Consider the following 72089-nt stretch of genomic DNA (forward strand, 5'->3'; position numbering starts at 1 on the left):
GGTGCTGGATTACATGACCTCTCAAAGTCCCTTCCAGCCCTACATTTCTATGATAGTATGATTCTGTCAGCTTCCACACATGGTTTTCAGCACTGGGCTTCATTAATGGAGATACAAGTCAGGCTGGGAGAACTTGTGTATTTGAAAATATTTGCACCCACCCACAGTTCAGACCACTTTGATGTTTAATGCTTCAGTCCTGCAAAAGGGTCTGGCACATTTGAAATCTTCTACCCAGGCCTGGGCCCACTGGGACTTGGCAGGATCAGTGCCTATGTTGCTGATTGCCAACTTCAATCCAGGATTTAGACATCCAAGTGGTCTAAACACTACATGTCAATAACTGAAGAGCCAGTTCTGCATCCATCATTATTTTCTTCTTACAAAAATGAAGACCTCTTAAGACTTGGCTGACATTTGACCATTTGCTTTTAATTTTTCAGTCAAAAAATATAAACTTGAAAACCCCACCATCACACATATCACTGTGCAAAAATGCATTATAACTTTTAAGTCTCAAAGAAATGCACAGCCCATGTAAATGACCTAATTACTTTATCTACAGCTGGTGTGTCCCAGGTCAGTGTACAGATATATGCAAAAGCCAATGGCAGCTTTGGGAAATTAGCTTTTTGATTATAAAAGAGCAATACATGTGTTCTCTCACGTGTAAAGTGTGCCACTCACTGAAAAATAATCACATAACATTGCTGAATAGGTAACAGAATGGACAGGAAATGTACTTCTGACTAGGGGGTGCTCTTATTAGTCATGTGCTCAAGGGGGCTGGAGCACATGACTTATGAGGAGAGGCTGAGGGAACGGGGATTGTTTAGTCTGCAGAAGAGAAGAATAAGGGGGGATTTGATAGCTGCTTTCAACTACCTGAAAGGGGGTTCCAAAGAGGATGGATCTAGACTGTTCTCAGTGGTAGCAGATGACAGAACAAGGAGTAATGGTCTCAAGTTGCAGTGGGGGTGGTTTAGATTGGATATTAGGAAAAACTTTTTCACTAGGAGGGTGGTGAATCACTGGAATGGGTTACCTAGGGAGGTGGTGAAATCTCCTTCCTTAGAAGTTTTTAAGGTCAGGCTTGACAAAGCCCTGGCTGGGATGATTTAGATGGGGATTGGTCCTGCTTTGAGCAGGGGCTTGGACTAGATGACCTCCTGAGGTCCCTTCCAACCCTGATATTGTATGATTCTAATATTATGTGTAATATATATGTTATGTTATTATATGGCTGTTAGATATTTTTGATGGTAACTTCACATGAGAGCTGGTCAGCTAATATCCTCTGATAATCTTTTTGAATTTCACAAAAATTTTCATATAAAATATTCTATGCCTATTTTTTCTTTATTTACCCAGCTTTTCTCTGGATGGTCATAGCTACAGGGATCATTATTAAAAAGTTAACACTTACCTCTGCTACCGTGAAGTAACTGAGGTGTCATGACTCTTTCCTGTTCCCGTGGCATATGAATCAGTGTTCTAAAAATTCACTGTAGCAATCACAAAATTCTGCTGGAAAGAATCACTCAGTAAAATCTATTGAGATTTCAGCCTACCACCTTCCTTTATTTCATAACTAGGAGGTGTCTAATAAATGCAAAATCTCAGTGAATAGAGCTCAGCGGGACCTATTTTTTTCTCCTGACTCCCGTGATTATTATAATTTGATTTTTATAGGTGTCTATCCTAAGACCCCAGCTAGGGAGTAATCTTTACTGAGTCATGAACTTTCACATCATTAAATCTCTCTACATTTATTTTAAACATATCAGAAGTGTCAAGTAACTTTAGATGTACAAAATTTTATTTGCATTGGGTAAAGTGAAATTTAACCACTTGGGAAAATAAATGAAATAGTTTCCTGAACAGTCAGGAAAGCAGTGAGGCTCCTGAGTCTGTGATTCTATTCATATGGCTATATAGCATATCTCTTGCATAGGCCACGACACGTGTTTACAAGGACAAGAATCTGAGTAATTTCCTACTAGTTTGAAAGGAATATTAAACTCTTCTGTCATTAGGAGGTATATTATTTATGTTCCCTTTTTTATTGTTGTTGTTGTTGTCTATTTTTTAAAATATTTCATTGTTGGCTCAATGCTGACTCCTGATAGAAAATGATGAAATGCCCAATATGTTAAGAAACTTTATCACTAAATCAGGAGCAAAACTATAAATTTTGGCTTTTGAAACCAAACTGACTGTTGAGGATCATTTTGCTCCTGAAATATTACAGCAGTGATCAATTTGCTGTAAAATCAAACAGTTTACCTTGGCAATCTATAGATGGAAAATACGTTATTCTTGAGCAAAGTTTATGCCTTGCCCAAAGGATAAATTAAATTTTATGGGAAAGATATACATTATTATCTGCTTATCTGCTTAACATATTCTTTTCCACATCATTATAAATATTTTAATCATACATTTGATCTTATGTATATTAATATGGTAATATGACAGGTTTCAGAGGAACAGCCGTGTTAGTCTGTATTCGCAAAAAGAAAAGGAGTACTTGTGGCACCTTAGAGACTAACCAATTTATTTGAGCATGAGCTTTCGTGAGCTACAGCTCACTTCATCAGATGTTTCCACGGTAAACATCTGATGAAGTGAGCTGTAGCTCACGAAAGCTCATGCTCAAATAAATTGGTTAGTCTCTAAGGTGCCACAAGTACTCCTTTTCTTTTTGCGAATATGGTAATATTTTCCCATATAGGACCAAACACAGTTAATTCCTCACAGAACAGGGGAGAATAGTCCAATCTTCACCAAAAAAAAAAAAAAGAAAGATAAAAATTTTAGCAGAGACAGGTAAAGATGGGGCTACTTTGTGATCCTCTTGTGAAATAAAATGTTCCTGAAGTGAGGGGAGGAGTCAATTAAGTCATTATTATTAATTATTGTTTTATTATTTCACATTTATATTACAGGTGAACTCAAGATTGGAGTCATGTTACATTAGGCACCGCAGTGCCTTGAAGGGGTTTATAATCTAAGACAAGCAATGTCTGAAAAGTGTGGAGAGACCATCAAATATATACGTACTTATATACATTTGCTATTGATTTTTAATTGCATAAAGGAATAAACAGGAATCAACTTTCCCCAGCTGCCCCTCTGCCTAACCTTCATATGCTGGATGATTTCCTCTGGAAGTTACCGTTAAAGTGGGTATTCAGAACGGATTTGATGGAGAAGAGAGGACTAAGGAAGGCCTTCTATGCATAAGGGACAGCATAGAAGAAATCCTCAAGATATTCGTGGGAGGAGTGAGAAAGAGCATGGCATTATTGGTGGGATAGAAAGTCGATGTGATAAGAGGCAAGAGTGGATAAGTAAAGAGAAGCAAAAACCAATGGACTACTTACCTGTGATGGTATTACTCAACGAGAGTAAGGAGGCAGACTCAAGCCCTCTGTGAGTAGTTTATCTGGCCATCTTTAAGAGTAGAACAAGACAGCAAAGAAGGAGGCCGAATGCCTCATCTGTAGTCTTCAGTGTCTGTCATCTCAGTCTCATGTTATTCACTTGGAATACTCAATGTGATCCTATGTTGGTCAAATGTGGAGATATGAGTTGGGATTTTCAAAGATTTAGACATGAAAATCCTACTAATTTCAATAGGAGCTGTGTGGTTTAACAGTCACCTTTGAAAGTCTCAGATATAGGTTGTGGTAATGTCATTTTCCTTCTTGACAACCCTTTTCCACTCTAAACACTCACTAGTTTTCTTTCTGTCACACAAGTTATCCATCTTCTATTTTTTTGGTGATATGGGTACTCTTGACATATTTAATCTGTAGTCACCTTAATCAGTACTTGCTTCTCCTCTTTGTTTTCCATAAGTACTTATTCCCATCATTTTTTCTTATCCTAAATAAGTACCTAAAATAGCTACGTTTAGCCTATACCATGGCCTCACAACAGGGAATATCTCTGTGCCAAGAGCCTTTCCCAACTTTTAAAGAAAGGAAAATTTAAGATGAATAGCAGGAAAGGGAAATCCCTCAATATGGGATCCCAACCCTCAGTATGGGACCATCCTGCATTGTCAGGAAGATGAACTTGATAACCTACCAGGTAACTTAACTTACTCACTGGGGTGCTGTGAGGATTAATCAGTTAATGTTTTACAGCCCTATGAAACTGCAAAGTGCTATGTAAGTGCTAAATATTATTATTTTTTATTACATCCTTTGCACTTTACATGCAAGAGTGAACCATTTTGAGAAGACAATGCAAGTGTGTCTATTATTATCCATGTTCTCAATCATCATGAGCAAGTTCTGCAACTCAAATTTTCATCTCAAGAGTATGCTGCTGAAATGTAATTATTGGAGGTGTATAAATGGTCTGCTGTCTCAGATCTTTTGTAAACGTTAATCCTATTCTTATAAAAACCAACTCTAAAATGTAGCTGTTTGGAGTAGGGGCCTTCTTTTTGTTCTGTGTTTCTACAGCACAGTGGGGGTCCTGGTTGATGGCTGGAGCTCATAGATGCTACTCTAATACAAATAAATAATAATAGTCAACCAGAGGTAATGGTGTCACACAAAAGATCCAAAGCATACAATAACCTGAAAATTATAATGATGATGCAAATAGTCAAATTCTCCCAAGAAATTGTGACTCACGTAATATGTAATATGGGAAACCAGATAGCAAGTGTGAAAAATCAGGACACTTTTTTTGGGGGGGACAGGGGTATAGCTGCATATATTTAAAAAGCCCCTAATATCAGGATGGTCCCAATAATATTGGGACATCTGGTCACCCTAGTGTTATAAATACTGAGATGTAATCACTTTATGAACATGGTATATGACCTAGTCAGTGACGGGAAGTTATTGTATACTGGGTCATCAGACTTTCCTGTACAAATGCATTGATCCAGCTTAATATGGGCAGTGGGAAGAATAAATAGGAAGGCAACACAGTGATCCCAGATAGCAACTTCCCAGAAAACCTCAGGAGGAATTACAAGACAATGGCACGTTTCCAGGCTATAGGCCACAATGACACAGCTATTTTGCCAGGCTGGGAGGCTAGAGATCAAAAGAACACTTAGTTAAAAGCCTTGCCAGCAAAAGAAGTGAGGAGAGGCTGAGGGTGGGGGGGAGACAAGCTGACAGAAGAAAAGCTCTGTGGAAGAGTCTATAGGGAATTAGTCCTGCCAAGGTCCCCATGTGGAGGATGGTTAAACACCTGGTAAATTATGCATGCATATAATCTGTTTTATTGTTTTTTAATATGTTTTCATTAAATTACTTTTGTTCTGAATAAATTATAATTGGCTTTAAGGAGGCTGTCTGGGGACTGCAACCAAAGGCCTGAGTCCTGAGTGGTAATGGGAAACTGTGAATTTAATGATAGTTTTGCCACTTTCTTCAGTGGAAATAAGATTGGGCCCAGTGGAGGGACAAGGATATACATGTGATATTTACTATTCCTTATCTTTTGGAAACGAATGGCACAATGGAGGTGGTTCCAGTAATCATGGTATCTATCTCTCACAACTCTACTATATTTGATTATTATTTGATTTTTGCATCCTGAGCAGAAACCTACCAGATTTGTCTGTCTCAATTCTGCTAAAGCTGAATATTTTCATACATATGTATGTATATCAAGTTTTTATGAGTATAATTTGGGCTTTTCAAAATAGTGACACAATAACAAAGCAAAATTGAGACATGCATGTAATTTAAATAATGATTCGGTTTTCTCTCTCCCTGGTGCTGGCACTTTGATGGTATTTTCCCTTCCATCTTCCTTCTGCTGTTCGTTCCCAATGAATGGATGTAGCTATGAGGCGACCACACCTAATGCAAAAGGTGTTTGATACTTCTGCCAACCACATATCAAACCTGAGGGACTTGGACGGTTGTGCATTTGGTGCTCCTGCTGAGTTTGCTAAAGGTTACTATAGCAGTGCTCTAGAAACAGCTTAAGATGGGAAGATAAGCTACAGGAACTGTCAGGTGGCAGCTGCCATTTACCTCTGGACACCATTTTTCACTGTCATAGACCCAGATCTTCAGCTACAGCCAAGCAGCACATCTCAGAGGGGAGTGTGCAAAACTGGCCTTCACATTTCTTTTCAGCTCAAATACACTCAATGAACTGTTCACATCAGCTTACAGACATAGGGCATGATTTTCTCCTCTGGCAGATCTCTGCTCCATGCAAGAAAGAGTGGGGAGCATCAGGTAGCCAGTTACAGCTCCATGATTATCAGGGCTACATTCAGTCCTGACAATGCTTAGAGCTGCTGCTGGGTTATGCTACTGGCATAGAGTTAGTAGAGGATAAACTGAGGGGAGTGGAGCTCTGCCACATTCACCCCACCAGACATGTCCCCTGTGCAGGGGTAGGGAAGCAGTAAGCACAGACCCAGATCTGGCATATTTACACCTAGCAGAGAGCCATAGGAATGATCCTGCTGGGCATTTGCAGCCTGATCTGAGCAGTGCAAAGAGACTTTAGCACTGTAGAGAATCTAGCTCAAAGAATTATTCACAGAAAACACTCTGTGAATAATTTTAAAGAAAAGAAAATTAAAAATTGCTCAGGGGCAATTTGTGAACAGAAAAAAGTGGTTAAATTTACCTAATAAATTATTTACAAGGTGAATAATTCATAGCAGATACAGGACAAGTTTAGAAGAGTGTGGTTCAGAGTCAGTAGGAAACTCCTGTAGTAAATGAAGTTGACAGAGAAAACTTTGCACTTTGTAAGACACAGTTTACTAGGCTGCAACATAGGAATTTCCATATAGAATCAGAAGAGTGGTCCATCTAAAGCTGCAAGAAACCCTGTAGTGGACAGTTATGAAATAACGTGCCCTAACGAAAGCTTCTTTTTAACCATGGCCCCAATCCTGCAAACACATTCATATGCTTTAACTTTAAGTGTTGGAGCAGAAGAGCTGATCAGGACATCTTTTGATAAAGTGGTTTTTTTCCACCAAAAAATGCCAATTCATCAAAACCAAACTTGTTCACTGGACAGGGTCAGTTTCAACAAATTTCCTGACTTCAAAAAGTTGAGAAAAAGTTTCAAAATTATCAAATGTCCAGTTTTGACATTTTCTAAATGAAAAGTTTCAGTTCTTTTTGGTTCAAAATTACTTTTCATTTGGAAATTTAACTTATTTTATACTAAAAAAGGATGGTTAGGGCACTTGCGTGGGAAGGTCAGTTCCCTGCACTGCCACAGACTTTCTGTATGGTCCTGGCAAATTACTTGGTCTCTCTGTGCCTCACTTTCCCAGCTGTAAAATAGGGATTATAGTACTTCCCAGGAGTGTTTGTGAAGATAAATACATTAAAGATTATGAAATGTTGAGATACTATGGTAATGGAGGTCAGATAAGCACTTAAAACAGATAAAATTACTGCCCTGCTTAGCTAACGAGATCTGCTGAGATCACAGCCCAAAGGGAATTTTGTAAGGCCAATAGCCGTTGATTATGTGAGGTACTATGTTTTGAACCCTGCTGCTGCAGAACCAGCAGGAGTTACAAACACTACTCTCAAGAACAGTGATATCAGTGTGGTGTGAAGAAGAATGCAGATACTCCATGCTCGGTTTGTTTTATGCTCCATAAGAAATTTTCTGAAATTGAAGAGACCAGTCTGACAGACATTTTCTCTCTCGTGCTGATTGGCTGGTTGCTCCAATGCCCTCCTACACAAGCAATTCACTTCAACCTCTCTCCACGTGTCCTCCATGCTCCTCTCCTTTCTTCCCTTCCCTGTCTCTGTTTCTTTCCTTCCCCTTTTCACTTTGGCTCCCACCCCTGTATATCCGCTGCTCTTTCTTTTGCCTTTTCTTTTAGCAATTCTCATCCTTACAAAACCAAATCTGAGTTTTTGTAAGGAGGAGAACCACCATGATGTTGACAAACCATCATATGGATCACTATGCTTGAATGTTGTATCCCTTTTTCCCCAGCTGCTCATCTATTTTTTCTAATTAGATTGTAAGCTGTTAGGGCAGGAAATGTTTCCTACTATGTTTGTACAGTGCTGTGCACAATGGGTTTCAAATCTTAGTTGAAGCCTGTAAGCATAACTGCTATACAAATAATAAATAGGTAGTTATATAAGATAAATAATTTTTTTCCGGGCCAAATTCCAGGTTGTGCCCATAATTATGCAACATCCCTGTGCCAATAAATAATGCAAGTGCTCCTACAAATTGGATAATTCCTGTGCAAATGTGTACCAGGAGTGGCCATTTCTACTGCAGCTACCTCACTTGTGTCCATAATAGTGAATGCAAATTAGGCATTCAATGGCACATGTTCTTTGCACACCTAAATTCTTTGGAAATCTGATACTTTATTTTCATATTTCAAAGGAGTTGTTGCAAATGATAGCTTTTATGTTTTTAAACCACTATCATACAGTTTTGCTGGTCCATCCTTAACCAACTTTATATTTTGCTTAGCTTTTCCTTCTTGTGCACATTTATAATTTTATGTATAACCTATTTGTAGTTTTTTATTTATTATCTGCATATATGCTCACACAAAGTTGTGAATTCATTGGTTTAAGTTACACACTTAATGTTATTTTAACATAGGGATTTTTTTAATGTAATGATATTTAATTTGCATTAGCACAAGTGACATACAATGGATCATGCTATTATCATGATTTATATCAGATGAACTGGCATAAATTCAACATTATAAATTGAGCCTATAAATGAAACTATTATTTTACAGGCATTACTGTAATAGAAAGGCTAAGGACCCTCAAGTCAACCTTAGTCAAACCCACTCTTTAGAGTTCTATATTTTATGCCTGCAATAAATGCTTTTGTGAAAGCCCATAACCCACTAAAAAAAAGTCATTCGAAGTCTATTAATTATAATAATACTATCCAAAAAACTGTGAGGGCTTATTTTTGTGACATCACTCTGATTTCTTACTGCCTTAAATTATCCCTTTGTTGGCTTGCTGAGATTAACAGTCATACTTTTGTCATTAAATATAAGGAGTTTTAAAGCCTGATCCACCTTAGCTCTAATTGATATTGCTTTCATTTGGCAGATAGTGACCTGATTTATAATTTAAATATGCATCATTATATGCATCTCTTCTGTATAATGAAAAAGCAAAGTTACTCTCATCTTTTTCTGCAATGTTAACATCAAGGAAAAGTATCTTTCTTTTTTCCCTTTTATACTCTGAGCCTAATTGAAAACTGTTCATTGAATTTCAACATGATAGAAAAGTCTTTTTATCTCTCAATTTGTCCATTAGCTATTATAATTGAAGTATCTGCTACACAGCTGAATTGATATTGTTCTTGTTTAAATTCTGGATTTCTCTAAATCTTCCATGAGGCATCAACTAAAAAAAAATATGGGTTAGGAGACATTAGCTAGCAATAATGCCTAAATGGGACATTAGACTAGCACTCCACATGTATAAAGCTTCAGAAAGTAGGAAGTCATCTAATTTTGCTGGAGAACGTGTTGCATAATAATCTTAACAGCATGACCGTAAGGATTGCTAATTGCCACATCTGTTTAACATCTGTCAGATGTTTGCCATATGTTGCCATCAATATTCCAACTGAGTACATTACAGGGAGTTTGATTGTCTTCAACTGTTATTTATTTGCCACAGACATTACTAAAGCCAGTGAGTCTATTTATGTTAGATCACTAATTATGTTTTAAAAGCTTAATGCAATGTCCAGTTTTTCAGGTTCTCTAGACCCCATTTTTGGGATGTAACCATTAACTTTACTTTTCTGCAACTTTCTGAACTGATTATGAAACTTCAACTTTATGATAGTAAATAATTTTTCCACAAAATAGCTTATTCATGTTATTTTATGCTTTAATAGTGAAGTTTTTAAGATTTGTTAAATATACCACTCATTTACAAAACCCTCTTAATAAAAAAAAGAATAATAATTAACATACTACCTAGATCTTATGTAGTGCTGTTCAGCAGTAGATGTCAAAGGGCTTTACAAAGGAGGTCAGTATTACTATCCTTTGCTGATTTATTAGCTATCATGTCCATAGTTCAGGGATGGAGATAGTTTCATTGTCAAAAAAGAGGGTTTGGTGGTTGGACTCCTGAGTTCTATTCCCATCCCTGAAACTGACTTGTTCTTCTGAAAAGCCTCACAATGACCTTGGATAAATCATGTAACCTCAATTTACCCATCTTTAGAAAAGTTAACACCTACCTACTCCACAGATGTGACATCAGGACTAATTCATTAATGCTTAACCAGATCCTTGAGTAAAGGGTAACATGGTGCAAAGTGTTATTCATATATTTATATAAAAAGACCATATGCTTGGTCTTTTAGTGATCATTTAAATTTTTTAAATCTATATATTTTACTGGACTATGCTAAGCAACACAGTACTTTTTTGTTAAATGTTACCATTAACTAGAAAGCAGAGATTGACAGACTGCAAACGAGGCAAAATATGTATGATCTGATTTAATATGAGTTGATAGATGTCACTGATCTTCATTATAAATAGTGTGTGTAAATTCCATATGATGTATTATTTATCCATAGTAGCTGCCTTTTTGTTTCATTAATAAACCTGGAAATCAGAGATATACAGTTCTGATGATGAGATTTTGGCAATACGAGACATTCTGGTATTTGTCTGCAATTGCTCAATTATTTGCTGATTTTTTCTTTCTATATAAATTATTTAAAAATGGGATATTTGTTCAAGACTCTTTTGATTTTAGCTCATTTGTCCAGCTGAATTCTTTTTTCTTCTTTAATGAAAAAAGATAGTGCAGTGTAAGGATTTCCACTTTGACCTAAACCATAGCTCCTTTTAAAATTTCCATTCTATTGCACCACATGGGCTATGTTAAACTTGTTTGCATTAGGCTATGAAAGGTCTAATAATCTTAACCAAAGCTCACAGTACAATGAGTCGTCAGCTGAAAATAAATCATCTTTTGGTCAAAAGCACCCAGATGCTACTTTACTACCCATAATTAGAAATAGGTAGTAGGATTCCACTAAGGCAGTGTTTACTGATATGCACATTTTGTCCTGTCTGAGGATATTAAAAAAGATACAGATGTCAAACTCTAGAGGGCACCAACAGTAGCAAATGGACATAGTGCACTATCTTAAATCTCATTTTGAAAACTAATAGTTAAACCTAATCTCTGATCTTCACATTTTTAACCCAAATTAATCTGAGAGGAAAGTGTGTCTAATATGTTAAAACGTTAAGGGAAATCTTAATAAAGTTGACATAACTGGAGTAACAAAAGCTTTGGATAAAGTCCCTGATTAGATGGATCACTTGATGATTACCTGTTCTGTTCATTCCCTCTGGGGCACCTGGCATTAGCCTCTGTCAGAAGACAGGATACTGGAATAGCTGGATCTTTGGTCTGGCCCAGTATGGCCGTCCTTATGTACTAATCCTATGGGAACTTGCCACTTTCCAGGCGGATATTACCTGGGAGACAGTATATTTCTAAGCTTTTTAATGGGCATTGTGCTGGACTCTGGAAATCTGACAGACATGAATTATTGGAATTTCCTTCCCTTGAAGGAAAACAATTTTGGGAGGGGGGGGCGGGTTTATGATAAATAGCTCAGTAAAGTTGTCTGTCCAGTCACAATGTCTGTCCAGCATACAAGTAGTTTAAAAAGTTAATAGGATGCTTGCATGCATTAAAAAAAGGATAGAGTAAAATAACATTTTTAAGTGAATGCAGTGGCATAATATTGAAAATAGGAGGCCTTCTTCTTGAGTTCTCTGGCCATTTTGTGGCTGCCCCACTTAAGGAAGAAACAGTAGACACTGACCGAAAGAAGGCCATTGAAGATGGTTAAGGATATATTGGGGTTTTCTTATGACAAGATATTTAAAATACTCGGGCCAAGATTTTCATAGTAACCTACCAGTTCCCAAGTCAGTGGGAGCTGTGGGGGTGCTCAACACCTCTGAAAATCCTGCCGCTTTTCATGAGCTGTTGAAGAACCTGATTTTTAGAAGCACTGACTACCAGACGCGGCTGTTGGGAGTTAATGGCAGTCGTGGATCTTGAGTACCTCTGAAAATCAGGCTTTCTGTATACTTAACTCTTTGCCTCCAAGTGAGAAAATTTTGGCCTAAGTTTATTCAACTGACTGAGGTTTTCAAACGTAAAAAGTGATTTTTTTACTAAAATCAAAAGAGTCTTGAACAAATATCCCATTTTTAAATAATTTATATAGAAAGAAAAAATCAGCAAATAATTGAGCAATTGCAGACAAATACCAGAATGTCTCGTATTGCCAAAATCTCATCATCAGAACTGTATATCTCTGATTTCCAGGTTTATTAATGAAACAAAAAGGCAGCTACTATGGATAAATAATACATCATATGGAATTTACACACACTATTTATAATGAAGATCAGTGACATCTATCAACTCATATTAAATCATCTAGCCCTCCCCATAAAAGGCAAGCAAAGGAACCCTTGAAGAAATGAAAGGGCAAAACATTTAGAAAAGGCAGGGATGAGGCTGCTTTAGGAGCCATCTCATCAAGCTATGTAATCCAATGACCTGGGTGAGGTGGTCAAGACTTTGCTTACACCAGTGAGTTCAGGCAGACCTTTAAAGGGAAAATTTCAAAGACACAGAGAAGAGTTAGGTGCCGACCTGCCATTGAAATCCTCTGGGAACTGGGTACCAAGCTTTCCTGTGTGCCTTTGGAAATCTTCAATCTTAATCATCTAAAAGTGATCCATGTTCTCCAGGCAATCTCCTTATTTTCTTCTTACGTGCATTTCTAATGCTGTTTCTAGACAATTCAATTGTGATTTTCTTATCTGTATACCACGGAGAATACCATACAAGACTTTATAAATAGCCATTAAGTTTATCTGCCTGTCACTTGGTTTTCATTATGCCAGATGACAAATTTTCTTGTCAAGGTTCCTTCCCCACTCTGAACTCTAAGGTACAGATGTGGGGACCTGCATGAAAGACCCCCTAAGCTTATTCTTACCAGCTTAGGTTAAAAACTTCCCCAAGGTACAAACTTTGCCTTGTCCTTGAACCCTATGCTGCCACCACCAAGCGTGCTAAACAAAGAACAGGGAAAGAGCCCACTTGGAGACGTCTTCCCCCAAAATATCCCCCCAAGCCCTACACCCCCTTTCCTAGGGAAGGCTTGATAAAAATCCTCACCAATTTGTACAGGTGAACACAGACCCAAACCCTTGGATCCTAAGAACAATGAAAAATCAATCAGGTTCTTAAAAGCAGAATTTTAATTAAAGAAAGGGTAAAAGAATCACCTCTGTAAAATCAGGATGGTAAATACCTTACAGGGTAATCAGATTCAAAACATAGAGAATCCCTCTAGGCAAAACCTTAAGTTACAAAAAGACACAAAAACAGGAATATATATTCCATTCCGCACAACTTATTTTACCAGCCATTAAACAAAAGGAAATCTAACGCATTTCTAGCTAGATTACTTACAGACTTTACAGAAGTTTTTGAGACTGCATTCCTGATCTGTTCCCAGCAAAAGCATCACACAGACAGACAGACACCCCCCCAGCTTTGAAAGTATCTTGTCTCCTCATTGGTCATTTTGGTCAGGTGCCAGCCAAGTTATCTTAGCTTCTTAACCCTTTACAGGTGAAAGGGTTCTGCCTCTGGCCAGGAGGGATTTTATAGCACTGTATACAGACAGGTGGTTACCCTTCCCTTTATACTTATGACAGTTCTCATATATTATGAGAAGACATCATGTGATTGTTTCGAAAAAGGAAAAAAAATACTTGTCAGCATTGTACTTAGCCTTGTAGTGGGTATAACCTCAATAATGCCAGCTCAATCTCCATCCTTTTTCCTCCCTGAGGTCCAGGAAGAATGATCTCTATAGATTTTGGGTGCTTCTTGCTATCCATTCTATTGTGGACAGTGGTGAGCTCCTTATCTGGATTATGGTTATGTGGCCAAAGCATTGCCTCATCTTCAGTTTGATCATTCCTAACCATTCCATGGAGCTTATACACTGAAAAGAGGGATGAGAGGCAATTGTCAACAGTTTGCTCTTTTAAATATGGATAGATATTACTCATGTAATTTGACAGTTCTTGACTCTCAGCTGTATAATGTCAGTGAAATGGTAGGAATTTCAGCAGCCTAACTTCTGTCTTACTTCAAGATAAGTTTATCAACTGTAGCCCGAATCTATGCAACGCATAAGCAAATCAAAACTCATGTCATGTTGAACTGCTGTACTGATGCCTGCTTCTTACTATTGCTTGACATGTCCGTATGGTCTTAGTTGTGTGGCAGTTTGTAAGTTCATAATTACATTGTAAAGCTTTTGGGGCAGGGATTGGCTCTGATTATGTGTTTATACAATGCATCGTGCAATGAAGCCTTGATCCTGACTAGGGTCTCTGAGTGCTAACGTAGTACACATAGTGTGTAATAAACATGATGACAGGTGATGGTCAATCTTCATAGTCCTTCTACTTTCATCAGTTATGCACTTTGTCTACAATGTGGAGACTCTTTGTAGCATTAAAAGGCTTGTCAAATAACGTGAAAATTATAACTGACATTTATATTATGCTTTTCATTACAGAGATTCTCAAAGAGATATACAAGAATCACTTCACCTTGCCCACATAGGCAACCACCTCTGGAGACTGCTGTGGCAGCTGTTTTCCAGTGTATAGGAACACTACAAAACTGTTTAAGGTAAGTTATGTGTCATTGACCACATTTTCATACATTTTAGTTGCTTGACTGAATGTCTAATTTGTGCATCTGATGTGATGATTGCTATTGCACATCCAATTTGAGGAATGTTATGCAAAAAATACTGATTTTTCTGTTTAATTTTAAAAAAATAACATTCGGAGGAAGAAATCACTTAATATTCTAAGACAGTGGTTCCCAAACTTGTTCCGCCGCTTGTGCAGGGAAAGCCCCTGGCGGCGCAGGCTGGTTTGTTTATGTGCTGCTTCCGCAGGTTCGGCCGATCGCGGCTCCCAGTGGCCACGGTTTGCTGCTCCAGGCCAATGGGAGCTGCTGGAAGCGGCAGCCAGTACATCCCTCGGCCTGCGCTGCTTCCAGCAACTCCCATTGGCCTGGAGCAGCAAACCACGGCCACTGGGAGCTGCGATCGGCCGAACCTGTGGACGCGGCAGGTAAACAAACCGGCCCGGCCCGCCAGGGGCTTTCCCTGAACAAGCAGCAGAACAAGTTTGGGAACCACTGTTCTAAGCTGACACCTCTTCTTGGGGTCTCCAAATTCATCTTATCTGTGTCTATCTTGTAAACTCCTCAAAGAGTTTTGTGTCTGTCCAGTGATAAGCACATTGTTGGCACTTAGCAAATAATAATAAATATTAATTAATAAAATGTGTGTATATAAATCAGGTGTGCAGTTGTGTCTTAACAATATGAAAATCTGGACCTATATTCCTTTTCATCATGTATCATTTTCAATATAAACACAAATAATTTTAGATTTCAAGAATATGAAATGTGTACATAAGCTAGTATTATTAATCTGTGTATAAATTTTGATGTAGGTATTTATCGAGTTAAATAAATGTAATTAGGGCCATATTCTCTTAATTGGCAGAGCTGTGCTTGGTACAGGACCAAGTGGGTGGAAGGCAACAGTAGCTTTCAACTATCCTTTTGCCACAATCTTGGGAACAATCTGGGCGTTGCCTGGCCTCCAACATGGGTTTAAACTTACACTAGCCTGCCCAAGACTCCATGGGTTTGTTCTGAGAGCTGGAAATTGCAGGGGCTTAGGCAAGGAGTGGTGCAAAATAAGGTTGAGAATCAGCTTCTTATTTTTTAAAGTGCAGTAATTATATATCCAAGGGCAGAGTTTGATCCAAAATGTATGATGTGTACTAGCAAAATCTCTTTTTTGATTGTTTTGCCATCTTTAGAGTTGGTCAGAAAATGGGCTTTTTAATAGAAAAATTCAATGTTTCAAAAAACTAAAAAAAAAACCCCAAACCTAACACCTTTCAGTTTTCAAGAACCAAAAACTGTAAACATTCACAGAAAACCTGAAAGTGTTTGGCTGAAACCTGCCAAAAACTGAAAAAAATTCTGCTGAAAACTAAACCTTTTTCAGTTTTTGGCTAAAAAAAAATTGATGTTTAGATTTTCAGTTTTCCAACAAGAAATAAAAAATTTTGGAGTAAAGCAGACTTTTCATAACCATTTTTCTTTTGTTGAAAATGCAGTTTTACAACAGAAACAAATTTGAGTGGAAAATTTTCAACCAGCCCTTACCACCATCGAATGCCAGGATGCAAATAGCTTTGCAGCCTCTGACATTTGGCCTCCAAACTTCTGATACTTTTCAACAAGACAGAACTGGCATCACAGAAATGGCAATTTTAATTAAAACTTTCTCATTCACATACAGTACTGCATATCAGCAACATACCTGAGAAAACAAATACTTCTCAGCATATACAAGTTCAGCAGTTTTACTGTACACAAATAGGTGATGCTTTATAATAAAGGTGAGTTCCACATAGATCCATTTACCCCCAACAAATTCTAGCAAATTTTGATTGCTTCTCAGCTTTTTCCTATGGTAGCAAAGAATTTCCTGGTGCATTCCAAGACATGATTTTCAAAGTGTGTGAGGTGAGGAAAAAAATCGAATTAATTTTTCCTCACAAGTAAAAGACCTCCGACTACTACCTTCAGTAGCTCAGGTACATGTGCTGCTGGGCTATGCTGTTTCTCATGTGTCAGTGCTATGTACAATTAAATAAATAATCCACAGAGGTTACTGAAACTAATTCAGTAATAGCAAATTATAAACACAGGTCTGGAGACCAGGCTTTCCAAGTACAATAATACTCGTAAGGTGGGCAAGAGCAATCTACAAAAACTCTTCCTAATCCTGGTCCAGATTTGGGGCTGAGATTTTTAAAGATGCTGAAGGAATTTAGATGCCTAGCTCTTATTTAATTTTAATGGAATTTCTAGTCTTAATTATTTTAGGAGATTTTTAAAATTTAACTGTAAGCTTTTTGTTTAAAATTATTGTTTTCTTATTATTTTTAAAGCTGTCTTTGCTACCTCTTCTAATGCCCATAAAAATACCTTGTATTTCAGTAGCACCTTCCATCTGATGATCTTCAAGTTCCTTGCATATTAGTAACTAAGACCTGTGTGAAAAGATACATTATTATCCCCGTTTTACAAATAGGGAAACTGAGGCACAAAAAGCTGCATATAAAATCTATACCTCTTAACTCCCACTCCTATCTCTAAGCCACAAGACCATCCCATCTGCCATTTATTATGGCCATCTACTGATTTCCCAACTGCTCTTTTTTCTACTTCACCTCTCTATTGGACACTTAACCCTACATTTCCAAAGTGGTGCCTGTAGTCTTTCAACTCCCATTTATATCAATCGGAGTTAAGATGCTAACTCAGTGCACAATTCACCCTTGGACAGAGAGGGGCCAGCACAAGAAATGGTGCACTATGTTGGCCCGCTACACAGGGTGAAATTTCACCCTCAGTTCATGACAATTTGAAAATGTAAGACATGGGCTGAGTCTGTCTAGATGTGTATGATGTAACTGGTGCAGAAGTACTGGCATCTTCCGCAGCAAAGAAATGCATGTGTCATGCTGAAAATGTGTTTCCTGTGGCAAATCTTTGGAAGACCCTAATCTGCTGTAGTCTTTGAGTCTCAAGACACTTCTTAGAATTATCTGAGTAATTTACTGGGGAAGGCATGGCATTAGTGGCATGAGCAGAGAACTGGGAACCTGATATACCTTTCCTTCAAAATTTGACAGTGACTCCCACTGTGGTCGTGAGCAAGTCCCCTTAACCTCTCTCCCTCATTTTCCGCCAATCTGTGACATGGAGATAAAAAAATATTCACCTCCTATGGATCCTATGGATGCTATGAGGACCAATTAGTTAATGTTTGTCTAGTTCTTTTGAAAATAAAAACGGCTAAGTATGATTATTTGTAGCATATTCTTATTTCTTTGTTTGATTTGGGGGCAGGGAGGAGAGAGGTGCAGTCACAGAAACAGCCTCATGAGACGTACATCTTATTTTCATGAGAGTCCCCAGAGATAGCAGTTATATTACTCAAAAGTTAACTTTATGTTGTAAAATACAGGTAGCAACCAGTCAAAAGACACAAAGTGTCTCTGGAATTTAAACTTGAGTGTTTTGCTTAATACAGCTGAGCAGAAATTTGTGCTGTCAGTGAAGTTTTCAGAGTCAGGCTATGCTATTTAAAATGGAATTTCACACTAATGAGACTAAAATAAAAGAATGTCTGGAAGGAGATTTCAAAGTACACTCAATTGTATCAGTCACCGCATATAAACAGAGAAAATTGCATCTGTAACCAAACAGCATCCTCTGCTGGACAATAACATTTATTCAAATGGCTTTTACCAAAATGTTGACATTGTGTTTTGAAGACAATGTTTGGAGTCATACTGGTCCTGAAGGAAAAGAGGAGAAAGTACGGTGCTATAGATTATACATTTGGCATAAAGAACTACTCTAAACATTAGTCTTTAAAATGGTGCTTCATGTTAAATCTCCAAATCTGGATAGAAAGTTAGACTCCATTTACTCCAAGAGTAGATCTTAGAAGCACAGAATCGTAGGACTGGAAGGGACCTCGAGAAGTCTTCTAGTCCAGTCCCCGGCACTCAAGGAAGGACTAAGTATTCTCTAGACCATCCCTGACAGGTGTTTGTCTAATCTGCTCTTAAAAATCTCTAATGACTGAGATTTCACAGCTGCCCAAGACAATTTATTCCAGGGCTTAACTACCCTGACAGGAAGTTTTTCCAATGTCCAGCCTAAACTGCCCTTGCTGCAATTTAAGCCCACTGCTTCTAGTCCTATTCATTTTTAGCACATTTTGATTTTATCCTTTCATGTTTTATCATTAATATAATTCCTTTGTGTGCGTGGAGGGGGGGATATTTATCAGACCTGGGTTAATAATTTGTAACAAATAACATTCAACAAATGCACTCGCTCTCTCTGAATAGACTGTAAACAATTTACAATTTTTTCCACTGTATTTTTTTATATAAAAATTTTTGGGAAGGAATTTCTGTAGCTAATTTTTAGTCCATGGTTCTTTTATAAGCAGTTTGTTGCCAGTATTCGATACTCCGTCTGTTCTGAGTAGAGACACTTGGTATGTTTCTGTTCCTTGGATAAACCTAACTCTCATAATCAGGTTTCCAGTGCAAATCTGAAATTAGCTATCAATGTTTATTCTACAATATTCCCTTAAAATTCACTGTTCTTGCCAGTAAACTCATTTGCTACAAGGTTCACAGAAAGCAAACACCGAAGGGAGTGTGACCACAGTCAGAAAGAATTAGTTTTAAAATTCAAATTAATATTAGCTGCATTTTTGCATAGTATTTGCCCAGCTCTAATATTTAACCACAGAAATTGCTCTAAAGGAACATAAGACATTACCCTGCCATATTTGCTATCCTTTAACAATTTCATGCGCCTTTCAACACCTGGACAAATAGACTACTGACAATTTCTTGTGACATGATGTAAACCTTTAGGAAGGATTATTAACTTCGGAGTGCATGGGTGATGCAGAGTTCAAGAACATCCCTGGTGCGGTGCAAAAGCAAAAGAGGCCTTAGGTTAGGACTGAATAAACCAGATGCCCCAGTAATTTAGAGGTTTGTAGTTGAAATTGCTCAGCATGAATGTCAGCTGGGTGTTTTGTAAAACAATCACTATAAACAATCAAAAAAATGTGTTATCAATAGGGCTCTTTGCAAACCAAACTTGGCAAAAAAGATTTGTACATTGTAAGGCCAAAAGGGACCATAAGACCTCCTGTGTAAAAGGCCAAAATTAGGATCCCATGCAAATGAGACTTAGCCTAAATGGCCAGTATGGGATCAAACCCTTGACCTCAGTGTTAGTAGCACTACAGTTTAACCAAATAAGCGAGCCAGCCCACAACAAAAAGCTTTCTCAAAACAAGAGAATGAATGAGAGGCCTTTATATAGTCAGTCTAATGCTCTCCCAGCTGACCTATTTTTTTGTCAGGTGAGTAGGGTCAGTCTATACTGGGATTTATTCCTTAAGGGTTATATTGAGTTTTTAAATTCAGTCCTGGAGGCTGGGGCAGTGCATAGCTGCACTGTTCCTTCCAACTCTGAGACACAATTCCTTCGCTGCTCCACACTTGCTCCAAGGATGAAATATGCTACTGCAGCCTTTAAAAGAGTCCTGCTTCCTTCACCCCTTGCAGTCAGTCAGCACCACTGGCTGTCACACTGGGAAAATGGGAAGAACCATCATTGCACCAATTTTCTTGTCCATTAAATGTCCATTCTTGTCTGTCATATTAAACATCACAGGTACTAATAACATATAAAGGAGCCTTTACACATATGAATCATCCTATTGAACTCAGTGGGAGCATTTGTATGATTAAGGAATATGGGCATGTGGTTAGGATTTGCAGGTCCAGGCGCTAAGAATGCAGTATACTCCCCACTAGTTTCATAAATGCTTCAAAATTATACAACACAAAACGCATTTTTCCCCAGTCTTATCCATCATCACTATGTCAAGTTGAAGACATCTTTTAATTAAAAAGGTGGGAAGGCTTGATCTCCTATGGCTAATATAGAAGCAGTGATCATTTTTACAGTCATCAGACATAGTGAAACACTCTTAATTCCTTTTATTTCTATTTGCACAAATTGGGGTTGGAAGGGGGGCGGAGGAGCCAGAGAGAGTTTTTATTTTAATTTTATTTTATTTTATATATTTTGTGGAGAGATCAATAGGCATTACCAGTACTTAAATTATGTGGCCTTATCTAAATGCTTGGACTTTATGAAAGATGATAAGATTTGTAGAGAAAAACCTCAAAGAAGAATATTATTCTTGGTAAGCTTTGGTGTGCATGAGTTAATAAATTATAGTAGTCCTGGTCCTTAGGAATTCTGTTCTGTCTAAATTTCAGTTTTGTTTTCCACTTTCCTTCCCTGGCGGAGTTGAAGCTGGGAATAGCATCACTCAATGGCTCATTAGTTTGATAAACTGGCATAAGTGACTATAGCTACAATAGGTACCTCTAGAACAGAAGCATTTATGGGGCTCACGGGAATTCTGAAAAACACCAGAAAGTCTTTAGGTACTGAATCACAGCCACGTATTCTGAATCTTTAATTTTTTTATTTTTTTTCTGCAAGAATGTCAGCTCTAAAATATGGAATATGCTTTTCCCACTTGGTTTCTATTACTTGTAAAGCATTCAAAAGCTTCTAGAATAGAATTATCTCTGTACCATGCTAGAGAGCAAGCAAAACTCCTCCGAGTATTAAAGGAGTCCCTCTGCTGGGGTTGCTTTCCATTTTCGACCCAATAATATCATAAAAATGACTAAATATTAGTCTTGAGCTGTGCAATTTTGAATCCATCATATATTTGTTAGTTATCATGTTTATCCTAGCAGTGTTTCACCATGCTGCTTTATTTATACAACACATGGCTAAATAAATTTCACAAGATAACTAGTTTATTTTCAGAAGTGACATATCCATCAAAATAACCTGTTAATTATGACATAGCAAACCTTCAGTATAAATTGTTTGTTTTAAAGGTTGTTCAGGTTATGATAGCAGCCAACCAGTATCTAGGAAAAAAAGAGAATTTTAAAAAGAAGCACAAAGCAATAAGAAGAGAAAGAAGGAGTGACAACCACAACAGAGACAGGGCTGGCAAAGATGAAAAGTAAGATGCAGATGCCTTTTTAAAAAAAATCCAACCACTTTAGAATTCTTTGTTGTGGCTCTGATGAAGCACATACTAAGCTTAAGCATGAATAGGAGTTATGTATGTATTTAAAGTTAGGCATGCAAGTATGTGTTTTGCTGAATAGAGATATATTTAAGCATATGCTTAAAACTAAGCCTGTGCTTAAATGATTGCTGAATCAGGGCCTGACTGTCCCAAATAGCAAGAGGGAAATTAGCATTCAGTGCATCACTAGTAGGACTCTGGGTTTTCCCAAAGCTACAGACAGCAGATCTAGGCTGCAGAACCAGGGCCGGCTCTAGGTTTTTTGCCACTCCAAGAGCGCAACTGCCCAAGCAAAAAAAAAAAAAAAAGGGTGGTCGGAATGCTTACTTTGCCTTTTGCCTAGAGCCGGTCCTGTGCAGAACCTGTTGAAGAAAATATTGTGAGGATCAATTAATTTGAAGTTTTAGGACCCAGTTTAACTCCCACTGAAGTTGCTGACCACAAGATGCTAGGTACTCAGCGCTTTGGAAAACAGGCCACTCATTGAAGTACCTAAATATGAATTTCACCATTTCATTTTACAAAGCTTGACCTATATCCTCTAAATGCACAATATTTTTCCAAGTTAAATGAAGGTATAAATGGTTTGATATTAGGCCTAGATCTTCAGAATTATATGTTTGTGCACTTAAAACCTAAATCAGTTTGTGCATTTACCACAGCTCTGCATACAATTGGTGCATATGCAAACAGACAGCATATGTGCACGCAAATGATGCAGCTGGTCATTTGTTTGTTCAGCTTCACACACACTGTAATTTAACATGTAAATTCCAAAAAGTGAGGCTGATGAACATTAGTAATAAATCATTGATGTGTGGAAATAAATACGTATAATCAGAAGCTTACCTGGAAACTGAGTTTAATCCAGGATACTTACCCCTAAAATTTCCTAATCATGGCCCTGCATTTTTTATTTTGTGATGGGCAACAAAGCTTGATTGCTGCACAAAACACTGAAAATTTACCCAGCATAGTTTTTAAACCAACTTTCTGACAATGAATAATTAGATATATTACAAGGAAACAAATTGTTATTTGGTTATATTATTCATTTGAGGTATATTCTCTGTTGTCAGTGTGTTATGCGTTAGCACAGTGAATAATATTCACACCGAATTATTTTAGGGTTCATAGAGCAGTAAGAGATATCTTCATTTAATCCGATCGCTTAATCTGAGAAGCACACTTATATTGAAAATATTGTATAAATAGAGAATGTATTTGATGTCAAACTACCTACCTTGCATTATGAATTGAAATGACATTATTTTAAAACATTTGAAAAAGAATTATCGTAATTATACGTTATCATCATGGAGACAGATTACCTATTCTTTTAACATAATTAATTTGATGCACAATGAATTTATGTTGCTGCATATGTCATTATCCATCAATATAATGATGAATTACTAAGAATTATTTTCTAGAATCTTTATTTTAATTGCCCTGTTTATTTTTCTATAAATCCATCCTTCATTTGTCTCTTTCTCCTATCTCTGAAAATTTTAATTACGATTTACATTTATTTTCCTTTTCCCGCACCCACTGGACCTGATTCTCATTTCACATGCAGTGGTTTTACCCCACTGTAAATACACTGGGTACAGGGGAATAAATCCTGATTTACATCAGTGCCTGCAAACTTAGAATGAGGCCATATGCCTTTTTTAATTCCAATAATTTTTACCTTTGTACTTTTCGTAATATTTCTCTTCTCCTACACCCATTCCTTTAACATTCCTTTAATCTGATTTTTTTTCTCTTCCCTGTTAAACCTTTCCCACTCTATCTGGTTTGCAAGACAAATACAACAATAAAAGGTATAATATTTTAGGGGTTTGTCTCACTTTTAGAGCTTTATCTATAGTTCATATAAATTAAAAGGTATCTTTCGGTTTACTTCAGGGGATTTTGGATCAGCTCTCTGGTTTTTCTATGATGGCAAGCTTGGATAACACTGCCCCTGTGTGATCTCAAATGACATAAGGATGTCTGGAATTTTTGTATAAAGGTAATAGTATATGCAGTTCTTGCTGTGCATAAATCCCTTTCCTTGGGAAACGAGTTACGCCATGATTGTCCAATGCAGTGCTCTGAAATGGCTGTTTAGAATTCCCTGGTTAGGGAACTGTTTACACCCGTATGTTTTTTAAATTCTTCTTTCATGATTGGTTTCAGAGTAACAGCCGTGTTAGTCTGTATTCGCAAAAAGAAAAGGAGTACTTGTGGCACCTTAGAGACTAACCAATTTATTTGAGCATGAGCTTTCGTGAGCTACAGCTCACTTCATCGGCTGCATGCCGTGGAAACTGCAGCAGACTTTATTTATACACAGAGAATATGAAAAAATACCTCCTCCCATCCCACTGTCCTGCTGGTAATAGCTTATCTAAAGTGATCATCAGGTGGGCCATTTCAAGCACAAATCCAGGTTTTCTCACCCTCCACCCCCCCACACAAATTCACTCTCCTGCTGGTGATAGCCCATCCAAAGTGACAACTCTTTACACAATGTGCATGATAATAAAGTTGGGCCATTTCCTGCACAAATCCAGGGGTTCAGTAGGCCCTATAAAGTCAGATATGAAAACCCGGTCTCTGTCCAAAACAGCTTTCAATTTAAATAAAGCCCTAATCCTGCAAACATTATGCACTTGATAAAATTTACTTCTGTGAGTCAAGTTATGCTATGCTTAGTGTTTATAAGAATATTTCTGTAGAAACATCTCATGAACTGGGTGATTCTTTTGAAAGTTAAACATTGTTTAGTGTGGTTAAATATGGAAGTTCGCTGAATTGATCTTCAGCGGTGCTGTAACTCAGAACTGCTTTCTAACATTGTGTGTGAAGTTCCACAGATTAAAGAGTACAAGAGTGCAGCTTCACCCCTTTTTCATTTCAGGAGGTGTTGGCAAATGTCTTTCCTCAGAGTGCCCTCAGTTCTTTCCTTGCAAGCATAGGGAGCTAAGAAGCTCAGGCTGCTATTGACATGCTGGACTGGCCCCAAAATGCTTGTTAGTAGAGAAATGGCAGGAATAAGGGGAAATAAATTCCTTTATGAACTGCCAGCTGTAGGAGTGATGTTTGCCTGCATCTAATGCTATGTCTACACTATGAGTTAGGGATATAGTTCCCAGCTCACATACACATAGTTGCACTAGTCTGATGAGAGCTACCACAAGTATAAATATAGTAGCTTAGCCGTGACAAGTACAAACCTGCCTGAACCCCATAAGTAAGTACTCGACAGCTGCACTATTTTATACTTGTACTTCCTATGAGTTAATGTATTTCTTCTTTTTAATCTTATTCAGCTGACTGAGTATCAAGAGTAATAGTGATTGTTGGGGAACTGGATGGTTCCAAAGACTGGTAATGCATTGGCTACTGTGCCTTTCACCTCTGTCCGCTGGCACTGGAACAGTTTTTCTAGTGGGGGTTCTGAAAGTCATTGAACAAAACTGTAAACCCTATATATGATGGAAACCACTTCAAGCCACGGGGCGCTGCTGCATCCCCAGCACCCCTAGTTCCAGCGCCTTGGTCTCATTGGTTCAACTCCAGTCTTCACTGGTATCAATTAAAAGTTGTTACCCAAGTGTCTCTGGACATCCAGTCCAAAGGAGAAGGCAGATTAGTGAGTAAATTTTCAATTCTGTTGCCCATGCTGTATCTGTTGTGTGGATAAAGGAAGGACTTCAGTCTTCCTGGGTGTCATTCTAGCCCCTTCCACAGGTAATAAATTCAGTGAAAACAAACAAAAACCCAAAACAAATAATGTCTGAGATCTGTAGTATTTTCTAATTGGGTCAGGCTGATGTTCTGATGGAAGGGCAATAACACAGTGAAAACTTATGAAAACAAATTATTCTACACTCCAAAATACAACTGTAGCTGAAATGAAGTATAGTACTATTGCAGAAAAAAACAATTTGGTTATATCTACCTTGGATAAAAGTAAATATGCTGGAAAAAATAGTAAAAAGGGTGAGAGCTGATGTTTCAATGATGAAGCCTTCTCTAAACTGTGGAAAAATAGATTAAGGTTGATTGTTATAACTATCCTAACCATGATATATTTTGGACACACTCCAAAGAAAGCATCATTAGCACTTACCATATTTTCTACTTCTAGGTTGTTTTCATAAACCCATTTTATAGGCAATAACTATATATTTATGCTGACATAATAGAAGGTGGGTTTCCAGAGTTTCAATGGAAATTCTGTAAGTCTAATCTAGTGTGATTTGAGAATCCCAAATGCATTTCTAAAACCATATCAATGTTCAGGATATAATAACCACTGTGGTTTAATTCAACTTTGGGGATTATTCTAAATCATTTTATGGTATTATTTAGACATCATATCTAGAACTGGGATTAAAATTTACCTGTAGTTTCAAAGGGGGATATATGTAGTGTTTTCAATCATCATCCTCCTGTACCTACCATGTGCTATTCAACACATTTGTTCAGCAGGCTCTGCTCTGGAGACCAAAACTAGGATTTTCCCCTCCTGCATCCTCGTCAGTCCTATGTCTGTAGCATATTGTTTTGGCAAAATAAATCACCAGAGATATCATATAGATGCCACTTTCCCAGGGGAGTAAAACTCTAGTTGGAACATGAACTGTAATTTGAAACTATCCGTTTAGTGTATACACTAAACTGCCAGCATTTATAATTAACTACACACAAAGGACTAGGTGAAAAGAATATTCAGAGTACAAAGTCAAGCACTCAAAAGTGAGGAAATATCAGAATTAAATTTGCCTGTTCAACCTTAATTTACCCCCTTTGTGCAACTGCATTAGGATATAGTCTTTAATCACATAATACTTTTCCAATCTGCTCCCTCTATGCTCTTCTCCCCTCTGCATTTGAGAGAAACTGTTTTCCCTTCTATTCTGCCTCGGAACTAGCAGAGGAATCAGTGAGAGCACAGCAAAGAGATTATTCCTCCTTTTACAGTTGATACCTAGTACGCAGTAGCCTACGGAGTAGAGGCACTTAAAAACGAGGAGTCCGGTGGCACCTTAAAGACTAACGTTTATTTGGGCATAAGCTTTCGAGGGTAAAAAGACTCTATGCATCTGAAGAAGTGGGTTTGTTACCCATGAAAGCTTATGCCCAAATAAATGTCAGTCTTTAAAGTGCCACCGGATTCCTCGTTGTTTTTGTAGACACAGACTAACAGGGCTACCCCTCTGATACTTGGAGGCACTTAATTTGCCTTGCTGTGCTTGTAAATATCCGAGCTGTGGGAGCAGTCCCGGGTGCGCCGTGTGTGGGATGGGTAAACAGGAGCACCCTCTTGTGCAGAGCTGGGGAGAGACAGGCAACAAGCAGCGTGGAGCTGTATGAATAATAACCAGCAAGCCCCAGCCTGCAGACACACACACAGCACCAGCCTGCACCGAGTGCCTATGGAATCCGCAGCAGGCTGCCTGGCGCTGTACAGAGACCCGGCTGCAGCCTGCCCAGCGTAGAGAGACTCTGAACAGGCACCTGCCGAGAGCCGCCCAGAGAGGCGAGGGGCAGCAGCCGCCCCGCTCCCCTGTGTCCCCACGTGCCGTCCCAGAACTAGCAGGTGGGTTCCGGGCCCCGTGAGGGCAGCGGCCTCCGCGGCTGTCACTGAGCATGCTCGCAGCGCGCGGGCACGCTCGGCTTGGGCTTCTCCACGTCCGTCCCTGCCCGGGGCGCGGGGGTCCCCGCCGCCGCCAGTGAGCCTCTTGCCGGGGGGTGGAGCTCCCGGGCCAGGCCGTGCCGCGCGCCATGAACCCGGGCGGCGGGAGGGCGCCGGGCTTCCCGGGCCCCGTGCCGTGTAAGTGCCGAGCGGGCAATGCGCGCTCCGGGGCCCGCGCTGGGGAAGCCGAGCCGAGCCGGGGCCCGGGCAGGCCCCGAAACCTGAGTAGCGCAAGAAGCGGGCGGGAGCCAAGCCCGGGAACGTGGCTCGGGGAGGAACGCGGGGGAGAGCAGCCGGCGGGCTGGGCGGGCTGCCCCGCCGCGCAGCGGGGGCTGGGGGCGGCCGCGGAGAGAGGCTCCCCGGGCGGCCCCGCTTCGGAGTTCCCCCGTCGGGCCGGGGCCTGGGCGAGCAGCAGGTGCCGCCGCCCCAGGCGGGGAGCCGGGGCGCAGCGAGGGGCCGGTCCTCGGAGAGAAGGCGGGCGGCGGCCAGAGCCATCCGCCGCCGCTCAGCGCGGGAGGGCGGACCGCAGCGGGTCCCGGGCTCCGACGCCCCGCCCAGGAAGAAGCCCCTTCTTCCCGGCAGCGGGCGAGAGGCGCTGCCCGGCGGAGATCGACTCTGGCCTGCTGCCGCCCGTCCCCAGCTCTCCTCCGGCCACAGGCTCGCGGAGGAGACGGGCAAGGGGGGTGGAGATCGGGGGTCAGGGAGAAAGAGGGATCTGGGGGGTGAGGGGCGGGAACTGTTCTAGCCCCCCACTGGGGAGGGGGCGTGAGACGCTTGGGGGGCGTTGGGGGCGGGCAGAAGGCTGGGGGCGGCAGGAGTAGGGCACAGAGGTGTGGGGGCAGACAGGGCTGTTAAGGAACAGTAACGGTAAGAAGGAGGAGCTGTGAGTGGGGGAGAAGGCAGGGGGAACAGGTCGGGGACTTAGGGATAGGCCACATGGGGCAGTTAGGGGTAGGGGAGGCAGGGGAAGAAGTTGGATGTTAAGCAGTAAGGGCAAGGGAGGAGGCGGGGCAGAAGGCGGTGGGAGGTAAGGGCAGAAGGCGGTGGGAGGTAAGGGCAGAGGGGAAAAGGCCGTCTTACTGCTTGGGCTCTGCTGGGCAGCACAGAGGATGCCTGCAGGGGAGCCAAGCAAGAGTTACCCTGACACCTCACTCCATTCTGCTTCTAGGACTATCCATGTTCACTAAGGACCCATCCACCCACAATTGGAGCACTGGGCAAGGGGCTACATTTTCTGGGAAAGCTCCCCAGGTGCATAGGGCAAGCCCCCTGGGCTTAATGCAAGGAGCAATGGTGTAGGTCCTTTGGTCCAATTCACAAAGGCATTTTGCAGTAGTACAAGCCTCCTGGCTGTGAGAGTCACTGCGCAGCATGCAAAGATGCAAGTTCCCAGAGCGCAACTGTCATGTAAGCCCCTATAGCCTAGTGAGTAACATGGAAACAGAATGTAACATTATCAGCAACCTAAAGTTCAGCATTGCAGGCATGCAAGTTTCACGAATGAAGTTTCCCAGGAATCTTAGAGTAACTTTTTTTTTTAGGTTGGCTATGATCGAATGGCTTTGCACTTCAGGCTGCTCAGCACACTCTGCTCCTACTGAAGTCAGTGCCCAGAAGCTTCATATACCACTAAATATGTTTAGTTTTTCATTGGTTGTAATACCCATGTGCTGTCATCTGCTGAATGCTATGCCTCTTCACATAAAAGACAGTATTTATAGAAAGAAAAGGTGTACTTGTGGCACCTTAGAGACTAACCAATTTATTTATTATTAATATTAATTTATTAATATAAATTGGTTAGTCTCTAAGGTGCCACAAGTACTCCTTTTCTTTTTGCGAAGACAGACTAACACGGCTGTTACTCTGAAACCTGTTAGTATTTACAGAGTTCAGCATCTTGGTTTCACAGTTCCTATTATAGCTCTCCCAATAGTAGGTGAAAGGGAAATGTTGCAGTTATTCAATGAGAAATTGGAATGCATGATATTCTAATCGAGGTGTTGATCCATTTGATAATCTTATTGGAGTCTCTCTTTGCTTTTGTGTAGGAATGTTTTATGTTTTGATTTCATCAGTGTAAATTATTTGATCTCCTTCCATTTTTGTAGTTCCAGGAGGCACCACTGTCCTAGTGGAGCTCACCCCAGATATCCACATTTGTGGCATTTGCAAGCAGCAGTTCAATAACCTCGATGCCTTCGTTGCTCACAAGCAGAGCGGCTGCCAGCTGATCAGTGCAAATGGAACCACTAGTACAGTCCAGTTTGTTTCAGAAGAAACTGTGCCATCAACACAGACTCAAACCACAACCAGAACAATCACTTCAGAGACTCAGACCATCACAGGTATTGCTTAGGAATTTGAAAGCACACATCCTATAGAAAATAGAAATGTAAGTCCATGTACCCCAGCACATTACGTTAAAACACCAATTTGCACACAAGTATTCACATATGATTTGGTGAGGGAAGGAGAAGCAGTCTGACTACTTTGTTAGCTTTGGTATAACACTATGCACTTAATTTGACAATTAAAACTGTGAATCTGTTTATAGACTGATACAACATGCAGCCAACACTTAATGAAAGGGAAACTGTAATCAGTGGCAGTATTCATGAAAAATACTTAAATTACAGGACATTTTTAGTGGTGCCCTTGTTAACAAACACAGGCTTAGAGTTTTTTTGGTCTTCAGTCCAGGTCCTCCTTATAAGAGAACACTGCACTGGAACAACTGCTCTCACAATTAGTTAGCTAGAAGTATTTACTCAGTATTCCTACCTCTGCAGAGGTTTAAGTTAGGCTGAAGCATATGCAGACCTTTACTTGCATAAAATTACATGCGTGCATGTTTTCAGGCTCAGGGCCTCATTTAATTTGAATTAATTTGAACAGACACATTAATTTTCAGAGAGATTTGCAGAAACGTTTTGGGATAAAGAATCTGATATACAAAAGCCTTAAAACTAGTGAAAAGATAGGATAGTCAAGTGGACTGAATTCAGGGCTGGCTGCCAGGAATTTTTGAGTTCTAATCCCTGCCTGTGATTCACTGGATTTTGGATGAATTTCTTAAATTATCTGCCTCTTATTTACTCACTTGTAAAACAAAGGCAATAATACCAATCTATTTGATGTTAGGAAAGCGGTGAGATTTAATCAACTTAAAAGCCATTAATTGGTCTGCGTTAAAATGTTTTTTCTTACTCTGTTTACAGTTGACACCTAAAATTCCTATAACTGAAAGAGATTAGATATTTTAAAAAAAAAAAACCTATTTTTTCAGTTTGTTTACTTCATACTTTTGACAGCATTTTGTATAAAGCCAGTTTTGCTGTTTCCCCTGAATACTGATTTAGGGCTTCGATCCTGCTAACATTTAACAACATGTATAACTGTATTTATATAAGTAATCTGTCCCCACACAAACAGCAGAAGAAACTGACTCAGCCCTGAGTCCTGTAATTGGATCCACACCATCACACCCTTGTGCTTGTGTAAAATCCCACAGGTTTCAGTGCAATTTTGTACTGGTGCAAATGACTTGCAGGATAGGGGCCTTCGTCAGTTTCTTTTTTGGTTTACCTGGGGCTTTCACTTGTAATAGGTAGAGAAAAACATTTTATAAAAGAATAGGCAAATGTGATTGTAAAACTAGAACTAGGTACGGGTGGTGCTTAATAGAATTTGATACGAACTGGAGATGTTTATACTAAGAAAGTGGGCCATTTTTATGTTTTTAGTTTCTGCTCCAGAGTTTGTTTTTGAGCATGGCTACCAAACATATCTGCCCAGTGAGAGCCGTGAACCTCAGACTGCTGCTGTTGTCTCTCCATCATCAAAAACGCGTTCCAGAAAATCCACTACTGCAGTTGTCCAAAAGAAATTGAACTGCTGCTATCCAGGTTAGGTATTGGCTACGTCGTCCTTTTTTTCTTTCATTTTTGCAATTGGTGGGCTTAGGATAGTTATAAATATGCTAGGCTTGCCTAATTTCATGAAATTAATCTGCACAGAATCTAGAAGACAGCATGATATACTCCTTTACGCCTGATCCTACACAATTAAAGTCAGTGGGAGTTTTGCCATTGACTTCAGTGAGTGTTGAATCCAGCCCTCAGACTCTGATCTTGCTCTAATGATGTGTGCTGGCCAGGGTCACTGGGGCTCTACCTGGCTTCCAGGTGTGCTGACACACATCGCTGTAAAAGTATGTCCTGATTTGTATCTTCCTAACTGTGTTCCCAATCTTGCAACTCATGTGAAGAATCCTGAAAGTTATTTGCACTGTATCCACAGCTCTGATGAACCAAAATGTTTGCAAGGATGTACTGATTTTAAATATTGTCAATATTTAAATCATATTAATCAGTGAAGTTACTGTATAAATTCCTGCAAAACAGATGCTTAATTCTTTCATATAGGATTCAGTTCTGCAAGCCTTGGAAGTTAAACTTTCCTCACATGAGTAGTCTTGTTTATTTAAATAGAGTTTACAGTATTGTTTCAAGTCTTTCCTTTACCTGAGAATCTTATTTCACACGCACAGTCTTAGTTTGCACACACACAAACTTTCAGGGCCCTACCCAGTATTCTGGACTCAGGCAAAACTCCTGAGAATGAAGGCCCCAATGTGTTAGCTAGGCGCCCACTATCTCTAATCTGAGACTATATATGAAATTAATTAGTCTCCCTGTGTCCCCTGTGTACTGTAGAGTGCATCTCAAAACCCAGGCAGAGATTCCACACAATTTGTTTTAGAGATTACCACGAAAAATTCCAGAATGAGTTAATGCAGAGAATGAATTATCTTCTAGGGAAGCACTAGAAGACTAAAGTTTATAGGTAAGTATAGCTACTTACTTATTGTAAGTAAGTGTATGTAAACAAGATGTGGACTTCATTTTCCGGCAATGTTGAATGCCGTCTCTTTATTTTTATACAAACACAGAGCCTTGATATATTTGACAAAGAAATGTTACAGATACATGCCGAGAAAGGCAACATCCTGAATCTGTCAAAGTACATGTCCCCTGTCCCGTTGTCTTGTTAGTTTCTCTTAAATTTAAAAATCTAATTTTTTGTTTGTGGTATCTAATTTATTTTCAGGTTGCCAATTCAAGACATCCTATGGTATGAAAGATGTGGAACGTCATTTAAGAACACACACAGGTAAAATCTAAAGCCATCACCTTCTATTTTTCCTTCTTGTTATTGTCAGTAGATTTTCCAGCAAAATAAGCATCTAGTTTTAGGTGGTACAACCTACATGTTCAAGAGGCACAATCCCTCCCCTAGCTTCTTGGAATGCAAGGACTGTCCTTTTGCATGCCAAGTCTCTCATTATGGTACAAACTACTTTAGTGTAGGCCAGTTTGTAACTTAGTCATCTGGCCTTCAGAGTTCAGAACATTAAAAATGATGTATGCTTCACTCATCACTGACACACGAGAACCTCTGTGGCATGAATGGGAAGCTGTTTTTCAGTGCATCACCGCATTGTACTATAGATTAGGACAAGAAGTTAAAGAAAATCTAGTTTGACACACTAATTCTAAAAAAATATACAAATCATTTTCAAATGAACTTTCAAAAGCTAGTGTAAGGGGACAATTTTTTCAAAGGGTCTTCTGAATTGTAGTTGCAGTGTTTGCATTCCTTACCATCTTTTCTGTGCAGATTAGGAGGAATGGTTAATCTGGAGGTGTTTGAAGGCATAAACATTGGAGTTTAATTAAAGGAGGCCTTTGGAAAATTCAGGCTATTGCGATTTGAAAATTCTATATAGTTTCTTTTTGTTTTGTTAAGTTCCAAGATTGTGTCATTACAAAAATTGTTATTTTGACGCTCTTTTGATGGTTTTCAGGAGATAAGCCCCATAAATGTGAGGTGTGTAGCAAGTGCTTCAGTCGCAAAGATAAGCTGAAGATGCACATGCGTTCCCATACTGGGGTGAAACCTTACAAGTGTAAACACTGTGACTATGCAGCTGCTGACAACAGCAGTCTCAACAAGCACCAGCGCATCCACTCAAATGAGCGTCCTTTTAAATGCCAGATCTGTCCTTATGCGAGCCGCAACTCTAGCCAGCTTACTGTCCATCTCAGATCCCATACTGGTAAGTCTAGACTGTAAGACTTCAAAATGTGTTGGGCCATATTTGAGGTATTTTAATGCTAAAAATGTAGATAGGTGCCCAGTGGGATTTTCAGAAGTGCAGAGGTGTCTGATTCCCAATCTGGAGTCAGTTATAGAACAGTTGCAACAGTTTAACTAAATTGATTGAGATATTGAATTAGTTAAACCAGTACAAACTCCAAATGTAGACACCCTAGAACTATTTTAATTTCTCCATAATTCATCTAGTTTACATCTGCAAATGACCAAATTCAGCTAAACCTCCACAGACCACTGCTGGTGGGTCCCCTCCAGATCAAGGCTGAGGCATGTTAGCAAGACAATAAGAGGAAACTGGCCTTGCTGCTGCCCATGCTATACTTGTTCTGTGAATAGATTATTTCAGTCTCCAGGGTTGTCAGCCCACACACCTTTTGCAAACACTAAATCCATAAGTTCTTATAGTTAAATTATTTTCCTAAATTCTCTTTTAATCAGAGATTAATTCTTGTAGTTTGTATGCAATTTGCTGTAAAGATAACTGATCTTTTTTGTGACAGTACAGTTATCTCTGACATATGATGCTTTTCACTTATTCTGTGGTATTAGATTGTTTCCATGCTTTTTACGGGTTTGATAAGTTCTGTGAATGTTAGCTGCAAAGCGATTACTATTCAGGGTTTACTATATTAGCTTTGAACCTGCTCTAAGTTCTGATTTTGAATTGAGGTATTACACTGTACATTAGTTCAGATGTAGGCAGTGTGGAATTTATTTCCAGCAGATAAAAGAAATAAATCACATGTGAAATGTGGAGGAGCGGCGGGTCAGACCAATCTGTCCTGAGCAGAGGAGTCTTTTATGCTTCACAAATCTGCTGTGATGCCATAGGCAGGACAACTAGGGAGTTGTTTTACAAGGTTCACCTGTTTCTGCTGCTACATAACAGGATGTGATGGGCAGTAGGAATTGTACATGGGGGAGTCAGATAGTAATGATAGATAGAGTCCAGAGAACACCTGATGTAGATTTACCTCCTCTAATGCAAATGTGCGCAGGTACATATATGTAAGCTGTAGCAGTTGTGCCTCTCGAAGGATTAATCCATGGAAGAAGGAAAACAGTAGTTTTGTTTTATTCTTCTCCGCTTTTCCACCAGAGTATGGTAGATTTTTCACTGCCACCTGTGAAGACTGGTTTCAGAGTAACAGCCATGTTAGTCTGTATTCGCATAAAGAAAAGGAGTACTTGTGGCACCTTAGAGACTAACCAATTTATTTGAGCATAAACTTTCATGAGCTACAGCTCACTTCATCGGATGCATCCGATGAAGTGAGCTGTGAAGACTGATGAATTGGCACTTACATATTTTCTGCCACTGGGAGGCCAAGTGGCCCTGATTCGGAAGGGTTCAGCCAGTGAAGAACAAGGAGTGAATAAGCCCTTTGTGATTTTTAGCAGATAAATAGGGTGACATGGGCATGAGAACGCAGGCTTGCTTTGCCAGTTTAAAATCACAGCCTTTGTGTCAAGTTACCCTTTCAGGGCCATATGCTCCCCTCTTCCAAATAAATAATTTGACTTGTTATACTAGAACTTGTGGAATTAAAGTGGTCTCTTCCCTGCTGTTCCAGGTGGATGAGGGAAAGAGGCATGTGCCAGGAGCAGATTCTCTAGGGTCTGCTGAGAAGTCAGCATAGTTCCCAGTTTATCCACATAGAAAAGTTACCCTTCACTTTAGGTTTCATGACTCTTCACTTCATTAGTAGCACAACTCCCTTTGAAACCATGCTGCATTTGCCTTTGCCCTTCCAGGCTTGAAACTAAGATGAATTGCAAACAAAGAGGGGAGTTCTTCAAGTAAGTCTTGTATGGATTACCTCTGGGAACACCTCATTCTGTAGTGGGGATCAGATTTCGTCCCTCCCTCCTATCTATCTCTGGAATGCCTATTCTTGTCCATGGTGGCTAGGAGGCAAGAGGGAATGTGTGTAAGTGTGAGCTGTGTTCCTGTTTCCACAGATTTGAGGTCTTTTCTGACCCCATTACTACTTCCCTTCACTGCTCAGTATGCGATGTCAAGTCTTTAGAGTTTAGTTTCTTGTTCTATCTTTCCCAAGTAAATCTTTTTAGATATGAAGAACTTGTAGGTGTAATTTGTTGCATATAAATACAAAGCTTTAAAAAATGATTACATCCCTATTATTGTTCACTAAGAAATTAAATGGACTGGATTGGGTTAAAAGAAAAATTCAGACAGGTATTCAGGATGCAGGTCCTAATGGTACTGATCAACCATTCTTTGTACTGCAGGAAATCTGTTAGAAATTCATAGAGGTAAATGTCTTTGTGACCTACAGTAGAACCTCAGGTACGAAAATTTTAGGAATGGAGGTTATTCATAACTCTGAAATGTTTATAACTGAACAAAACCTTATGGTTGTTCTTTCAAAAGTTTACAACTGAACATTGACTTAACACAGTTTTGAAACTTTACTATACAGAAGAAAAATGCTGCTTTCCCTTTATTTTTTTTAGTAGTTTACGTTTAACACTACTGTACTGTATTGGCTTTATTTTTATTTATTTATTTATTCTCTGCTGCTGCCTGATTGCATACTCCTGGTTCCAAATGAAGTGTGTGGTTGACTGGTCAGTTCGTAACTCTGAGGTTCTACTGTGTATAATTTGGAGTCAGATTTTATAAACCCTTGCTAATTTGATTAATCCTTTCATTCTCTTAATTTCAGTGGTACAATTCACATGAGTATTAGTTTTCAGGATCAAGGCCCTGAAGTTCTTTGGTACCTCTGCCAGTGTCAAATTATGCAAGGCCAGTAGTGTAAATATGTATAATAGATCAATCTGCAATTTAAAAAACACATGTATTGCAGAATTTGAGTACAAAAGTAACACTGTCAGTCCATTATATGAAAATTTGAGCTATTGAAATATGCACTATGCCTTCATCAGTAAAGTAGGTAAAAATTCAATAACGGAATCTTACAATTCAACTAGAAGAGTATGCAGCTGTGACTGTAAAATAAATAAGCTACACCAGCAACCAGTGTATCTTTGTTAATAAAAATCTTTATCACAAACATAATACGCTATATATCTCAATTATTAAACAGATGTGAGATTTGCACAGTATGCCACAACTTGATTTGAAAAATAAGCAGCTAAATCAATGACAGGTAGCTGGATAAACAAATTATGCAAAATTATACAAATATCACAAAGATCTATAAAATATTAACTATTAAAATAAATTAGCCATATGCAGTTTGATTATTAATGAACAAAGCATTGACTGAACTTAGTACATTCCTGCATTTTATTTGTCTTACATAGCACCCTATAGTTCTTTCACTTTTCTCCTTCCATGGCGTGACAGAGTAATAACAAAATGATGTCTTACTGTTCAAGTGGATCAGAGAAGAACTGTTAAGAATGAATAGTATTGTTTTGAAAATGCTATTTACTACAGTCTGCTTCTTCTTTTGTTTTTTAAATCATATTCGGAACGGAGTCATTGTCTTGTAAGTCCATGCCCTGGATTTGATCCACTGATTATGAATTAAATATATGTGGTTATTTTGGCTGCACATATTGTGACAACCCTACAAATGCAAGAAAATGCAAAGAACAGAGGTTTAGGCCCTGAAGATGCAAATGCTTATACATGTAACTAACTTTACCCATGTGAGTAGTTCCCTTGAAGGAAACGGATTATTCCTGAGGTTAAAGTTGAGTAAATACAAAAACGTTTGCAAGATTTAGCATTTGAATCCTTTGACACAGATTTTCAGCTGCAGCTGTTTCTAGTCTTCATGTGTGTGCCCATAAAAAATTGTGCATGTACATGTACTGTGCGGCACACATCTCTACGTGCATACTAATTTTAAAAAAATCTTTTAACTGTAGTTTGTGGAAAGTTGGTTGGTAACATCATGCAGAATCCTCCATTTCCAACAGTTGAATTGCATTACAAATTGCAAGACAAAACTATTCACTAAATAGTTCCCTAATGTTACATTTCTATATAAGTAAACTCATATGAACCCACACATCATTATTTATCTTTTGCATGTTTCACTCTTTTTAATTTTTCTTTTCCAATTATTGTGCCCCACTACAATTAAATTTTTCCCCATACAAACTGTAGGAAAATCCTATAAATCTGGAGTAACCACTGTATTTTCTGTGCATCCAAGTACATGATACTAAGTGTTGTCCTTCCCTATCACCTTCCCTCTTTGCTTTTTCAACATTTGCTTCAAAAACTGAAAATCTAGCTCAGGGATCGGCAACCTTTGGCACGCGGCTTTGGCAGTTCCCACTGGTCACAGTTCGCCGCTCCAGGCCAATGGGGGCTGCGGGAAGCAGCGGCCAGCACATCCTTCGGCCCGTGCCACTTCCCGCAGCCCCCATTGGCCTGGAGTGGCGAACTGCGGCCAATGGGGGCTGCGAGCAGCCGAACCTGCAGACGCGGCAGGTAAACAAACCGGTCCGGCCCGCCAGGGGGCTTATTTGAAAAATAAAGGTGCAGATTCTACAAATGTAAGAAATTTGAGCCAAATATCCTAGGGCAAATGTGGCATAGAAGAATAGGAATAGACGTGTACATTATTTTGGAGGATGATTTTTAATTTGGGTCTTCAGTGGTAAATATTTTATGATCAAAATATTTTAAAAAGATGATTAGCTAGTAATTTAATTCAACATAGTTTGGAACTGATTTAATACTCCATCATGCTTAAGTTCTCAGCATGACTACAGTTATGTGTATATGCTAACGTATATGTTTAGGAAAGGTTTATAATGCATCAAAATCTAGCAAAGAGACAACTTTTTTGTTTTTTAATGTTTATCTCAATTAGTTGAAAGCATTAGTTGAGACGTTCAATCTTATTAATGAAGGAAGATTGAGAATCTTCAGTAGCTTGTTTTGGAACAGTGTTCCACCATTTATATCACTAAAATGAACTAGAAATGGAGAACATCTGGAATACAAATACCAAGAAACTGCAGGGCCTGCAAGCATGCCCACATGTTCTCTCTACCCACAAGCACTCTGCGCCAGGAGTGGCTACTATGTTTCCCACACAAAAATGTCTCTGATCAGCTACAGATGAAACAAGAGAATGCAACGTTTGAATTTCAGCTCATTAAAGAATTTAGTGCATTGTGGAAATATGATGGGAAATTTTAACTGGAACAAATTGAGTTTACGTACCAGTTTAAGTTTATGCAGTTAATTGCAACTTTCAGTCTATCCCGGAAGTACTGTAGATTCATGGCTTGACTCCTCTAATTTAAATGCGTGTTTTGTTGACAGGAGATGCTCCGTTTCAGTGTCGGATGTGTAGTGCTAAATTTAAAATCAACTCGGACTTGAAGAGGCACATGCGTGTGCACTCTGGAGAGAAGCCATACAAATGTGAGTTCTGTGATGTCCGCTGTGCCATGAAAGGGAACCTGAAATCGCACATCCGTATCAAGCACAGCATGGAGAACACGCTCAAGTGTCCAGAGTGCGAGTTCCAGTGCGGAAACAAAACAACCCTTCGGCATCACTTAAGAGCCCATCAGCCTGAGCAGCCAGTGAAGTGCTCAAAATGCAACTACTCTTGCTCTAACAAGGCAGCTCTCAAGGTGCACGAGAGAATTCACTGCGAGGATCGCCCTTTCAAATGTGACTTTTGTAGCTTTGATACCAAGCAGCGGAGCAATCTGACCACGCACGTGAAGAAAGCCCATGGAGACAAAGTCAAGATCAAAAAGCAAACTACTGAGAAGAAAGAGGGAGATAAGTTAAAGCAGGGCAGCTCCAGGCAAGTAGCCAAATTGGATGCTAAGAAAGCATTTAAATGTGGCCTGTGTGAGGCTTCCTTTGTCCGAGAAGATTCTCTTAGGAGCCATAAGAAACAGCACAGAGAGTATAATGGGACCAAAAGTACTGAACTGGCTGTATTGCAGTTGCACATGGACCCCAGTAGGCAGACCAGTGCCCCAATCACTGTAAGTCACCTTCAAGTCCCCATTCAAGCCACTCAGGTTTCTCCTTACAATGAAGGAAGGGTCAAGATCATTGCTGGCCATCAAGTGCCTCAAGCTAATGGAACAGTTCAGGCTGCTTCAGTGAATGTTATGCCTCCCACATTAGTTGGCCAGGATCAGGAGGACCTATCTGCGAGTAGCCAGTTGCAAATACTGCGCCAAGTCAGTCTACTGGCACCGCCTCATCCCCCTGTTTCTCAAAGCGAAGCTGTGTCAGTGGGGCAGCCGGCCGTTCTTCTCACTGCCCAGGACCAAAGTGACAGCAATGCTCTCCACCAGACTTTGATTTCTGCTGCTTCAGTCAGTAGTCACAGGGCTTCAGCAAGCCAGACTTTCATCAATGATTCTGGAATCAGCTGCTCTGACTTGGAAGGGCTCAATGCTTTGATTCAGGAAGGGGCAACGGAAGTGGCTGTGGTTAGTGATGAAGGTCAGAGTATCTCTGTGTCCACTTCAGCTCCCCCTCCTCCCATCTTTTCCTCATCCTCTCACACACAAGCACCTAAGCAGACCTACTCCATCATTCAAAGTGAAGCCCATACAGCTTCACTGTGTCCTGCAGACTCCATACCGGATTAGTTTTAAAAAACTAGCGCAAATTCCACCCTGGATTGCCTTGTGAAGCCTTGGAGTCAGTGGGATTTTCATGACACTTAGTGAGGGCCAGTTTTTCAGGAGTCCTAAGATTGGCCTCTAAAGTTCCATTTGCACCACTTTGCACATGTAGTCGTATGTTGCATTCTCACATACTCATACAGTGACTTGCACATGAGGGTGTGCACAATTACATGTATTGGAAACTAGAGGCTTCAGTCTTTGAAAAATGTGAACCTAAATATCAAAGCAACTGTTTAAAATTTCACTTTTAAAAAAACTTCCCAGAGCAGGATTTACTTTGCGCAGCAAATGTCTTATTTAAACAAAATAGCTTTTTTTTTAATCAGATGCAAAGAACATCTCGCTTTAAGATACCATCCCCTGTGGAAAAATCTGAGGGCAGGTCTATATTACAAGGGAAAGTCGATCTAAGCTATGCAATTTGAGTTACGTTAGTAGTGTAACTCAAGTCGACACGTAGCTTAGATCTGCTTTCACAGGGTAGGGGTCCAAACTACGCTATGTCAACAGGAGACGCTCTCCTGTAGACTTCCCCTACTCTTTTCCATCTGGTGCAGTACTGGAGTCGACAGGAGAGCAATCTGCAGTCAATTTAGCGGGTCTTCATGAGACCCGCTAAATTGACCCCTGATGTATCGATTGCCACAGCGTGGATCCACTGGTAAGTGGAGACAAGCCCTGAGCAAGGTGGCTTTGTACAACGAACCAAAACAGTTGTTCAGAGACCCATTAACACCTAGCCAGCCTGTCCCAAACCTCCTCTTGCAGGTTACTATAGGACCTACCCTGTAGCTGTGCTCTACTGCATATAAGCCCTGATCAGGCAAAGTATTTAAACGTATGAGCAGCCCCATTGTTTTAAGTGGAACTACTCTCATGCTTAAAATTGAACACGTGCTTAGGTTCTTTGCTGGATTGGGGCTGTGATGGGAGCACCCTCTGTGGTTAATCTGTCTGTTGCTAACATAGTACAGCAGTGGTTCTACTTTTTGGACTTTGTACATGGTACCAATAATTTCCCCAAAACAAACGTCTGTTCATTTTTTTTATTACTTGTTAGACAATTCAAACTACTGGACATAATTCTAATAGAATTTCGTATTATCTAGGTGCTACTATTTAGATGATAAAAAATTAACAGTATATTAAACAACATTAAGAATTAAGGGCCCTAGTCCTTCAACTGCTTATGGATTTGCTTAACTTCACTTGAATAGCCCCACTGAAGTGTTTGCAGGATTGGGGTCTAAATTTGTAAATGTTGATTTTTTTTTTTCATTTAGATTCAGAACCAGACTAATCAGGATGAATTGGAGCCAGATTTTCAAAAGTGCTCAGCACACAGCAGCTCCTAATGTGACAGTTGTCACCAGACTTTTCCAAAATGCTCAGAGCCCTTCTGGCTGAGTTTTTTTTTTTAAAAAAAAATCTGGTCACTGATTTCTAATTACAGGAAAAGTCTATTGAAGTCAATAGGAATTGGGGGCACTTAGCACTGTGGTTGAGACGCTCATGCAGAATCAGGCCCCAAAGTATTTCTGTTAAAATAATAGGCTGTTGTCTGTGTGTTGGTGATATTTTGTGTCATAACAGACTTTTTATGCAAATCATGTATACAGCACGATGCTCTGTATCAGAAGGGTCCTTCAAAAAAAAAATACAATATATTTTTCCAAATACAGTGCTGTAATTTTATGTCATTTGTTTTGGTTTTGAATTATTTGTTTTCAGTTGTGTGATTGAAAACAAATGTATTTTGCATTTCCATCTCTGTTCTTTATATGTAAGAATGCAGCATAAAGAGAGGAAAAAGAAAATGTCCTCAACCTTTTGCAGTACAAAACCTAATTATAGATTCTGTTTTGGGAATCAAAAAGCTAGTTAATTTAAAAAAATATAACTACATTAATATTAGTACAGAACAAGATAGAGGTGGTTATTTGTGTGCTTAACATCACCATGCAATGAATGTGTATTTATATAAAGAAATATGTACATGTCAGTATTTGGCTTCAGCCATAAAAAATCAGTGGATCTGATTAACAGTTTAGTTAGGTCAGTGGTTCCCAAACTTGTTCCGCCGCTTGTGCAGGGAAAGCCCCTGGCGGGCCAGGCTGGTTTGTTTACTTGCCGCGTCCGCAGGTTAGGCCGATCGTGGCTCCCAGTGGCCGCGGTTCGCTGTTAAAGGCCAATGGGAGCTGCTGGAAACGGCGCGGGCTGAGGGATGTACTGGCCGCCACTTCCAAGAGCTCCCATTGGCCTGGAACAGCGAACCGCGGCCACTGGGAGCCGCGATCGGCCTAACCTGCGGACGCGGCAGGTAAACAAACCAGCCCGGCCCGCCAGGGGCTTTCCCTGCACAAGCGGCGGAACAGGTTTGGGAACCACTGAGTTAGGTATATAATATGTGCCTTTTTAGAGAGAGAGAGTGTGTGTGTTTCTCCATGGGTATGAAAACATGTTTTGATAGGATACATAAGTAGGGCCATATTTGAAATTAGTTTTATAGTATCTCTTTAAAAAAAAAGTCCGTTTGCACATGCATTTTCTTCCAGCCTTACTTATGTTTGCTTTCACAAATCTGAATCATATCCTTAAAAATGACATGGGAAAATGCAGACACAAATTATAGGTACAGTTTTAGAACCCTTCACTTTTGTTGACAGAGGAGTTGATTAGATGCGATCTGTATGCATGAATCCACCAGCAATGCCAACTTATTCCATGAAAGCCCTCAATGTAGTTTTTGTTTAGGCCTTAAAATCATGTTCCTTTTAAGAAAGCAGTTCAGAATAATAATCTTGATGCCTGAATCCTGGCTTTGGTTTGATTAGAACAAATTAGCAATATATACCCTCCAACCTTCTGGACGGGAGAAAAGGCTATTGTTTAGTTATAAAATAAATTTTGAGAATGTTAAACAGGGAACTAATTTATTAGTAAAGAAGATGGCTTCTTAGCTCCCAAGCTACACTGCTGTTTAAAGGAGAAATTTGTGGATATCTACATTTAAAAAATATTATCAACAGTCCATACTCTAATATAGTGATTCTTGTTCTCAGCCTTCCATATGATGGTTCCATTTGCAGCTGCTTCTCTTCATAGCTGTCTGAGAGTCATCTGTGCCAATTCCTAAAGTGCTATGGATAGAGGCATGCTGATTTATGGTGAGCTCGCATCTGAGGAGGACTAGTTGCAAGTCATTGAGCAAACCCGCTGTAATGTAAGATCAGAAACGGAATGGGAAGGGCGGTTGCTGTACGCAAAGCGAAGAAGAGGAAAAGTATAGTCTGAGCAATTAATTGGGAGCCTGGAAATTTTGAGTTACAATCCTGACATACTTGGGTTCCCCAACTGTAGAATGGACATAATACTTACTCTCTCAAGCATGTTGAAAACTTAATGATGTTTGTAAAGCACTTTGAAGATGAAATAGCACTTCGTGCTCGTATTATTTGTGGTCACTGATCTTCAGGGTGTGAACTATTGCTTTAGCTGATCGCATAATATTTTACCTATGTTTGAATTAAAGTGCACAGTAAAATATGTGATGATGTAGTAGATCAAGATACATTGGGACTTTTACCGCACTCGAGCAGTATCGCATGTGTCCTTATTGTGTGGCAAACTGGGGTGCTGTAGATTCATGCCCTGGGTTGGCGAGTAGTCAGTTGTCAGGTAGACAGACCCTTAGTATTCTCTGTTCCTCCCAGTCAAACCATCTATAAATGCTTCCGGGTATGTAGTCAGTGTGCACATTCTAACTTGTGAGATTGAGACTGGGGAAATGGTATGTAGTTTGAATATAGTTACAGTGGGCAGGCTGTAGGGAAGAGCAAGCAATAGGTAAAAGAAGACATTAAACAAAACAAGCAAACATTTTAAATCTTTTAACAGCAAACAACATTTTCTCCCCTCTCAAGACAAAACTTCATTGAGCTTCTAAAACCCTAATGCTGTAAGGGAGGGTATTCGGTTTGATCCCTCATTAGTGGAACGACATGGCAAAGCCCTTATTGACTTCTGTGTTAAAGGAACCAGCCCCTTTGTCGTACGCAATGATAGGCAATTGGAGAACAACATTGAAAGCAAACTCAATAAACCAACCACCAAAGGCTTATGCCCACTTTAGGCAAATATATATTTTCAAAATAAACGGGAGAAAAAAGACAAAAGAACAAAAAAAGTAAAGGAATGGGAGAGGAAAGGAGAATGACATCGTGGTTTCCATCTGCTAGAGAAAAATAATCAAAGGTTTCTAAAAAGTTAGACCTAATCTTTTCAAATTTGACAGAGGTCCCCCTTTTCCAAAAGGTACTTGCTCTTTAGCTGCCAGGTGAGCCAACTTGCTATGCCAAGCTTCTGTTCCTGGAGGCAGTCTGTTCTTCCACCTAAGCAATACAAGTCATTTGGATACAAGCACTGCTTTAGAGAACGAAGTTTTCTATGAGTTGGAGAGGTTAAGATGATGGGAGGTATCTATTATCATATTAATCGTCCTACCTACTTCTAGCCAAAAGTATTATTGCATGGGATAGTCCCAAAACATGTGAGCCAGTTTGGTCTGGGAGACCCACATTTCCAGCAGCAGTCTGTTTTGGCAAGGTCAATGCACTGCAATCTATGTGGGGACCAGTGTCAACAAAAACAGCAGAAGATCATTGTTTATCCTTGCAACGTTCTTGTGTCTAAACCTGAAAATCTTGCTCCTACTCTATTTAAATAATGCATTTGGACACCTCTTGACTATAAAATCAACGAGCAAAGTCAAATTCTGGGCATAATAGCAAATTTGCTCATAGGGGAATCTATGATAATTGGAATTTTAGGTGGCAACCCAAACATATGAAATATTTAGGAATCCTCAGCCCCAGTGAGCTGGAGAATCTGTTCAAAATTAATTTAGAGCCCATTTTAGTTCATTGAGATATTTGGGCAGAGGGCAAATCCTTACTCTTAGCCTTTGGGCCAAAATTTATATTATCAAAATGAATATGCTTCCCAAAATGTATACCCTGTGAGTTCTCCCAGTTACTATTCCTCCATTTTATTTTAGGAAAATTAACAATTTTTTTAAAATACTTCTCTGTGGGTGGATAGGAGGCCAAGACTGGCTTTATTTGACTATAACAGGGTTCAAAAAAGAACTAAAGTTCATGGAGGATAGGTCCATCAATGGCTATTAACCAGGATGTACAGGGATGGTGTCCCTACCTTGTGTTTGTCAGAAGCTGGGAATGGGCGATGGGATGGATCACTTGATGATGTTTATTCATTCCCTGTGGGGCACCTGACATTGGCCACTGTCCACTGAATGCATCCGATGAAGTGAGCTATAGCTCACGAAAGCTTATGCTCAGATAAATTAGTTAGTCTCTAAGGTGCCACAAGTCCTCCTATCGGAAGACAGGATACCAAGCTAGATGGACCTTTGGTCTGACCCAGTATGACCATTCTTATGTTCTTAAGTAAATTACAATTCCCAATCACAGCTGGAGGCTTCTGTTTCCCCAACTTTCAGCATTATCATGCAGACTTTATCATCAGCTAGACAGCCCTCTGGCTCCAGAGCATAATAGTGGAACAAGAGTTGGTCCATCCCCTCCAGTTGGCAGGAATGCTGGGTTCAATTTATTATGGTTTTGATTTTAGAATGTCTTCTACAGCATTGGCTACCAGAGACTCACGGGCTAGTTTGGCTAGAAAATTTAAATTCCATCTCATCTCACACGTTGATGCTGTACTTCGAGGCAACCATTTGTTGAAAATTGACAAGCTACCATTTAGTGTGGAAAGTAGAAGGATAAGAGGATAATTTTGTCTGTTTATTACAGTTTTTCCAATATAAATGCACAAACCTTTAGTTGCTGGAAAGCAAGATTCGGTAGTTTTCATATCTCTGTATGCAGCTATTACTGTATATTGGATTTCAGATTTCTTTAAAGTGATGATGAAATATTTTATATCATCTGTAGGTGGTGCCAGAGATTCAGATAAAATTTGAGCTTAGCCAGTTACTTGAAGTACATATATTTCCTGTGAAACAGAAACTTTGTGATTTTCTGTCTTCAACTCTTTGCTAGTTGCAAATGAAAAAACATCTCTATAGCTACTTCCATAAGAAGTTGCAGGACACTTAACAGCAAAAATTGTCAGCATGTTAAGAGCAATTAAAAGAACAAACTATGACACTCAGTAAAGATCTGTGTTGTCCCACTCAAAGCAGATTTCTAGATAGAACCAATTTAATGTAAGTGTACAGAAAATTAATTTTAAAAACTCCCTTTCAATTTAGTTTTAATCTGTAAACAGTTTGCAGCCTGTAGTAGAGCAGCTGAGTAAGTTGCGTAAAATAAGCAAAGTCAGCACAAGTGTTATTGGTCAAAATTGGCTGAATTTACACTTGTGCAGCTCCTCTGTGTGTGCACTACTGTATCAGAGTTCCCAGGAGCCTTATATTAACTCCAGTGTCACCATTAGACAATTCTGTTATCTGCATTTCACTTTCTCGAAACAGAGTTGTTTGCCTTTTAAAATAGGAAACCAGTAGATTGATGTATTATGAAGGCTAGCCCTTTATGCTAGTCCTATGTATAGTTGTAAGATAAACAGGAAAGATAAAAAGGTGAGAATGAATAGACAATGGCATAGTACTGCTGTCTTCAACAGTTCAGCGGTTTGCATTACACTCGAGGAAATAATCTATAGAGTTAGGTTTTTCCCCCCTCCATACTACAAAAATAGGGTAGCCTGAAATAAAGTTGATTTTTTTTCTTCCACAGAACACTAACACAAACATGCAGTGCTGACCATTGTGTATTAGAGCTGATAGAGCGTGTTGCTTTAATATCTGATACTTGTTTAGTATGTTCATGCTGCTATCAACTGAATTATTGTTTCCTTGTTAATTCATAACAAGTCCCTCTCTCTTATGGAGCTTGTTTGTTTTTCTTGAGTGCCATGGAATTCATAGATCCTCCTGGAATTCCGCCACGGTCATCAGGTTCTTAAGCAATTTGTCTGTCCTTTCTGGTGAAAATAATATGTGTACATATATAGTGTACATTTATAGTGTCCATCATCTGAGGATTTGAAATATGAGGATCCTCGAAGTTTGAGTGCAGATATTTACATAAGCCTCACAACATCCCTGTGGTAAGTATTTACAGCTATTTTACAGTTGGGTAAACTAAGGCATAGAGTTTGTGGTTTGGCCAAAATGTAACCTTATCAGTTAGTGGCAGAGTCCAGAACAGAATTCAGGAGTCCTGGCTACTAGACAGAAGTACCTTCCACTCTACACAAAATAGATCATGCTTAGTTTCCGCTGCAGTAAATTCTGCTCACCGTAAGAGGAACATATCAAATATAGGGTAAATTTTTTCAACAGTGCTTAAACGGTGTATGAGACTAACTTCCATTGACTTTCTTTGGGACTTAGAAGCATAAGTCACATAGGCATTTATGAACATTTTACCCACTGAGCCCAAGGCATGAGTGCTATATCAGTTATAGTCCTGACTTTTTAATAATGATGTTTTCATCCTGGACTATTTTCAGTAATAATAACAATAACTCACTAGCTATTAGCAACAACACTAAGAAATCATTGATTCTTAGTATACATATTTCAAGTAAAATATTTTCCCCACACTTAAGGCTTTTGTTTACTATGTGACATTGATTGTAAAAATAGGCCTTGGTTTCATAGACGATGAACTGTCATTTGTAAGAGTGACTGTACTATATTATTAGTCTTAATGTTTTATGTAATTTTTCCTGTGTTTTCTTGTAATGTAACAGATGGAAGCACACAAAACCAAAAGAGGAAAATGCCTGTAACATGTTTCATTTTGTGTCAGTATTGCAGTTATCTGTGTGATCTCAAGTGTCATGTGCCGCAATGTCTATGCGAGCACAGTGGGGTGGATTATGGGCTTATCTTCAGGGCCATATGCTATTTTCCTCAATCAGTGACACTACTCTCCCCGTCTCTGGGGGACTTAGTCTGTGACTTATACCAATACAGTTTACCTGTGCATAAAACCGCCGTAAACACTAATGCACATTGAAGCTTGATTTATCAACTCTGCCAGAGGTTGGCACTGGTGGAGCTACACCAGTCGTCACTTACACTGGCTGAAATCAGGCCAAATCCCCACTGTAGATGAGCCCTTAAGATGAGTATGATTTTGCCCAAAGTTAAGTCATGGCTGGTCTAGGCTTGGAAATATGAGTTGAAACCCTAGCCCCACTTGAAGTCGATGGGACTTTGACCCATGGAAGTATCACATTTTGGCCTTCATTCCACATACAGTCTCAGTGACTCTGGCAGAACCAATAGTAGTGTAGGGTACCATTCAATGTGAATAAGAATATCACACTCTGAGCCGTAGGGTTTTTTTAATTATTAATCTTTATGAGGAAAAGATGAAAATGTTAGAAAAATGCAGAGACACTTTCTCTGAGTTACAAGCAATTATAAAATGCCTTTTTGTGTTTTAAAAAAGAAATGTTGCACAATATTTTTCTGTAGCTCTCTCTCATCTGACCTTTTTCCATGTTGGCAGCCAGCTTGCATTCAGTGTCTGTCCTTGCAATTGATGTTCTACTATCAATACAATATTTGGTATGTCCTCTGTGGAGAGGCCTGCATCCTGTAATTTCAGTGGTATTGATTTGATGATCTAATAGCCTTTTGCATCTCCAGTTAGAAAATCTTTAATCTTTTTTATTTAAATTTTAAGACAAGAAACCAACTTTACAAGTAACTAATGTCCTTCATCAATTATCCAGCTAACCTTTCATAAGATAATGGTTTCTATAGTGACCTCTAGGAAATAATGTCTCAGATATAATTGTGAATTAGAAGTCTTTAATAGGGAAAGACTTATTTTCTCTCCCAGATATCTAGTTCTGCCTTGGCATTAAGTGTGGTTTGGCTGAAATTTTTCTTGGTTAATGGCAAAAGAAAGGTGAATTTTATGGAAAAAAGAATCAAGTGAATAGGATAAAGTAGTATTTTAAAGTTTTACAAAAGAAATTAGATTTTCTTTCAGTATATTCTTGCATCTGTTTGCCCACCTAACTGAAAGACTCTGTTCTTAAACATCTTTCATTCTACCAGGACCCCAGAAGGATAGAGAAATGAGGGACACAAAACCATTATTCCTTCACTGTAGACTGGAGAACTTTCTGCAACCTCAGATGCAGGATTCTCTATTTCTGATGTAAATTTTCAACAGTGAAAGAGAGGGATCTTTGCAACTAAAATGAGTGATAGTCTTCAGAATGAGGGACATTTAAGAAGTATTTACAAAGTTTAGCTCCACTAGGATAAGCAGCATTGCAGGCATAGGCCAGGTCTCTGCTACAATCTTTTGCCATCATAGCTATGTTGGTCAAGAGCGTGATGAAGTATGATATGCAAGTGACATACCTCTGCAGGCTAAGGCCTTGTCTACGCTGCCACTTTACAGCACTGCAACTTTCTCGCTCAGAGATGTGAAAAAACACACCCCTGAGCGCTGCAAGTTTCAGCGCTGTAAAATGGCAGTGTAGACAGTGCACCAGCACTGGTAGTTACCCCCCTCGCAGGGGTGGTTTTTTTTACAGCGCTGGGAGAGCTCTCTCCCAGTGCTGGTGCCACAGCAAAGCTTTAACGTTACTAGTGAAGACATACCCTAAAGCTCCTGATGTAGGTGCGCTTATACCAGCAAAAAAATGAGCTTTGGGGATTATAGCTTATTTCACTTATGGAAGGGCCAAAATAAGCTATTCCAGCAAAAGCACTCCCTTGGTCAGACTGAGGTCACATCTTCAATGTTTTCTTCGCATGTAGGAGAGCTAGAAGCTTAGGCCAGTATTCTCTAATCCACTAAGGCTACTTTGCATCACATCATATAATCAGTACAGAGTGACAATAAAATGGCTAGAGACAGCCTGTGGAAATTCCCTTGTGTAAAAGAGCTCTCCATTGGCCAAGGTAGGTTGTTGTCCAGCCACACCCCGTTTCTTGAAAAGTGGCGGGGAAGGGGCATGACAGGCATATGGTGGAACACAGCTGCACTACATCTGCTCGTCCACTGGAGTAAGCTCTGTTATATCAGCAGTAAAAGTTAAAACTGGCCCCTTACTGCTCCACCTTTCACTGTGGCCCAAACAGCCAAGAATCAGGGACTGCTACTTCTCCATCACCTTTTTGCTTGTAGTGTATCCTTAGGTAACTCACTCGCAGATTTCAGTTTTTAAAACGTAAAATATTCCCAGTTCCTTTTGAGAATAGACCAGGGCAGGAGTGTTGCAACATTATAAATGTGAAGTATTAATATAGGCCAAGATTTTTTTATTATTTTTTAAGACTCTAAAGTTAGGTTGCTAAAATCCTATTCAGGCATCTAGATCAGTGGCTTGATTTCCAGAAGTGCTGCTGACCCTGTAACACTTCTGGAAATCAAGCCACTGATGTAAGTTTCTAATTTCATAATTGACACCTATTTTCTTCTAAATCTTCGCCTTAGTGCTACTGGAAACCCTCTTTAAGTGGGTCACAAAAAATATACTTGCTGCTGGATGAGATACTACAGTGATGAGCAAGGTATAAATACCTAGATAGATACTCTAGATAATCACATTTGAGGGCTGCATAATGGCCTGAAGGAGAATGTGAAAGAACAGGAATGTATAAACCTTAAACTGTATAATGCATAGCAGGCAAATAATTCAAGTTCTCTGGGAAATGCCTTTCCTTAACATTCATGGAGGGTTTTTTGTCTGTCCTTTTGCTAAAACTGTACAGCAACATGAGATGCCTCTGCAGAGAGATGTAAAATGAAATGGGTAAATAGCGGGTTTTTAAAATTTTATAAGCCTGATTTAAAGCCTGTTAATGTCAATAGAAAACTTTCCGTTGACCTCCCAGGACTTTGGATCAGACTCTGCATACAGTGTGGCTAGGAGAAAATGAACAAGTTGCAAACTTTTGCTTTTTTCCCTTCCTTTAAAAGTGTTCAAAATTTGTCATACAAAAATCAATTTTTAAACAATATTAAATGCTGCCTGCTTTGTAAATCCATGTAGATCAGCAGACGGTATTACTTTTAATAGTGATATTCATGATGGGGGGAAGGGGATTGCCAGCAAAATTGCTTTTTGGTTGACTCTGCTTGAGAAGTGCTCTGCAGGGACCCATTCCCAATTGATTATCTTTCACTGCTAATAGCTTCAAAGACTATGCTGTGGACAGTCCACTTTTACATTTAAATATAAATCATGATAGCCTTGACAGACTGATGATCAAGGAAAAAAAGGGAAGAAAAAAACAGTAAAATAGATGTACATCTGATATAACTTTCACCACCTCCTCCAGGGCAGTTGTAATAAAACTAAGATGTTTACAGTTTGATAAAGCTCTTTATAATGGATTGTGAGTGAAGGCTCTCCCCAAAAGATCTACAATTGATGGTCTCCAAATAGCATGTCAGCATTAAAGGTGCCACAAGTACTCCTTTTCTTTTTACAGTGTCAATGACTCCCATTTATACCTTGTTTGAAACTGAGAATAAAGTTCTAAGCACTGAAACAACTAGTGTGGGCTGGTCTCAGCTAAGTGTATATAATTCAGTACTTTGATGAAACTAAAGCAAAAGAGAGATCTGGTAAATCAGCAAGGAGTCTGGTGGCACCTTAAAGACTAATAGATTTATTTGAGCATAAGCTTTCGTGGATAAAAATCCCACTTCTTCAGATGCACGGAGTGAAAATTACAGATGCAGCCATAAATATACTGACACATGAAGAGAAGGGAGTTAATCTGGTAAATCATCTGGTAAATCAGATTGTTTGCAGTGGAATCATACTAATAAACCCAACCTACTAATATTGTCTTTGATGTGGCATCATCTACAAAACACATGTTTAGAAATATGTAGCTGCATATATAACACACAAGATCCTTATACGGGGCCTGATCTAAAGCTCCTTGAAGTCAATAGGATTCCTGCCATGGACTTCAGTGGGCTCTGGATCAGGCTCCATGTCAGAATGCACTCAGTGATATTCCTCGATACAAAAAATTGCATAACTTTTCCATAGGTTGAACTTAATTAGGAAAAGACCAAATAAAGCAAATCAGTTTGTGCTACTTGCCCGTTTATCTTTCTGACATGTCAATAATCTATTAATATTCTGTGCCAGATGTTTAACTATTTTACATTGGATAGTTGCATACCTATATTGCTGCATTTGCATATTTAAATCCAATAATTACATGCACAAAATTCATAATTTAGCCATTTAGCTACACAATTATACAAGTTCTGTGTGACATCCAAGTATTTACATGCACAATTAGCCTGTTCTTTAAGAAAACCATGAGTTTTAGATGACATAGTGAAGACTGACTAGGAAACAATAAAACCTAAAGAAAAAAAGGTTGCCAGGCAAACACAATGCAGCATCAATATGAAGTGTCTAGTACATCAAACAAAAAGTTGATTCCTTCTAGATCACAGGAGATCAGAGCTGTTTTTAAAGTTAAAATATTAAATATAATTATACAAATATAAGTAGAGAAAGAACTTTGATTTGAACAAACCCAAAGCATATTGCTTGAGGGAACCCTCACAACTGAGCCCCCTGTCTTCCTAATTTAAAGCTATGCTGCTTTAAAACTGTTACTAACAGCAGACGTATTTTCCTGTGGTTCATTCTTCTTGGTGAAGTAGGGAATTCAGCAGTGGAAAACTTTCAGTGAAACCTGTCATGCTTATCCTTCCAGCTGACTTATCTGATGTAAGTAGGTATCACTATCATAATACAAAATAGTTTGGTAGCAAGGAGGTAGTTAGAATGGCTGATGAGCTGAGCCATCGGTAGCAAATGGATTTCTATTAGATAAATGCAACCCTCAGGCATAATGAAGCACAAGTTATGGCCAAGTGTCAGTGATCATCTTATAGTAATAATACCCTTGGAGTTGTTTTTTTCATGATCATGAATAATTTATTGCAGTTTAAGAAAGAGGGCAAAGTTAGAAATGCAGAACAATTATATCCGCTAAATTCTGCAATCCAGGAATTGACCTAATTTAATATTTTAGAAAGCTGGTTAATCACAGTTAAATGAGTCCAAGGAATTTTAAAACAAATTGTTTGGTAGAGAAGCAAATAAAGTGTTGCTGCAATTGCTGAAACAGAGGTCAAAGCCCCTACATGAACATACTCACTTTATACCTACAACCTGTTGATAATGATATCAATGCAAAGTTGCCTGTTAAAGCTGCGTTTAAAAGCAAGTCTCCTTTCTACTCCATGGAAATCTGCTATAAAATCTGCTATAAATACCCACTTTATAACAATGGCCCAATATATAAGTTACTTAGTTCAAAAGAAGAGCTTTCGGTGGGAGGGGGAGGAGTAGAGTAACAGTAATGTGTTGTAAAAGCTAAGTGGCTTTATTGGCACTTTAAAATACCCTTTTATGCTGAACACTGTTGGCTCTGCATATATACAACAGTAGTTATGTATTAAAAATGTGTGTCAATAGTTCCACTGGCATGGGGTACTTTGGGTGCCAGATGTTCCCGGAAAGCTTGATTCACTACCCAGGCTGGATTTTACCAAATACTGGGGAATCCTGGTCATCCTCAGTTAAAGCACTTCATCTATCAACCACAAAAAGCATTTTACAAATTGTGCACTGTCATACACCCAATGCAACTGTTTGGGAATGTCCAGGTGTACATCATAACAGTGGAATATCTAGTCTGGAAACCTCAGGTGGTTCAGAACAAGTTCTAAAGACACCATAATGGATAATTATAGAATACGCTATCCATTGAGTAGGTCTCTCCCTAGCAGATGGCACAGAGTGTGACATAATATCCAAGACACTAAATATGTAAACCTTAAAGGGACAGATTTTCATACAGATTAGCCAGGTAACTGTTCCCACAATCACCATAACTGTGCATGTAAATTGGGTAATCTGTTTAAGATATTTCTAGAGTGATCACTGTAGTGTGATTAGCTGTTTTCATGTGCAGTTAGCACGTTTGCCTTTGCAAAGGCAGTAACTGCACATGGAGTTGTGCACACATTTGAACTATATGAAAATCTGATTTAATCTAACAAAAATAGCATTATAAACTGTGGTGCTCTTCAGCAAATAGGATCCAATCGTTCTTCTCTAGCATCTTCCACCTGAAGATCTCAAAGCACTCTACAGATACTACTGAACTACACCCCACTATACCTCTAAGCTAGGTAAGTAATATCTCATTTTACAAACTGAGATTTTCTAGAATTTGAGGCCAGAAAGGACCATTAGAAAAATTTTGTATGACCTGTCCATCACAGGCCATTAAATTTCAACCAGTTACCCCAGTATGAGGTTCAATTTGTATTGACTAAAGCATGATTTGTTTAGCTAAAGCATAGCTTCCAGAAAGGTATTCAGTCTTAATTTGAAGACATCAAGAGATGGAGAATTCACCAGTTCTGTTGGTAGTTTGTTCCAATGGTTAATCACCCTCATTGCTAAATATTTGTGCCTTAATTCTAATCTGAATTTGTCAGGTTTCACCCATTCTTGCTATGTGTTAATAAAAAGCCCTTTAGTACCTGTGTTTGCTCCTACTGAAGGCATTTATATACACTAATCAAATCTGTCTTTTTTTATAAGCTAAATAGACTTGGCTCCTTAAATATCTCACTGTAATGCATTTTCTCCAACTCCTCTAATCATTTGTGGCTCTTTACTGCATCCTCTCCTATTTTTAAGATGTGGACACCAAACCTGATGCAGTATTCCAATATGGTCTCACTACTGCTATATACAGAGGCATGGGCAGCACGTCTAATAGGCAAGGGAAGGCTGTGCCTCCCCAAACAGCCCCATGTAGCCCCACCCATGTTGTAGCTGGAGGCCCCTTCCCTTCTTGCTGCTTTTTGGCCCCAGCTCAGGCAGGCCGCTCCTCTTCCAGGAAGGGAAGCTGGCTGGGGCTAGGGCAGCTGTTTCCGCTAGATTGGAAGGTTAACTGGAGAAGGTGATCAGCTGACCAGAACTGGCAAAACCCTTACAGCTGATTATTCTGAGGCAAGAGACCTGAGACACAAACCCAGCTCCAGGAGGGTGGTCCCCTTCTCCCAACTCCTTCCCAGTTGATTGGGTGAGAGGGGAACCTTGCCCTACCCTCTCTTCAAGGCTTTGGGGCCTTAAACGTATAGTGTCAGGATTCTTTCCCCCAAGTACCATTCATTGCTGGGACCCGTGCGTCTCTCTCTATATCTGTTCAACTCTTCCAGACCCTTAAAGGGCCATGCTAGAAGGTAATGTGTGCTGACGGCTAGATGCTACTGCCTTCCATGCACACTACCCCATCACAGTATATTTAAACCATTACTGCACATGAAGTTATGGAATAAAGTTTCATTGTATTTGTCAAAAATTCAGCCATCCTCATGCGGCATGTAGAGAGGCTGTTTTGTTGCCAGAGAGCAACCTTTTTTTTTTATAAGCTTTTTTCATTGTGGATGTGTAACAGGCTGTGAAATAAAATACTCTCAGAGCAGCACTCTTTGAATCCTCTTCTTCCGCTACACTGTATGTGAATCATTGTCTGAAGATGGAAGAGGCAGCTTACTGCTGGGGGGCGGTTCAACAGTTTTCTTTTATGGAGACCTCCTGTGACAAGTACAGCAATGACTTTACACTGAAATTAATATTAGGAAAGTATTTCTAGCTGTCTTTTAGTGAGTTTTGCCAGCTAAAAACCAGGAGGAGCCAACCCCGCAGAACCAGCCAGCTCTTTACGCCACCAGCAAATGCTTTGGACACCACAGCTGGACTGTGTCTCTGGTTTAGTGGTCTATAAGTATTCTAAGTATAGTGGTCTTTGAAATAGCTTTGTGGAGCCACATTTTCAAGTCCCAGCCAGGTCTACTCATGTAGCTTAAGTTGGAAGGATGAAAAACTAAGTTAAGTACCAAGTAGTTTACTGCGTGTAAGTCAAAAGAGAGTTTAACAGCTACTGTCTGGACATTACAGGCAATTAACATTAATGGGACTACCTGTGTGAAAATGTTTCAGTGTAGCAGCCGTGTTAGTCTGTATTCGCAAAAAGTGTTAGTCTGTATTCGCAAAAAGAAAAGGAGTACTTGTGGCACCTTAGAGACTAACCAATTTATTTGAGCATAAGCTTTCGTGAGCTACAGCTCACTTCATCGGATGCAACCGATGAAGTGAGCTGTAGCTCACAAAAGCTTATGCTCAAATAAATTGGTTAGTCTCTAAGGTGCCACAAGTACTCCTTTTCTTTTTGAGTGAGTAAAGTTTGCAGGATTAGGCCTTTAATATTGTAAACTCCTTGGAGTAGAGTGGACCTTGTTCTCTTATTTGTTTGTGAAAAACCTAACATGCTTTTGGTGGCATATAAGTCATTAATAACAGATAAAATGATTTCAAAATATTTTGTTTTTAGATTGTATTTGTAACTTTTAAGCTTCCCCTATCTAATCTAATCATGACTTGAGATTATAAACAGTGGTTCCCTTCCTCCATCCATAATTATTTTAAAGCATTTCTGTTCACTTTTACAGTGAGAAGCATTTTAATTAAAATGTCAATTTTAATTTCTTTTAAAATAGCTGAATTCTCTTTTTACAAGCTGCGTGCATCAATTATCAGCTCAGTGGAGACCATGCATTATTCTAATGATGTTCAGATACATCAGATTGGAAATACTCTTTTCCAGTATTTTAATATACTTGGCTCTGCTACTGTGTACAAAGTGTGTTAACAAAATTATCCTGCCAGTTCTGTTATTAGCCTTAAGATGTCACTAACTGACTTGGCCTTGGCTTTCTCTGCTGGTTTGTAGTACAGCTGGGAGGTTGGGACGGGGAAAGCGGAAATGGCCTGTTGTTCTTAACACATCTCCTACTTCCTACAGTGACTGACAGACAAGGTGCTGATGTCAATTGTCTGGCCTTACAGGCATTCATTAAACCTACTTATTTCACCATCCTTTTAGTTTCTTTTTCTTCCTTCGGGTGCAGTTAAACTAAAGAAATGTGAAGTATGTTACTAACTAACTGCTTTTTCCTCATCCTGGCTTGCCCCAACCCACCTCAACTTTTGGGCACGCACTCATTTTATCATGTCTGAACTAGGGCCTCGTCTACACAGTTTTGGTATTGGTATAATAATTTTGATTAGAGGGTGTAGGGTTTTTTTTTTAACTGAAATATTTATACTGGTACAACTCCTAGTCCTTGTCTACACTGGCAAGTTTCTCCGCAGTAAAGCAGCTTTCTGAGTTGTAACTCCCGAGGTGTACACACTGCCAAACCACTTAGTGTGCAGAAACTGCGCAGTTGCAGCGCTATAAAAATAACCATCCCGACGAGAGGCGTAGAGCTTTCTGTACCTGGGGTACAGCGCCCAGGTGCCAGTGTAGACACCCTGGTCAGTTACGGCACTACAGTTGGCCTCCGGAGGGTGTCCCACAATGCCTGTTCTTGCCTCTCTGGTCTTTGGTTTGAACTCTACTGTCCTGCCCTCAGGTGACCAACCGTCATCCTCACCCTATAAATTCCTTTGGAATTTTGAAAGTTCTCTTCCTGTTTGCTCAGTGATGCGTGAAGTGGTCTCAGTGCATCTTTCCAGGTGGCCAGCCCTGCTCCATGCACCAGGCGATGCCCCCACTTGGAGCAATGCCGAGCTGCTGGACCTCATCGCCATTTGGGGAGAGGAGGCTGTCCAGTCCCAGCTGCGCTCCAGCCATAGGAATTATACCACCTACGGACAGATTTCACAATGCATGATAGAAAAGGGCCATGACCAGGACACACTGCAGTGCAGGGTCAAAGTGAAGGAGCTGTGGAACATCTACAACAAGGCACTGGTCCAGTGCTGTGCCCACGAGCTGCCAGTTCTACAGAGAGCTGGATTGATACTCCGCAGTGACCCCACTTCCACTGCGAAGGCCACTGTGGATATTTCGGTGGCTCGCATGCCAGTTGAGAGTGGGCCGAGCCATGAGGAGGAAATCTTGGATGAGGAGGAGAAGCGGGACCCAGAGGCAGAGGATGACCCGGAGGAGGCTAGCCAGTCACAGCTGTCAGATCTTGGCAAAGCACAAACAGGAGAGGAGGCCCCTGGTAAGTGGCTTTGATTTTGGGAATCACTGAAGCAAGTTGTTGGGGGAAGGAGGCTTGTGTCTGTATGATGCGTGTACCACCACAGGCCGAATCTGAGCGGCGGAACAGGGTGTTGATTGACTCCCTCACTTCACGGGAATCTGCCTCAGAAATCTCCAGGAAACTCTGATGGAGATACTGGGCAATCCTCTGCCACAGGTTCTTTGGCAGAGCTGTTTTGTTTCTTGCCCCATTAGGGGTAACTTTCCCGCGTCACTCTGCCTTCACTGGGGAGGGGCGGGGAGATCATTGCAGCATCTGCCCTGACCCCTATGGGGCTCATCTGTAACCCACAGGCTTGCAGGATTCCCTACTCACCCTCAGCAGCAAGATATCTTCCATAATGAACACAGCCTGTGGAAGATGTGGGGACAGTAGGGTCCGGGAACACGGATTTCCCCTACCCCTGCAGCTACTCACCATTTTGGGGGTCTTGTGGCTCATGTGTGCTTGCCTGGGGTCAGCCAGTTAGTGACAGGTATATGAATAGTGGCTGTGTTTTAAATCACTGAATCAATTTTCTCTGTGTTGCAAACAATACTGCTTCTGTAAAACGTTGCGTTTTGGCTTCTCAGAGATGACCTTGGGAGCCCAGCCTCCCTCTTTGTTATCGCCGGCTGAATGGTTGCGCAGAATTAGAAAACAGCCATGAAAAACTAAGGAGGACTTTCTGCTTGAGGTTATGGTGCACTCCACAGCCGAAAAACAGGAATTGAAGGAGTGGAGGGACAGTGAGAAGAGGGACCGAAAGGAGAATGCGGCGCACCAGAAAGAAGCCACGGAGTGGCTCTTAAACATTATGGAGCACCAAGCAGACACGCTCCAGGTGATACTACCTCTTCAAACGGAGCAGCTCTGTGCCCGCCCTCCTCTGCAGCTGCTGTCGCAAAACTCATTCCCATGTACCCCTCAGACACTGCCAACACACTCTTATCAACCTCCTAGCTCCAGTCTGTACCCCCAGCATTCCACTCCTTCCCCCGTCACAGTCCTGCACTGCGGACTCCCAGTACACACTGCACTCAACACCTATCCCTTTGCGGTTTAGTCCTGCTGAAGTATAGTACCCGCTGCACTGAACTCCAAAGGAGAAGCTTGGATATGATCCCTGGACATACACAAATCTTTAACCGTCCTGGGACTCCACCTCCTCCTGGGACCCTGCCTTCCCCCATCTCCTCACTGCTGATGTGTGTTTTTTTTTTGTCTCTCTGTCTCCCCCGTTTGTTTTCAAACCAACACAATTCTTTTCTTAAAAAATAACAATCTTTATTCTATTAATTGAAAGTAAACAGAGCTCTGCAAAGAAACAGACAGTTATCTTGAACCTTCATAGTGCATCATTTGCACCAATCACAATCACCTCCTGGCATTACAAGCACTGCACTCTTGAGCATAGCAACAAATATTAGTGGCTTTCAGCTTCAAATTGCTGCCTCAAGGCATCCCTAATACTTATGGCCCCGCGCTGCACCCCTCTAATAGCCCTGGTCTCTGGCTGTTCAAATTAAGCCTCCAGGCGCTGAGCTTCAGCGGTCCAGCCCTGAGTGAAGCTTTTACCCTTCCCTTCACAAATATTATGGAGTGTACAGTATGCGGCTATAAGCATAGGAATATTGTCATCAGCCAGGTCCAGCTTCCCCTATAGGCAGCACCAGTGGGCCTTTAAATACCCAAAAGCCCACTCAACAGTCATTCTACACTTGCTCAGCCGGTTGTTGAACCGCTCCTTGCTGCTGTCAAGGTGCCCCGTGTGTGGCTTCATAAGCCACAGCATTAAGGGGTAAGCAGGGTCTCCCAGAATCACAAGGGGCATTTCGACTTCCCCTACGGTGATCTTCTGGTCTGGGAAGAAAGTCCCTACTTGCAGCTTCCTGAACAGGTCAGTGTTCCAAAACATGCGTGCGTCATGCACCATTCCAGACCAGCCTGCATTAATGTCCATGAAACGTCCACGGTGATCCACAAGCGCCTGGAGATCCAAAGAGAAATACTCCTTCCGATTAATGTACTTGGTGGCTAGATGGTCTGGTTCCAGAATTGAATATATGTGCCATCTATTGCCCCTCCGCAGTTAGGGAACCCCATTTGTGCAAAGCCATCCACAATGTCAGGCATGTTGCCCAGAGTCATGGTATTTCGGAGCAGGATGCGATTAATGGCCCTGCACACTTTCGTCTACACGAGTCCAACAGATGACTTTCCCACTCAAAACTGGTTAGCTACCGATCTGTAGCAGTCTGGAGTAGCCAGCTTCCACAGTGCAATCGCCACGTGCTTCTCCAACGGCAGGGCAACTCTCATCCTCGTGTCCTTGTGCCACAGGGCTGTGGCGAGCTCATCACACAGTCCCATGAATGTGGCTTTCCTCATCCAAAAGTTCTGCAGCCACTGCTCGTCATCCCAGACATGCATGACGATGTGATCCCACCAGTCAATGCTTGTTTCCTGAGCCCAAAAGCAGTGTTCCATTGTGGTCAGCACCTCCGTGAACGCCACAAGCAATCTTGGGTCGTAGCTACTATGCGTGACAAGATCAATGTTGCACTCCTCTTGCCTTCATGGTTTAAGGAATAACTCAACTACCACTCGTGATGTGTTAGAGAGAGCGAGCAGCATATTGGTCAATAGTGCAGGATCCATTCCTGCAGACCGAAGAGGCAGAGTGCGCAGTACACAAACCATTGAAAAATGGCCCCAAATGCGGATGGAAGCACAAGGATTGCTGGGATGCAAAGTAATGCATCACGGAGCATTGGGACAGGACCCTGGATGCCCCGTGACCTCCTCCGCCTTCCCACAACTCTTAGCGGCAGAAGAGGAGAGATGCTCGCTGGGATAGCTGCCCAGAGTGCACCGCTCTGAATAGCGTTGCAAGTGTGAACATGCTATTGCGCACGCAGCTGACAGCGTGAACACACAACAGCGGTTTCCCTTCAGCGCTCTCTAAGCGGCGCTGTAACTGCCAGTGCTATAAGTCTGCCATTGTAGACATACCCCTAGTATGAGCACATTTATACCAGTATTAAGGTATCTTATATTGGTACAGTTTATTCTCCTCCCCATGCAAGAATAAGCTATAGGTATAACTGCATCCACAATGGGGGGAGATAATACAACTTTTGAGTGTAGGCAAGACCCAGATTATGCTTTCTTTGGTGTTATCCTGTTCAGTTTAGGTTTGTATAGGGTTTGATCCAAAGCCCATTATAATCAAAGATTCCTGTTGACTTCACTGGACTTTAAAGCAGACCTATACAGCACCCATCACCTTGGTATCTGTACATCTGGGATCCGGATCAGTGACCATGTCTTTCTTTGTCTTCTGTGAAGCATCTCTTTGAGCACTACAAAATAATGACAATAGCAAGGGGCCTCTTAGCCCAGTGTTGAAACAAGACTGCAATATTTACAATAGATAACTAGTGTGGATTCCAAACAATTTAGTTTGACATCACATTTACAGATTCAGTCACCTTACAAAGACCTATATAGCACCTCTTCTCAGCATTTTGCCAGGATCAAGGATCAGACTGGCAAAAATGTTGTGACATTCTCATTTATGCACACATCAGCCATTTTAACCATATTTACATTTTCTAAACAGATCCAATATCATTTTTTTTATATGAACACTGGTTTTTAATTAGGCCTAAAATGTAGCATCAGACTTTTATTCATAGATCTTTATTGCTTGAGCAACCACTACAACACAATGTCACTAATTGTATATCTATCTTTGTTTCACACCTACAAATCAAATTGCAAGCACTGTCCTGGATTATAGGGCTTTTTCCCCCACTTATTTCATTTGTTTCTCTGTTTTGTCTCACAGAAACATATTCCTGATCTTATTTTCAATTCACACTGTAGATGTTTTCCTAGCTCTGGCCTGGTCTACAAAGAGGTTTTTTACTGATATAATTATAGTAAAAAATTACTATAGTGGATTGTCTACTAAAACAGTTATAGCAGTCACTTCTGGTACCATACCAGTATAGCTTATTCCCCTTCCCTGATGGGAATAAGGTATACCTATATAACTGTGTCCACGCTAAGTGTGTTTTACCATTTTAACTGTACCCATATAAAGTGATACAGCTTGTGTGTGTAGACAAGGCCTTAGTTTTAGACCTCAGGCCTTGCCTGCCCTGTCATTCACTGACGATTGCACAGCTGTGCTTGTGTACATATGTCAACACGGGAAAATATGAGGGTCTTTAAAAGCATATTGACAGTCAGCAGAGAAAATCAGTATCCTGTAAATCAGGAAAGACTTTTTTTTGTAATATCACTCATTAATTTAAGGGACTAATTAAAGACAATGAGAATCATCTGGTTACCAGCATTAGTTAACTGATGTTAAATGTTTAGTTTCAATTCTATGGGGAACAATGAATTTTCAGCCTTCTGTGGTTCACTGATGTCAAAAATAAAAGAAGCAATAAATTGTAAAGCAGTAGACTATACTGAGCTATGCCGTAAGAGAACAAAATCTAGTGCTTAGATCATCGGTCTGTTTGCCACTGCTCTACCCTGCATTCAAACTCCCTTTCTGACCTTGGGCAACTCCATCTCTCTCTTCCTCAATTTCCTCTTCTGTAAAATGAGGATAATACTTATGCAGCTGCACAAGCGTGTTGTGTGGGACTAAATGAATGTTTGTAAAGCTCTTATGGAGATTCTTAATTGGAAGGTACAAAATTATTCCAGTTCTTCTGACTGTTTAGTCTAATGTTAACATAGGAGGTATTGTTTTTTTAACAGTCTTTTACATTGGATGTCCCTTCCAATTGTACAAAATGCAACAGTTTAAGTTCTTATGAGTTTTGGCAATTCATTTTTATTTTTATTTTTTTTTAGGTTTCAGAGGAACAGCCGTGTTAGTCTGTATTCGCAAAAAGAAAAGGAGTACTTGTGGCACCTTAGAGACTAACCAATTTATTTGAGCATGAGCTTTCGTGAGTTTAGTTCTCATTAAATTTTGCTTTGATTTCAAATGACCTAAAATACTCAAAATGAAGTCATAGAAAGCCATTGACATGTGGGTCACCATGATTCAACTCTGTCTCTGACAGCTGTGACAAATAAAACCTGGCATATGTGCAATTGAAAGCTTTGTCAGTATCTCACTTTAGTCAATATCTGGCTTGAGTTTTGGAATCACAGTAAAACCTGATCTCACACTTTGTTCTGAATGGTTAGCAGAGCTCTACAGCTCCCCTACTGAGGGATTCCTATTGCTGTCACTAGAGCTGATTGGTACATTTCAAAACATTAGAAATATCAATGTCCGCAAATTTTTTTGCTGAAAATTTGCCATTGTTTTCCAGCTCTAGCTGTCACTTTCCACAAGATGGCTGTTGCCAGCAATAACAATAGGAGCATGATAGACCCTAACATTGCCCCCTTTTCCTGGCCAAAAGAAAATGAATAAGCTTTACATAAATAAAAATCAGGAGAGATTTTTTTTTTTTTAATCCTGGTTTAGTTTAAACCATCAGAGTCTGGTTTTCAGAAAATTAGGCTTGGAAATGCATGTTCAAAATGTGAATTCAATTTGCATGAACAATCAATAGGTCTGTGTGTGAAAACTTTGCAACTGTGAGTGCAAACTGGGCAATTTCAAGTGCAAAGATCGTTAATTGGCCATTTTGTGCACTATGGCCTCAATCCAGCGATGCACTCTAACCACATGAATACTCCCAGTGGTTTTAAGTTATGCCCATACCTAAATGTTGCGCTGAATCAGGACTCGGTGACTGGAGTTGCATGCCTCAGAGTTTGGGAGTCTCATTTTAAAATTACTGCTACACTCCCATAAACAAAAAATAGTCATTCTCAGTCATTGTAATAAAAACCTTGATAAATTTTCATAGAAAGGGGGATCTTTCAGTAAATAAAAGCAGAATAGAAGTAACTTCAAAAAGTTCTCTGAAATCTTCATCAATAGAGAAAGCTCCAAGAAGCTCTCCAAAAGCTAAGCACTTGATGTTTTTATTTTCTTCTGGATTCATATTCACCTTCCTGCCAGATCAAAGAACCTGTATCTTCAGATATGAATATTGCCCATTTTCAGATTTGCACTTAATTCTTCTAATGCATGACTTGCAGTGAGTTTTTATGAGGAAGTTTTATAGGCCAGGTCTTATATTCACCACAGTTTGTATCTGTAGCTGTTGAATAATAGCTGACTGCGTCTCCAAATATAATAAGTATGTAGGCAATGAGTCAGACTTAATAGTCTTCATTGGATTCTGATATTTATTGCAAAGTTGAACTAAGTGCTTTGACAAAGCAGTTTTTACAAGCACTAGTATGAATTGAAGCTAGCAGTTACATTAATTTAATCTCTGTTCTGTGGATATGATGAAAAGCTTGGCAAGAATTTAGACAGTAGCCATGGCAAACGTTACAGAACACCATTGTGGTCAAGGGATTATATAGCTATTGCCAGTGGCTGTACAAAAGAAATGATGTTTTAACAGTTAGCCAGTGAGAAACCATAGTATTTCCATTATTATACAAACAGGTCTTAAAGTCATTGCCTTTCTTCCTGATGTGTTAAAAGCAATTACATTAGTTAATAAAATTCAAAGACCAGTTTTGTTTTTCCTATTCACAAAGTGTAAAGGACAGATCCTCTTTAGAATGCTTGGTGATATAGTCTTGCCATTATCTCTCCAGCTATTTTTCTAAGTAAAATAAGTTACATATTTAACCCTGTCTGAGACAGAGACAGATTAACATTAATAGATAATATAGGCTTTAAAAATAGAACTATAAACTGGAGAAAATGAGGCAAAAATAGGAAGGAAAGGTAGAGGAGAGGATTTTGCTCGGGGAACAGCAGCTATTATTTAGAACACACGGACAGGCAACTGGCAAATATTTCATTTTCTCCTACTTAGGCTTGGGCTATACTTAAAAGTTAGAGCAATGTAGCTGCAGTGCATGCCAACCTAACCCCTGATGTAAACATGGCTAGTTCAATGGAAGGCTTTAATTTGATTCCGTCATCTCCCATTTACTCCCAAGCCAAATCTGCATCTCCTGCTCATGATATCAACTGCAGAAGAAATAGATTACTAATGGGAGTCAGTGTGATGAGACAAGCAGTGCTGAAAGTGGTGGGATTTATGGGTAGTCATGATAGGCAGATATATTGCACCATAGGCAACTACACTGCACACATTGCTGTTTCTATACCAATCATAGGCTGGGAACATGGATGACTATAATGTAAGTATGGTCTCAAAACAATTAGGGAGAGATTCTCACAGTCATTTTTGTTCTTACTCCTTGGATTTCTTGAGTTATAGAAATTGCAGAAATTATCACCTACTGTCATATGTCCCTGCAATATGAATAAGTGTGTGTGTTTGAAAACAATCCTCATACACTTCAACAAAGAGCCTATTTTTAGAGCTGTGCAAAATGTCCTCAATGAAACACAAACCCATGCCAAATTTTTCTGGATTTGGATTCCAAAATACAAGCTCAAACCCAATTCTGAGAGGTTTGCTAAAATTCACAAACCTTCTGGCTGAACCTGGGTCTAGTTTCAAATGAACCTGGGCCTATTTTCTGTTCTTGCATCAGCACTACAAGATATTTTGTTTAGCAACACAGCACCAAGTGAAACTCTATAGTTTCCACTGAATTTCTGTTTGAGATTTTGGCTTCATTCATATGTGTAATTGAGGCTGTTCATATCCCACACATGTTGAAGCTAAAGAAAATATTCACAAGATCTCTGAATCAAAATTGCAAAGTTTCATGCAGCACTTGCAATAACAACCTGCTTCTTTCAATTTATTTATGACTTGAGACTATCCTAAGCTCTGGATGCATGCAAGAGCCTCAAAGGGATGATTGTCTGTTCTTTAATTCACCTATAAAATTCAGTAAAATTAGCTGATATATTAGATGTGGCTGCTCATTTGGAAAGTCCAATTCAAAACCTAGCCCTGATCTTCAGATCCAGCTTCTGTCACAATTTTGCACTGTCAGGTGCTGGAGCCTAATCCCTGCTCATGATATTAGAATTTGCAGTGTCATAACCTACATTCTAATACCTACTTGCTTATGTGTTTGACCTTTCAGAAATAGGTACTGTACATATGTATTCATGCAAAAATTGTGCCAACTTAGGGCTGCAGTGAAAAATCAGGTTCTCAAAATTTGTTTATCTTATTTCACTTACACAGACAAAGATGTATTTTACAGTTGTTTACAATTGAATTATAAGTTCAGAGTTGTTCAGAACTGCTACAAACTGAAGTTACATTTTTACAATCCTTATTCATAATTATATGTAAATTGGGAACATGTTTTTCAAAGGTAGGTGCAATGACTGTGTTGCCCAGTGCTTGTATCTGTACTACGGGTAATTATATGCCGAAAGGACCATTTTGGGACTTTCATTCAGATTTTTTCAGATGCATTAAGTGTATTTGCATTTTTGCGGATCCACTAACTGGGCCAAGATTTTGAAATTTTGTCTTTAATGTGTGCTTTTAGTTGCTCACATTAAATATTTTTACTGTATTTCCCCTACCACCTATTGTGTTCCCAGTAACTTTTCTTCTGTGGAGGGAGGTGGGTGACAGGCAAAATGCTGTCTTTGCCCCTCAAGGATTGCTTCTTGGTTAATTGGAATATTTGGCTCTTTACCCTGATGATTAAATGCACAGCTGACTGGAATTCAGAATTAATTTACATACCTGAGCCACCCAATTCATGATATTTTGCAGATAGCCAGCTGAGCATGACAATGCTTTTAAAACCCCATTTATGGTTTAAAGGTTTTTCTGCAAAATAGCAGTTTGTGATAGAGTATCTAGATTGTATGAAATGAAAAAATATAATTTAAGGAAGCTGACTTTATATTGGGATAAGAGGAAAAACATCAGTTACTGATTACATGCTTCAATCAAGGTAAGCATGTTTGTCTAAAGTATTACTACAACTTGAGTTTCAAACACTTCAAGATTGTTTGCCATTTTTCCATGTATCGGCTAGCCTACGGCATTTCCTTTATCAAAACTTTGGCAAATCTTTAACCCAATCAGAGAATCTTGCCTAATTTATGCAACTATCTATTTTTTTCCAGTGGCTCACTCAATAATATGTTTACCTCTTAGGTCTGTGAAGACCTAGAATTAAAACTGAAGAGTTTGTTTTATGCCTATAGTTGCTCGGGAGAAAAAAAGATGGTTTCAACATCCTGTAAATTATACCAGTTTTAAGCAATAGAAATTTGCATGCAACAGAAGATATATTGACATTTTGTTTTATTGTTTATTTTTAGAAGCTACTTTTAATGGTCACACACACACACACCCTGGGAAATCAAATAATTACAATTGAACCAACCAACACCTCAGTTATTTGAATTGATACCATGTTGGGGACGCTGTCCATACTTCAAAACCAGACTGAAGAGATCAACCATTGATAATTTAAATCTTCACTACTTTATCTCTTTGTTTGCTGCTTGGAATGCTATTGATATCTTCTTTGTCTCTGTAATTGTTTTAATTAGCCACCCAGCATGGGCCCCTGACAGTGCTTGTGATAGAGTATTATGGTCAACACAGCAGGATAGTGCAGCCTGTTAACATGAAACACAGACTTTATGGCAGGCTTAATTTCTTTTATTTGTGGCAATTTTATTTTTTCTGTGTTCTTCCTTTTTGTGTGTGTGCATTATTCCTTGAGGGATGAAAATAACTTCCCAAGAAGCTTTGTTTTTAAAGACTGAAAAGTGTGAAAGCCTTTATCACAAATATTTATCAGGGAAACTCCAAGTGCTCTGATTAGCATGCCACAGCTCAAGAAGCAAATTAAAAATATAGGCTGGCTGAATTACCTAACATTATTGTGCCTAACTGTTACAAGAAAATAAAAGCCCTTGTGAATGTGGGTGGAGGGGAAATATTCACATACCAAACATCATCATGTCTTCAGCCATTAGGCTGAAATTTCTGTCAGTGACTGTACTTTTTTTGTTGGCGCTTCTTTGTTTGGCCCTACGTTTTGTTTGTTCTTATTGAGCACATCCTTCTTTTGTAAATGGAAATCTGGATGTTCAATTATGATGCAGAGCTGCAACTCATTAGCAGTACTTTTTTGTACTGTTGCCATTTCCAGACAATTCTGTCACTGAATGTGGGGGCTTTTGGGAATGTTTGTATTTTTTTGACAGGTTTCAGAGTAGCAGCCCTGTTAGTTTGTATTCGCAAAAAGAAAAGGAGTACTTGTGGCACCTTAGAGACTAACCAATTTATTTGAGCATGAGCTTTCGTGAGCTACAGCTCTTTGTTAGTCTCTAAGGTGCCACAAGTACTCCTTTTCTTTTTGTATTCTTTTGGATTTTTTTAAAGTGTTTTTGCTAATGTGAAAAATAAACCTGATTGCAGATACAGTATTTCTGTATCTATGAACAGAGGTGCGTGGAGAGGTACTTCGTAAAAGTAAAGGGTTTCCTTTGAGTCTGGATTGTTCAAATTAGCCCAAGGTCAGTCCCTGCCAATTATTACCTCACTTCAGCTGTTCTCTGGACATTAATAAAAGCATTTGCTTTATTAATGTGGAATCCAGTTAACTGTTTAGCACTTACAAAGCAAAGTATGTTGTTTTTCATTGTGCTGAGCATATTTGCTTCATTTTCTTGGACTTTTAGAGGATGGCTTATGATGTAAATATTAGTTTCATAAATTGATAATGGATTGAAATTGCTCTCTTTCATAGTTCAGTACAAAGTCAGAATCTCTATTTTACGTTTCCAGTCCATCAGTAGTTAAAAGTAACTTATGCTTAAATGTTCAGTGTTGCCAATTCTGTTGACTTTTATAATAACTTACATGATATTTGGTATCTGCAATGTAGTTGTAGCCATATCAGTGCCAGGATATTAGAGAGACAAGGTGAGTGAGGTAGTATCTTTTTATATGACCAATATCTGTTGGGAGAGAGACAAGCTTTCAAGCCACTCAGATCTCTTCTTCAGATCTGGGAAAGGTACTATTTGGTGTCTTTCTTAAAGCTCTAGCTCCAGGAGTCAAGTGATAATGTGAGAATCTCAGTGTCCATTTATTTTAAAAGTATGTTTAGAATCCTTATGATTATGGAGGAAAACTTGAAAATGTGATTGTTCAAAAGGACAATAAAAGACTTGGGGGCTTTTAAAAAGAAATTGGCTTAAAAATAAATCTCATGATTGGGGGTGGGGGAGTGTCTAAATCATGATTTTGAATAGTTGGGTTTGGCAGAACTGTTACTTTCAGCATAGAATTGATAAATGCATCCCTGCAGAAAGGACTATAACCCATATTATAAAAAGAATAAAGAAGAAATAGAAAAGATGTAATTTTAATGATTGTTAGAGAGGAAAACCAAGTCACACTTTCATACCTTACTAAATTTAAAAACTGACTTCTTCCCATCAATAGAAAACAAAAAGTATTCTTACTGATAGAATATTTAAGGGGTAAAAGTATGCTCTGCATTGGACAAAACAAGCACAGTGTTCGGGAAAACGAATTTCTAGTGTTCTGACACATTTCAGTGTTTCAGGTGGATCAAATTTTGGCTCTGTGCCAGTGCCTCCTTAAATGTATTTTAAAATGTAATTATTTTATTATGTATTTATTTATATAGTGCCCACATTGCGTAAGCAGCTTAACCGTCATGAAAGGGCAGGGATCAATATTTTCATTAGCACAAAGGGAGTGGAAATTGCCCTTATATTTCCTACTGAGGATTCTACTGTCATATTAGTATCCCTCAGCAGGCAAAGGGCTGGCATACCTACGCTCGGGTGCCACCCCCCTCCCATCCCCATGGTGGAGGGTTCATTGGCGGTAGCAAAGGGGCATGGCAGAAATACAATTCTCAGCTGGTGAACAGTCCTTTGGGGACCAGCTAGTTGAGTGAAGAGAAGCCCTCAGGTGCAGAACCAGCCCCAGAATCAGGGAGTTATAACTAGATACCTGAAAGCTCCCCCCGCGCTGAACTGAGTGTATCTTGGCCATTGTAGAGAATCTGGCCCATAATCCCTTCTCCAAGCATCTGACTTTAGGCCCCCTGAAGTCAATGGGTAGGGCTCAGTCTTATGCATGGTGGCTGCATCCTGCAAGGTGCTCAGGGCTAGATCTGCAATGGGGAATTAGATGGAGTGTTGCAACTAATGTTACGGCCCCAAGTTCGGTGCCCAGGCAGTCTATACAATGCATGGGGAGAGTTAAGTGCCTCAGAAGGGGATTCACAAAAATAAGCAAACTGAGCAGGGAGCTGTCTAAGCTAACCAATAGGAAATGTCGAGGAGAAGGGTGAGACCTAAGCCCCACCCCTCAACCGGTGCCTCCCTCTGCTCAGGATTCATAGCTGTGAACCCTTTTATGGAGTTTGGCACCTAAGCCCTTTCTTACATAAAGGTGGTGGGATAACCTTTATCCCAACGATTAGAGCACTCACCCACAGTTGTGGGAGACCCAGTTTCAAATCCCCTCCTCTGCTTGCTGTGGAGCAGGGATTTGAACTCCCAGGTGTGCCCTTGCCTCTGTGCAATGGGGGTGGGTCTCGCCCAATCTCTCCTTTTGAAGCTGTTCCACTTTGTATAAATAATCTAATAGGCATTGGGCCAAAGGGAATACAAGTGATTCTATACTCCAGGGTCAGGCAGCTCACCTGGGATGTGGGAGGTTCAAGTCCCTGTACCTGATCCAATGACCTATTTAATTATTCACCTGCCAATGGTATTTATACATATAGTTTGAGTACATACATGCTTACATATGCAAATGACAGAATTTTCATGGGCAGATTAATGTGTCCAAATATTAGTGCACCTAACATACACACACACAATTAGAGTCTGTTTTTTTTGTTTTGTTTTTGTTTTGGGGTTTTGTTTTTTTCAATTTTGGTGCATAGATCTTAGCATTACAAGTATTTAATAATAGATATACCTAATAAAACTGCAAACAGTTATTCTTTCTACCAGAGGTTGCACTTTCAGTGAGCAATGACAACAAGGATCATACAGGAAAATAAAAACGTTAGGAAAAAAACAGACTATGGCTAAATACTTACTCAGTTTTTATTCAGGAAAATCTCAGTGGCAATTTTTAGTGAGTAAGAGTTGAATGTATAAAATCTAACATGACAATAAACATGAGGAATTAATTTGTAATTCTTGAAGGAGATTTTTAAAAGTTATGAATGGCTGATATCTTTCATATAACATCTTTCATCTTCAAGAATCCCAAAATACTTTGCAAATTACAGGCAAAAACTTAATTGGGCACATCCAAAATTCCATGGATGCTTTTGTATGTGCACACATAAGCTGGGTGGATACATCAGTAACTAAACACATTTAGATTCCTAATTTGACTCTCAGAATGAACAAACTTTTTCACTAAGTTGAAAGGAAATTCATGAAAAACTTTCATATTACAAACAGTTAAAATCACTTCTTTGGGAAA

The 72089-nt window shown here is 39.7% G+C and overlaps 1 protein-coding gene across 2 annotated transcripts; it reads left to right on the top strand.

Moving 5' to 3' along the window:
* Window positions 1-27538: 27538 nt before the first annotated feature.
* ZFP64 (ZFP64 zinc finger protein) lies at window positions 27539-42475 on the top strand. Of its 2 annotated transcripts, none has more exons than XM_073309377.1 (6): window positions 27539-27733; window positions 29707-29943; window positions 31342-31503; window positions 32708-32770; window positions 33465-33716; window positions 39057-42475. In XM_073309377.1, the coding sequence occupies exons 1-6, from the start codon at window positions 27685-27687 to the stop codon at window positions 40355-40357; spliced, it is 2064 nt and encodes a 687-aa protein (XP_073165478.1). In that variant the 5' UTR covers window positions 27539-27684; the 3' UTR covers window positions 40358-42475. The 2 variants fall into 2 exon arrangements, with proteins under 2 accessions (XP_073165478.1, XP_073165479.1); XM_073309378.1 differs by lacking the exon at window positions 27539-27733 and adding an exon at window positions 28640-29002.
* The last annotated feature ends 29614 nt before the right edge of the window (window positions 42476-72089 follow it).

This window comes from Lepidochelys kempii, chromosome 13 (genome assembly GCF_965140265.1).
Source record: "Lepidochelys kempii isolate rLepKem1 chromosome 13, rLepKem1.hap2, whole genome shotgun sequence".
Lineage (NCBI taxonomy): Eukaryota > Metazoa > Chordata > Testudines > Cheloniidae > Lepidochelys > Lepidochelys kempii.

What these genes read in the sequence shown, in the direction of transcription:
- ZFP64 (XM_073309377.1), top strand. Translation starts at nt 27,685, where the DNA reads ATGAACCCGGGCGGCGGGAGGGCGCCGGGCTTCCCGGGCCCCGTGCCG. An exon ending in CTTCCCGGGCCCCGTGCCGT is followed by an intron (nt 27,734 to 29,706) that starts GTAAGTGCCGAG and finishes CCATTTTTGTAG; the next exon opens with TTCCAGGAGGCACCACTGTC. An exon ending in ATTGAACTGCTGCTATCCAG is followed by an intron (nt 31,504 to 32,707) that starts GTTAGGTATTGG and finishes ATTTATTTTCAG; the next exon opens with GTTGCCAATTCAAGACATCC.